Consider the following 72089-nt stretch of genomic DNA (forward strand, 5'->3'; position numbering starts at 1 on the left):
AGGATCAGAAAGAAAAGGGAATGAAGGAAGAGAGGGAGGGAAGAAAGGAAGAGAGAGATGGAAAAGGAGGAACAGGAGAGGAGGAAAGAAGAAAGATAAAGAAAGAAAGAAAGAAAGAAAGAAAGAAAGAAAGAAAGAAAGAAAGAAAGAGAAGCAATGAAGTGAGAGAGGAAAAGAGGAAAGGAGGGAAGGAGGGAAGGAAGAGAAAAAATGGAAAAGGAGGAACTGGAGAGGAGGAAGGAAGAAAGAAAGAAGCAATGAAGGGATGGAGGAAAGGAGGAAAGGAAGAGAAACAGATGGAAAAGGAGGAGCAAGAGAGGAGGAAGAAAGAAAGAAGCAATGAAGAGAGGGAGGAAAGGAGGGAGGAAAAGAAGACAAAGATATGGAAAAGGAGGAGCAGGAGAGGAGGCAGAAGAAAAAAGAAAGGAAGAAGGAAGGAAGGAAAGAAGGAGGAAGAAGAAGAAGAAGACAGAGAAAAGGAGGAGCAGGAGGGGGGGAGAAGAAATAAAAAGGAATGAAGGAGGGGAGGGAGGGAGGAAAGGAAGAGAAAGAGATGTGCGATCAGTCCTTCTGTCCGTCTCCTGGGCCTTGGGAAGAGAATGGCTTTCACTGCTTGAGTTTAAGCCCTCAGGAGAGCCTTAGGGTCGCCATGGCTGGATTTGTGGAGGGCTGGCCTTTTCTAATGGGATTGCTCTCTTTCTCTCCCTGTGTGCCTTCAAGTTGCCTATGGACCCTTTGCGTTTCATAGGTCTTTATTATGCAAGGACTACAGAGATGCCTTGGCATTGCCTTCCTCTGAAATACAGCCTACAGCCCCCGGTAGTCCTCGGCGGTCATCCGTGGAGGTAGTAACAGGCCTGACCAGGCTGGCCAGCCGTCCTCCTTTTCCAGGACACTCCATTTCAACTTTCTGTCTAGGGGGACAGAAGCATGACGAAGAAGCATGCCTTTATATTTCTATGAGCGTTTTTTGCTTCTTATTTTACAACGTCCTCCCTTTTTCTTGAATGTCCTACATTTTGCGGCGCCCGGTCCTCCTTTGCGGTGAGGGCAGTTGGTAACCCTGGCCCTGACCCTCCTTAGTTTCCAAAATCTGGTGCCTTTCGGATTTGTAGGCCTTGGAGAGGGCAGGGAAAGGGGGAATAAATAAATGAATCCCTCGACAACTCAACCCTGAACATAAATCGGCCTTAGAAACCAGCGGCACTGCTTTCCAAGGATCTACGTTGCAGAGTGCGGTGTTAATATCTTCCTTTTTTGTCTCCTTTTAATGAAAAACACTGAAGAAAAAGGAGGGGGAGAGACACTTCACCTCCGAAGCATTTGAACTTCCAGATTCTCTTTCTCTCGTAAATTCTGGCCTCTCCGCCGCCGCCGAAGCTACAGCTGGCAGGAAATTTATATTTTGGTGACATGTTTTAAAAAAAGTAAAATGTCCACCCCTCCGAAGAACTGCCTCCATCATTCCGTTCCCAAGGAGGCATCACTTTTTCCAGGGTCCGAAACCAAAACAAAAGACACACACACACACATTACACACAAAAGGTCGGTCCTTTTACCGCTGGGGTGGGAAGGGATTGCTCCTCCGAATAAAGCAAAACGGATCGATAAGTCAAAAGGGAATGTAAGAAGGTTGCTTCAGGATGGGATCACAGGAATCCTTCTTGTTTTAAAGGCTGCAGAATCTGGATCCTGTAAATGCCAAATAATGGTATAAGAGAGGGAATAAAGAGAGAGAGAGGTCTAATTTGTCCTAAAACTAATCATAGGACAAAACTAGTCATAGTTTGAGAACAAATTACACACACACACACACACACCTCTCTCTGCTATACGATTATTTGGCATTTACAGGATCCAGGTTTTGGCATTGGATGGAAACTCCCCCTGAATCCACTTCTGTCAAACCAGCATCTTTGAAGATCCTGCAGGAGATTAGCCAGGATTTCTGACTCCCGATTGTTTGCCTGAGTTGCAAATGACAGCTGCACACAGGCACACACACACACACACACACACACACACACAGCCGCCAAGCACACACCGGGCTCTGGAAGAAAATGTCAGGTAACCAGCAGTAGCTTTCTGTTGCGGGAAGACTGTGTGAGCTCCTTTCAGGTCCAGGACTCACACTCCTAGGCTCCCAGTTCTGCAATTCGTAGACAGATGCGATTTTTATCTAGCTCTCCAGGCACAGCTCCGGATTGTAGGTTTTGTTTTTTAAAAAATTAGAAGCTGAAGTCCTGAAGTCTGATTATCCGAATGTTAAACTGCTTACCCGTTTACTTCTATACACACGCAGACGCACAGCCTTAGGACATACATGCACACACATATAAAGAGGAGTAATTGTGTGTGTGTGCGTATGCATAGGGCAGTAATTTGCCGTACATATGTACACACGTAGGGAAGTAATCTGCTCTCTCTCGCAAATTACTGGAGAGAGAGAGAGAAAAAAAATTACTCCCCTATGTGTGTGTGTGTATATAAGTACGGCAAATTACTGCCCTATACATACATACATACACAGAGAGAGAGAGAGAGAGAGGGAGGGAGGGAGGGAGGGAGGGAGGGAGGGAGAGGGAGAGTTTTGTATATAGCCTATAAGTGGGCTCCGACTTATGGGGACCCTATCCTAGGGTATTCATGAGCAAATTTCTTGGCAGGAGGGGCTTGCTTTTGCCATCCCCTGAGGGTGAGACAGCGTGACTTGCCCAAGGCCATCCAGTGGGTTTCCATGGCTGAGCCGGAATTCGAATACGGGTCCCCCGAAGTCCAACACTGTCTCCAAGCTTTAGACCATACACATCCCCGTTCACCTTTTCTTCTGGCAAACAGCGTGGTGATTCTTGTCTTGGTTGTTGTTCCTGTTGTTGTTGCTGTGTGCCTTCAAGTCGTTTCCGATGTATGGCGACCCTAAGGCGAACCTGCCACGGGGTTTTCTTGGCCAGATTTGTTCAGGGGATGTTTGCCAGTGCCTTCCCTTTAGGCTAAGAGAGTGTGACTCACCGAGTGGGTTTCTTAAGATATGTATCTTAAATAAGTCTAGTTCGTGTCTGCCTATGGTCACTGAAATAATGACATCTGCAATGATAATGCTACAGTAGTCCTGTGCATCTTTGATTTGTAAGTTTTATTTCCAAGTTTACAGGTGAAGCTTTACTGATGGAGACCAGAAGGAGAGGGGAGAGAGAGAGAGAGAGAGAGAGAGAGAGAGAGAGAGAAGACTGAGGGGATTTAAAGCCAACTCCGACTTATGAAATGGAGCTGGGTGGTGTGTTTTTATATATATATATATCGTCGAAAATATTTATTTAGTGTTACAAACGTCCTCCTTTCCTACTTCGGCAGACGTACAATTTAGGTATTCTTGGGCCAATCAAGATGGAGAGTGGATTTGACCGGCTGGTAATCGATTAATCCAGCAAACGAGATAAACTCGAGAACCACTCGCCGCAGATATATCCATCTCTCCTGTTAAGAATATTTATAAACATCAACTAGCACAATTGTGAACGAACGCAAGTGCCTGTCTAACCGGACCCACCATGCAATTTTAGTCGAGGTGTTTCTAATGCGAGTTGCTTTGAACTATCCCTCTTGGGCTGGATGCTTAACCGGTGGAGAAATGATCGTCCAACACTAGCCAAAAGAGGAAAGGAGGGGGGGAAAGGACGAGAGACTGATATATTATGATTTGCTGCACGCCATTAAAACTTTTTCTAAAATACGCATTCAGCATCTTAACCGCCTATTACTAGATTAAACCTTTCAGTCCCAGGGCATTTGTTCTGCTCTCCAGAGTGAAATGGGAGGCAGGCAGGGTGTGACATGGTATTCACTTTGGAGTGTGGCCACCGGGTTTTAAAAGAAGGCATTCGGAAATAACAGAGAGAGAGAGAGAGAGTATGAAAGTCAGTGTGTTGTAATGGTTTGAGTTTTGGAGGACGACTCTGGAGATGATGGTTAGATTTTTCCCTCCTTGGCCATGGAAACCCACTGGGTGACCCTGGGCGAGTTGCACTCTCTCAGCCCCAGAAACCCCTAAAAACCGCCTTAGGGTCGACATAAGAAACGATTGATGGCACACGGTAACAAGTGTACACAGTATATGGCGATTGGGGTAGAGGGAAGGAAGGAGAGAATATATCCTGGAGGTGGACTGCAATGTCGATGCTCCTCCATAAGATCTTAGCAGTGCGGGGACATTTTGTTTTTTCTGCCGATTTATGTCTTAGGTCTGTTGCAACCATTTAACCACAAAAATCCTCCTGCGATGAAGCAGTTAAAATGTTCCTCTTGTTTTACATATTGATTAAACACGTATCCAGACTCCATCCTGGAAACTTAACATCTTATTTTTTTTAAATGAGCATCCACAGGAGATACTTCCAGCAGGATACAATATTTTTATTCCTTCCCATTTATTTTTGCTTCAGTTACAATTAAAAGCAATCTTTGCTTCTAGGTCGATTCGATGTTTTCTTTGAGGTACCGGGGACAAAGCGCGACGATGCCGGAATGCAGTTCAGTCGCCCCTTTGTAAAATTTTTGGAGGAGGAAGGTGAAAACGGTCTTGATTTGGCGGAAGCAGCCGATCCCGCCCGGTCTTGGAAACTAAGCAGGGTTAGCCCTGGTTAGCACTTGGATTGCCAACAAATGCCAGGTGCTGCGGGCTATACTGAGAGCCAGCAGGGCAGAGTGGTTTTAGTGTTGGACTACGATTCTGTGGAGCAGGGTTCGAGTCCCACTTCAGCCATGAAACCTACAGGGTGAAAAGTCACACCTCCTCTGAACAAATCTTGCGGAGAAAACTGCATGATAGAGTCGCCTTAGGGTCGCCATAAATCGGAAACGACTAGAAGGCACACAACAACAACAACAACAACAACAACAAGGAGGCTATATTTCAGAAGAAGGAAATGGCAAAACCTCCTCTGAGCATTCCTTGGCTAAGAAAATCCTAAGGGAAAAAATCGGGAGATATTAAAACAAATGACAGCACTTGCCCATAGGGAAACATTTGAGAATATTTGCCCATGGGATTTTATAGTTAAGGCTCCCTATGGAAAAATCATACATGCCTATAGGGAAACCATACTTGTCCATTGAGAAATCTTGGGGAATACTTGGCCATAGGATTTTATTGTTATGGGGGAAAGGCAGCTCCCCTGGAAAAAATCATACACGCCCATAGGGAAACCATACTGGTCCATGTTTTCTCTATGGGCAAGTATTACCCCAAGTATCCCTATGGGCAAGTCTTCCCCAGTGTTTCCCTATGGGCAGATATGGTTCCCCCCTGGACAAGTACTGTACTATCCTTTGTTTTAGTATGGGCTATAAATCAGCTGGCGATCTGAAGGCGCACACAGACACACAAAGAGTAGCCATGAAGAGGGTCATATTTATTCCCATTTTGCAGATGGGTGGGAGAACTGTAAAGCTACACCCGAAGCCTCAGGACGAAGCCCCCTGAAAGTGAACCCATTTTCCCTTCTAGCTACTTGCTTTCGATCTGTTTGATGGGAAACCAATTCAACTGATCACTTTAATGACGGCTGTGTCACAAATTATTCTCTCCTAAAAGAGAAGGGGAGGTTGAAAGGGGGGGGGGGGGGCTAGGAATAGAAAGGAGAAAGCAATAAAGCCCCCCTTTCTATCAGGGACCCCCTTCCCTTCCCCATTCATTTTTATACCCTTCTAAGGAAGAAGCGCTGGATTGAAGGTGGCGGCGGGGGGGGGGGGGTCCTCAATTTCTGATTGGCCGAGAGCCCCTTTTGATTGACACCCTTCCCCCCCCCCGTTTCCCCCCGGGCTCCTCCCCTTCCCAGTCCTCCTTTATTGACACTAATGAGCCCGTCCTTCCCTCCCCCTCCTTCGGTCTCCTGCCTGGAAGTGCTGACAGATCAAGGCAACAAATTTCAATTACGAGCCCTAATTCGCGTCCGCGGAGCGTTGCTTTCCCCATGTCAGGGCTCCTTGGCCCCTCAGACGAAGCAGCAGAGCTTGCAGGAGGAGGAGGAGGAGGAGGGGAAGGAGAAGAGGAGGAGGAAGGAGGAAAAGGAGGAGAGAAGCCTCGCCTCCGGGAGCAGGACTTCTCCTAGGCTTGGGAAGAGGTCCCAAGGCATTGGCACCGCTGGGCGTCGGATCTTGGGAGGAAGAGAGGACCCTCCAGGCCTCGGGAGGAAGCCCCTGGGAGGGAAGGGGCTCCCTGACTGGCTCAGCCCGGGCATGGCCGAGAAAAGGAGAGCCTCGCCGTGCCCCATGCTCAGCCTCAAGGCCCACGCCTTCTCCGTGGAGGCCCTCATCGGGGCCGAGAAGCAGCAGCAGCAGCAGCAGCAGAAGCGGAGGAAGGTGGCCGAAGCGGCGGCGGCGGCTGGAGAAGGGCTCGGGTCCGGTCTGGGCCCCGCCACCAGCAGCAGCAGCGAAGGCCCCGAGCCCAGCCTGGTCTTGCCGCCCGGAGCGGAGACCCCCTCGGCCTTGGCCCGAGCCATCCTCAGCCCCGGTGAGTCAGCCCCCGCTCCCCCACTTTTCATCCACACTGGAGGAATAACCCGGTTTGGTCCCGCTTTGATTCTTCTGGCCGAAGGCTATGGAATTCTGGGAATTGGAGTTTGTTGTGGGCCCGGAGCGGACTCCAACTCCCAGAATTCCATAGCCTTGAGCCAGACAGAGAGTCAAAGCGGGGCCAAACCGAGTTATTCCTCCAGTGTGGAGGCAGCCAGCCTTTCCCTCTCTCTCACTTCAGCCTTCTCCCCAGCAGGGATTCCCAAAGGTCTTCCATTTGGAGCAGGAATTTATATTTCCGTTTCGTAGCTTTTCTTTGGTCGTTTCCTCCATTTTTTTTCCGGGAAGCTCTTCCGTTTTGGGGTGCCTTGTCCCTTCCTTTGCGGTGAGGACACATCCGTATGGTCCCTGGGGGCCCAAGGGCCTGCCTTTTTCGGTGTTTTCCTCCCGTGGCCTCGTCGCCGCCGCAGCTGTCAGGGCCGGCGGGGTCCCGAAAGCACTCCGATCTTTCTTTCTCTTCCCGATCTCGCTTAAGGCACCTCCCAGAAATTGCTTCCCTTCTCCGACGGTGGAAGAAGAAGAATTTATTTCAAGGATTCCTTTCAAGGATTTCAAGAAGGAGGCAGCAGCAATATTTGAACGGATCCTTTCCCTATGTCATTATTTCATGAATAATATTATGCAATCTATTCATGGAATAAAGAGTTGGAAGAAACCCCCAGGGGTCTGAACCCATTTTGTTATGCAGGAACTCACAATCAAAACACTCCCGACAGATGGCCATCCAGCCTCTGCTAAAGGCCTCCAAAGAAGGAGATTCTACTACTCTCCGAGGCAGCATATCCCACTGTCAAACAACTCTTACTGTCAGGAAGCTCCTATTAATGTTAAGCTGGAATCTCTGTTCCTTTCTTTTGACTCCATTGCTCTGTGCGAGTAGAAAACAAGCTCGCTCCATCCTCAGTATGACACCCTTTCAAACATTTAAAGGATAGAACTAGGAAACTAGATTATAGTTGAGATGGAATCTCTTTTCCTGTAGTTTGCATCCAGTGCGGAGCTGCAGAAAGCAAGCCTCCTCCATTCACTTTGCAGTCGCATCCCAATCTGGTTTTCCTCGGTATATAAAGAGATCTTGTGGCACCTTTGAGACTCGCTGAAAGAAAGAAATTGCCAGCATGTGCTTTTGTAGACTTCAGTCTACTTCCTCAGATGCCTTTGGTTTTCCTCGGGCGATCCTTGTGGGATCCATGCTATTCAGTTTTCTGTCTTTTCCCCAAATCCCACTCTTCTCGAGTTCAATGAAACTGATTCCCAAATAAATCCACCGTGGGAATTGCGAGCTCCCAACCTCCGAAGTGATGCTTGGCTGGCTGTGCTATTAGATCATCGAGTTAAACCCTTAATGCTCTTATTTAAAAGTGTATTCCGGATTACATTTTAGATCCGCCACTTGAATTCATTGATTGGACACAATCCAAAGAAAGTGAGGGCAACTTGCATCCTATTAAAATGGGATACAAATGCACCAGGTTGATATTTACCAGCAGAATATAATATTTGATCATTTGCAAGAATGAATTTAAAACATTGGGAACTTGATGTGAATACATGGTGTTGGGAAACTTTATTTAGTCTGACACGTAATTTCTTTCAATCCCAGTTTTATTCCAGAACTGTATAGTTATGATTATTTATCATCAGTTTTCTATATTTTTTTTTCAAAATGAGAAGCAGACTCCTAATCGGTTAACACTATTATTTTTTAACAATCATTTAGCCAATAAGAAATTACTCCATGCCAATATTGTTATTAATATTACAGGAGATGAGTTTTTGATAGCAGATATCAGATCACTTTTTACCTATTTTTTTTTTTTAGGCATCTGAGGAAATAGGCCCAGGTCTAGGAAAACTCATGCTACCAATTTTGTTTTTAATTTAGTCTCAAAAGATCCCTATAAGATCCCTTTGCAAACTGTTTATTATTAGGTACATTCAAATGGCATCCGCTTCACTCTTCATTCTTTCACTGCTATGTCTTTGAAAACTTTGCTGAGAAATAGACCAGGCGATTCGTTGTTTTTTTCCTCGTTCATGCAGAATAACTTATTTATTAAATGCTTGGTTAAGTTTCAATTTTAACTACACCAACAATTAAGAAGCGGTATCAATTTTATTAAATACAGGACGATCCAATCTGTAAAATAAGCAAAGGCGACTGTGAAAGGAGACTTCACTTATGGCTACTGAGGCTATTTCTGTCCCTTCAGTCTCCCAAAGAACGAAAAACAACTGTGGCCCTATTTTAGGGATCTGCTCAGAGAGCACCAGATGCATTTCTTAACCGCATATTGCTTTGGTCCTTAATGCCGTTGGATCGCCCGATTTATTTCCTATTCCCCATGAAGTGCAATTTAAGGCAGAGGTTACACGTGTGTACAGTCCACACACGAATATAGTTTAGACCCGCAAATGGAGTGTTTCTGCCACGTCAAGTTTAACAGGATCCGGGCCTGGCTGTTGCCAACAGGGTTAGCCCTTATTTAGTCGCCATTATGAGCCCCTTTAACACGGTCTGGTTAAAAAGCACTGAAGCCTCATATACTGTAGGGCCTATAGTCTTCGAAACCTGAAAAATGGGGCCTTCGGGGAAAATATCTGAAGTATAATTACGATATAGATAGAGAGTTTATATACATATATATTTAGAGAGAGAGAGAGAGAGAGAGAGAGAGACAGACAGACAGACAGACAGACAGAAAGAGACTTTTGAGGGATACACACACACACGCACACACACACACACACACACACTTTCACTGGGGCTAAAAGTGTAACCCTACTATCTCTTTGAAAACTTTGCTGAGAAATTCCTCTGGGCGCCCTTCTCGGGCTTTCTTTTCCCCCAGTTTGAAAAGCCTGAGGCGTCCAAGAGGAGGAAATAAATAGTCCCCTTTCCCTCCTTTTGTGGAGGTTAAATACCTTCAGTGGCGACCCCTTGGATGAAGGACCCGCCAAAGCTCTCCTCTCCTCAGCCAGCCCCTGGCTTCCTTGGCTTGACTCTCTCCATCTCCATTGCACTTTCCCCTCTTTTCTTGTTGCCCTCCACTTTGGTCGTCGTCACTGTTGTTGTGTGCCTCCAAGTCATTTTGACCACTTATGGCGACCCTAAGTATATGTGTGTGTGTGTGTGTTTGTGTCTGTGTATTCGTTGTTATTTCCTACTTATGGAGACCCTTAGCCTGGGGTTTTCTTGGCAAGATTTGTTCAGAGGGGGGTTGCCATTGCTATCCTCTGAGGCTGAGAGAGTGTGACCCAATAGGTTTCCAAGGTCACCCAATAGGTTTCCATGGCTGAGCCAGGGTTCAATCCCTGTTCTCCAGAGTCATATAGTCCAACACTCAGAGCACTGCAATATGCTGGCTCTCCCTTTATAGATATGTGTGCGTGTGTGTGTATGTGTATATGGGGCGTATACACACATACACACACATAATATTATACACACACACAATATTATATATATATTATACACATACACACATAATATTATACATGCAGAATATTATATATATATATATATATATATATATATATATATATGGCACATATTTTATATATATATATATATATATACACACACACACACATATACACATACACATACACACACACACGCTTATACTGAGGGGCGTATATTGTATGTATGTATGCCTCTTAGATAGATAGATAGATAGATAGATAGATAGATAGATAGATAGATAGATACACCGCTATAAGATGTCTATATTTATTTATCTCGTAATTATACCCCACCAATTTTCCAGACACACATATATAGAATGCCCTTCAAAAGGAGAGCCTGGCAGCCGGATCCTGGAGAGGCTTCCTATCTGAGGTCTGAAAAGAGAAGGGTGACCAGAGGTCCTCGCCTCAGAGGAGGACAAGGCACCCCAAAATGTAGGGCACTGAATAAAAAACCGAGGCCATTCCCAAACCAAAGCCCCAAACACTCATATACTGTAAAGAGAAAGGCAGGTTTCTTTACCCTGCTCCAAATGGAGGCCCTTTTGGAATTCCTCCTGGGCACAGTCCTGGGAAAGGAGAACAAGCCTGGTCCCCCTGGAAAGGAGGAACTGAAAAAGAGAGGCTCCTTTCCTGCCTTTTGTGGAGGTTAAAGGCCTTCAATGGTGACCCCTTGGATTTCCTTGGCTTGACTCTCTCCATCTCCATTGCACTTTCCCCTCTTTTCTTGTTGCCCTCCACTTTGTCGTTGTGTTTGTTGTCTGCCTCATTTTTGACCACTTAGGGCCGACCCTAAGGGGTTCTTCAGAAGGGGTTGGTTTGCCTTTTCCCGGGCATTCTACAATGGGCCTCCCTATCCACCCAGTCTTTCTTCACCGATTCAAGCATCAAATATTTCCCAGAAATACGTCTAAATCCCCCCCCACGCAACCCTTGATTTTGTCATTTTATATAAGGGACACACCATTTTACTCTGCCATTGTATTTCATGGGACTTGAGTATCCACGGACTGTGGTATCCACAGGGGGTTCCTGGGTCCCTTCTGGGAGAAACGTGGCATACAAATGAAATCAACAACAACAAGAAAACCCCCAGCAAATAACCAAAGGCCCAGGGTCCTTGCTTCTCCTGAGACAACCTCAGTGTAGCCTTTTTGGCTTCTAGGGAGAGTTCTGGCTCAGTTTGCTTTAACATTCATTTACTGGTCTTTTCGGCAGTCCAGGATCTCCATAGAACTTTTCTCCAACACATTTCAAATGAGTTGATTTCCCCCTTAGCTTTCTTCACCCTCCAGCTCTCATAGCCATTCCTAGAAATGGGAACTGGAAGATGGCGAGGGCAAGCCTAAATGCGACCTTTCACAAAGGAAGAGCTCAGAGGGTGACAGTAGTGCCAGCCCCAAAACTTGGCCTTTCCTCTTTGGACTTCAGCTCCCAGAATTCCTGACTACTGCCCAGACTGGCTGGGGTTTCGGGGAGCTGCAGTCCAATGTTATCTTCGGGGACCAAAGTTTGGGAACCAGTGCTTGAGGGAACTTTTTGACCCTCTCCTCAGCCCTCATTTTGCTTCAGTCCCCTCCGGTCTAGAGGTTATTCTGATCAACACCCGCCCCGCCAAAAACCAATCCATATTTATTTATTAAAGGGTCCCGGGGGAAAGAGCCCAGAGGTCCTCCTTTTGTAAGACCTGTCCTCCATTTCAAGCCTGCTGTCCAGGACGAACGTCAGAACGTCCTCCATTTTGCGCTTCATCATCCCCAAGAAGCATGGTTTATTTTACATTGCGAATGGATGTTTTGAGCTATAGTTTTTTGTGTGGTTTTTCGGGCTCTGTGGCCTTGTTCGAGAAGAGTTTCTTCCTGACCTCCAGCATCTGTGGCTGGCAGCTTCAGGGAAATCTTCCACACACAAAAAGCCTATGGAGGCCGGCCATGGAAGCCTTCGACTTCACAGGGCTTGGAGCTCTTATTTGGCTGCGTCCTCTATTTGTCCTGAAGGTCTCACGCCACCGAAGTTTCACCCTTGGCTTAGTTTAGTGTTTTTCCCGCCTTCCGCCTTTGGGGAGGCGGGCGGCAGTCAGGGCGAGCGCTGAGGCATCTGGCTGCTGGGGACTTGGCGCCTTTGGGGAGGTTTATTGGTTGCCTAATAACGCCACCACTACTCTCTTTCCCTTCCTTCCTTCCTTCCTCCCCTCCCTCCTCGCTCCTTCCTTCCTTCCCTCCTTCCTTCCCTCCTTCCTCCTTCCTTCCTTCCTTTGTTCCTTCCCTCTTTCTTTCTTTCTTTCTTTCTTTCCTTCCTTCCTTCCTTCCTTCCTTCCTTCCTTCCTTCTTTCCTTCCTCTTTCTTTCTTTCTTTCTTTCTTTCTTTCCTTCCTTCTTCCCTTCCTTCCTTCCTTCCTCTTTCTTTCTTTTCTTCTGTTCTTTCCTCCCTCCCTTCTTTCCTTCTCTTTCCTTCCTTCCTTTTTCCTTCCTTCCTTTCTTCCTTGCTTCTTTCTTTCTTTCTTTCTTTTTTTCTTTCTTTTTTTCCTCGCTTCTTTCCTTCCTTCCTTTTTTCCTTCTTTCCTTCCTTCCTTCCTTCCTCTTTCTTTCTTTCTTTCTTTCTTTCTTTCTTTCCTCCCTCCCTCCCTTCTTTCCTTCCATATGTCCATCTTTCCTTCTTCCTTCCCCTTCCCTTCCTTTCTCTCCCTCCGACCTTCAGGTGGCTGTGAGGAGGAGGCTTTCCTGAGCGCCACCTCTCCCCCGTTGTCTCCCGGCGGCGGCGGCGGCGGGGCTCCGTCCAAGCCCGCTCCCTCCCGGCCGGCGTCTCCCCTCCTGGCTCCGCCGGTGCCCCGCGTGGACCTCCAAGGCGCCGAACTCTGGAAGCGCTTCCACGAAATCGGCACCGAGATGATCATCACCAAAGCGGGAAGGTAACTGCCCCAAAGGAGCCCCGAGTCACCTGGAGGGGCTGCTCACCGCTCAGCATCCGCATTGCAGAAATAACGCAGTTTGGCACTGCTTTAAAGTGCAGCGGCTCCAGAGCTGCCACAACAAAAACCCTTCCCAGAATTCCATAGCACTTTAAAGCAGTGCCAAACTCCGTTACTTCTGCAATGCCGACACATCCTTCTTTCCCCCTTTGCCTATCAAATCTCATCGTTTCAAAGGTGTTCCGCTGCCCCGTCAAATGTCAAGTTCTGGTCTTCCAGGTGTTTTGGACTTCACCTCCCAGGATTCCCGACCGTGGGCCAAACTGGCTGGGGCTTCTGGGAGCTGAAGTCCAGAACAGCTGGAGGAGGACCTAAAGTTCGGGAAACACGTCTAGAGAGTAGCTTGCACGCATTTTGCCCCCCGGAATTTGTTCAAATGAGTTCAGCTCCAGTCGCTCCCCTTCCGACGGAGGAAGCGATGCTAAATGGAGCCCGTTCATCATCGCCCAGGGGCTTTTAATGAATGGAATTGCCAACTTTTGGCCCTTCTCTTTTTTTAATCATTTGGAAATGTCATTTACTTCATGAAGTATACTTTCAAACGCGTTGGGAACAAATGCATTCTTGAAAGTGGAATTGTCTGGCATTTGTCCCATGAGTTTTTCTTTTACTCCAGGAATAGTGCACCAAGGTCCAAAAACACACTGCAGAAATAACCCACTTTGAGACCGCTTTAACTGCCCTGGCTCAATGCTAGGCAATCCTGGGAGCTGTAGTTTTGCGAGATTTATTCCTCTCTGTCAGAGAGAGCTCTGGTGCCACAATCCCCAGGATTCCCTAGCACTCAGCCAGAACAGTTAAAGCGGTCTCAAACCGGATTATTTCTGTAGTGTGTTTTGGACCCAAGTTTAGATATGCTGGTTTTAAACTAGACAGCACTGATTTCGCTGATGATTCCAAGAAAGCCCATTTCTCTTTCCAATCCAGTGTGTTTAAGCTGCAATCCAATCTACTTAGTTCGTTTAAGACAAAAGTGATCAAACTATCTAAGGAATTAACATTAAGTATAATATGGGGCATATACTGTATATATATTGATGATATATATTATATTGATTTTGATTTGTCCTTCCATTTTGCTTCTGAGATTTTTGTATCACGTTCTTTCATAGTATAGTTTCCTCAGCCATTTTAATTACATACAAGTTGCCAAAGCTAGGTATTTAAATGACCTGTAATTTCTAGTAAATATTTAAAGAAGATGGTTAAAGTCCCAAATCCGCAAGTATGTCACGCCGATTTAAACAGATTGATTTATAAAGCTGGGTAGGCTGCAAAAAAATAAAAATAAGATAAAACTGTAGATGATATGGAAATATGTGAAATTCTAGGCTTCCTGTTCATTATGTCAAGGGATATAAATGGTACTTTCTTCTAAAGAGAACTTTTTCCCTTCCCTTCCTCCGAAGGATACACATGGTCAAAACCTGCATAGTATAAAAGTATCTGAACTTATTAGAAATTACAGAAACAGATTTTATTGAATCCATATGCTACCTTCTACATTTTCAGAGGGGCTTTATTAATGATTGAAGTGCAGTCTTAAACAGCACAAGGCAACATTTGTCTTGAAAGTTGTCCTGTCAAACATTTTCTTTTTTTTCTCCTCTTACAGGTGCATTGAAATAACAGCAAGAACTAGTTAGCCGCAGCTAGTTTTACCCTCTTCTTTAGTTAGTAACGATGCCAATAATTCCTTAGGTCTGATATTGCAAGCAAGGAGTGACATAAAAATATCTAAGAAAATAGATTTCCATGTTCCCTTTACCATGTCTTTTGTATAAATCTCTTGAAAGGAGACGAGAGATAGAGATTGTACATGCTAATTTGAAAATAAACTAGATCTCCTTTGGTTAGACCCTAGCAAGAATTGCCAGGAGTCTGTTTGCATTAATATAGCTCTGAATTTGTTTACTCCTCATAATAAAATGTGATAACAACTATAAATGAAGGGGATTTTTCTCTATGAAGTTCCAACTAGAGTAGTCCCATTAAATCCATAGGGACTTGGTAAGTCAGCACCTCTAATTAACAATTTGTAAGTCACTCTGATAGCCTTTTGGCTGAAGAGCGGGGTATAAATAAACAAATACATATTATTATATATTATTCTGTAAGTTCCACTGATTAATTTGTGACTAAGAACTAAATGTAGGGCCATGGCTTTTGGTTGTAAAGCAACACTTTGGGCTGAGCCCACTTGAAGAGACTCTGGTCTATATTCATTAACTCCACTTTTGTGTGTCCTGAACAGGAGGCCTTGTCACTTGCTTAACAATAGTTTATTTAAAAAGGTTGCAGGCCTTTACACATATAACGAGAATTTCTCATGAGCAGACATTTCTAGAATTGCACGATATGTTGCTAATTTTGCTTATTGTTTTAAGAGTATAAGATGTGACTTTTATTTACCGCCCCATACTAAAACTACAGTACATTTATGCAGAAATAAATTCCTTTTGTTTTCATATGTTTTGCTTCTAAATATGCAGCCTAGAATTGTCGTCTTCATGGGGAATTCTGTAACATATATGGGAGGGAAGAGGGAGAGCAAGAAAACAAGAGAAAGTGCACTGTAAGCAGTGCAACCATCTTTTGATTCAGGCTTGTAACTCAGAAGACTGTTTTGCTGCCTTTGAGGGGACTTCCTTTGGATCAAAGTGCCAGTATCTGAAAATCCTTGTTCTTTGTGACTGACATATGTGGCTGTCTCAAGACTTTAGAATGCATTTAAACCTGTTAAAGTATCAAAATGAAAATGGTTTCTTGACAGACATCTGTATTGGAATTATGTGGAAGAGTTTGTACTTTGGAGGACTTTTCAAAAATATACAAAACATTTAGCAAAGAAAAGGTATACAAAATGAAAGGACTAATAACGCGTGTGTAAGATATGGATATACAGAATAATATTGTTTTGTGAATAGTGTTTTGTGAACTAGCTAAATAGATCTAAAAAGAAAAAAAAGTCTTAGAGATAATTTTAAGCAAAGAAAGGGTTGAGTGTGATTTCAGAAATGTGTCCCACTTCTGTATTCAAGCCTATTGTTATTATTATTATTTATTAAATGCTCTTTTCTGTGTTCAGACGGATGTTTCCTGCAATGAGAGTGAAAATTTCAGGCTTGGACCCTCATCAGCAATACTACATTGCCATGGATATCGTCCCGGTGGACAACAAAAGATACAGGTATAGTATCTGAATTATATAAAATTTATAATGGAGGAAAAATTCTCTAGTTTGGAAATTAACAGAAGGTTGTGCTTAACTCCCTTCCAGATTCCTATCTTCATCCCACTGTTTTAAAAAGTAAGTGCTTTATGCCAAGCACATGAGAACAATCAAGAGTATTAAAAGACCCCAAACCCTGCTTTATACATTTGTCTCATATAACTGAACACATTCTACGATACTGAAATTATTCTGCGCCCCCATCACATAAGCAGCATATTTTTGGAACCAGTAAGATAAGTTTGGACTCTTTGTGGCCTATACTGTGTTAGCTGGTATTTCCAAGGCTAAAGGACAGCACTGTGAGTGAATATTGTGCCTATTCTGTAGATGCTCCATGAGTGAATATTGTCCCTGTTCCATCAGGTCTTTGCATATGACTGTTATACATGAATAACTAAATGTAAAAATACAATTTCTGTGCTGAAGTATAACTCCATCCAACAGTCTTGAATTATTTCAAGATGGGTGTGTTATGGCATAGGTTTTGCTCCAGGAGAGATATGCTTTTGGTGCCATACAAGAGATGGGTATAATAGAAACACGGCTGTTCCACTGATCGAGAATCCTGGAAGATATGACAGTGGGAGTTGGCCAGGCTATTACAGTGAAAGGAGTGTATTTGCTGTCCTTCCCCTTATATTGAGACCCTCTGTCTACCAATGGGACTCTGAGTTTCCTTGGTTGGTGGGAGTCACAATAAGTTTAAGATTCTGCTTTTGAATGGCAGGTCACTTAATGTAAGAGGAACAGCCAATTGTGATTTGATCGTCTATCAGAAAGCCATCCTGTATTTTAGAGACTTGATAGGATGAAGCCCTTGGACTGAGTGTCTCTCAGCGTTATCTTCTTGAGTTCTCTGTGTATCACTAGCACTTAAGTCTTCAAAGAAGGAGGTGAAATGGGGTTGCTATGTACCCCATCTAGTAGCACTGATATCCAGTTTTGAGTGTGTCTTCCTTAATTAGGTGCCTGAGAAAATACAGAGTTTGTTGATATCCATCGTTCTTCCTTCCTAAACTAGTTGAATGGTCTTGACTGTGATACTGGAGTTTTCCAAAGTTGTGTTACTGGGAGACTTGGAACTCTTCACTATGTGGCCAGAGCTTAGGTTTTCACAGCTTCATTTACAAGTCATTTTTGGCCCAAGGGAGCATGTTGTTTTTTTGTTTTTGTTTTTGTTTTGGTAATGGATGAGATGATGGTGATCTGGAATTTTCAGCAATTTTGCTGTCATTGATTTATGGAATGAGAAGTGGCGTAGGGTCACTCTCAAGTGTCCTCCCTTAGTTCATAGATCCAAATGAGTTCTCTGGCTTTCTAGGGGCCTTCAGGTGATGAATGAATGGGATGACAGCTAAAGCAATTATGGCAGAACACTCAGGACAAGTCTGACCAAATGTGAATTAGAACCCCCTTTAAGAGCCTGCTCCATGGTAGTGTTGATAACAGAAAAGTTGATTTTCAGCTATTGTTATTGTACAGAGTGTTTGGTCATGGGCCTGTTACATCTGTGTCCACAGACTGAGTAATGAGGACTTCTTGAGAGCTTGTTGAGATCAGCTTGTTTGCAAGACTGTTTGCAGATAAAGCCACATTCATATCTAGTCTGACTAGGATACCATATCATACTCATTAGTAGTTTTGGTACCTTCTGTACTGGTTTATACAGTTGTGAGTGAAACTTCTCAAATTATAGAGCCGAAGGAGGTGGACAGAATTCTTGGAGAAGTAAAACCATTGACTGACTCTTATTCTTAAGGGCACCATTAGGGCAGGTGAGGTCGTACCAGGTGGATACCACTGCTCCCAAAACATCTGCCTTTTGGCAGAATGACTGCGGTGTTTGCCTGCATCTCTTTAAAATGCTGGAGCTCAGTGGAAGAGATGCTGCAATTGGGGCAAGGCTCAGTAGGAGGAGAAATAAAGCCTCCAAATTTTTAAATTAAAAAATGTTATTTTTTTTTTAAAAAATCACAATTTTAACATTTTCTTTTAAAAAATGACATCTTGTCAATTTTTTTTACTTTAACCATGTGAAACTATGTACGTGTAAATACATTTAGGCTATACATGTGATATTGTAATTTAAAGGTATACTTTTAATTGCTAGTTGTTTATGTCACAACTATTTCCATTACATTCAGTGATACATGGGAATTACAATTTATGAGTAACATTAGTACAAAAAACATTACTAAGGATTCTGTGTGCTGTGGTATGGGAGGAGGTGACACCATTAATTACTGCAATGGGTGATGCCAACCATAGTGACACCACTGCTTATCCTTCCTGACTCAGAAAATCTAGCAGAGGGAGTCTGGCTGAGTTGGTGAGAAAAATGGTTAATGCCTCTGTACCAGAGGGATGGCTCTACTGGACCCTAAAAAGGGATCACAGTGTCATTGTTCTTTTTTAAAATGCTCTCTCTGCATGAATCTACTATGCTAAAAAAATGTTGAGCAGCCTCCAACACTCTGTTCATAAGCAAGGTGCCTAAGTTCGTGCGTTGGCTTCTTAACAACAGTTTATTATGGACGATACAAACCTCTAGACCAATCTGTATCTGTTTTCAGATCTGGTTACATGAAGGAAACTGGTCAAGTCACCTCTGTAGTTGACCTTCACTGGAAGCTGGACATGGAACAGTATATCTCATTTGGTTTTGTTGGAGTTCTTACCAGCTTTCTGTACTGTTAATCTGGAGTACCTGGCTGCAATGGTATTAGGTGGCACTCTTTTTGCTGTGTTTCTTGTACAGTACTTTTAAAAGTCTTGATTCTAGAAAGTGGTGCCTGGAGACCAAAATTGAACATCTTGGCCATTGGCATATGGTATCCCTCAGGCCTGTACTTTGTTCTTTTGCTTGTTTAACATCTATATGAGGGCTGAGAAACCTGTGGCTGTGCAGATAGTGTTGGACTTATGACTCTATTCCCATTAGTGCTAGCCATTCTGGCCAGTGTTTCGTCAACAGATGGAATGTCTGATCTACGTGAACTTTCTGGTGAAGATTGTTTGTGGGTCTGGAGTTTGGTGTCATTGATTTCTAACTCTCCTTTCCATAAAAGTACAAGGAAACTGTCTTGTATTAATATTGAACTATTTGATGGTGAATGAATTGATATTTCATATAGATAAGACAAACAGCAAGCCAAGTTAGGGATTTGGCACTTTTTAAGATAGGATATGGTCTCCCTGAAAAATCAGTTTGATGGTTTGGGAAGTATTCAGGATAACTAGGATTTATGCTTGCAGCTGGATGCCAGGGTTTCAGTGGAAGCCAGGAGCCCTTTCTGCTCAGGTCATGGTGGCACAAATGTTACTTTCACTTTGCCTGGATTGTTGCAACATGCTATAGGAGGAGATGAATTTGAAAGCTGTTCAGAAACTTCAGCTGGTTCAGGATGTTATAGCCAGGCTATTGACCTGGGAGCGTGTAAATATAACTGTTACACTAATTGGATTTCTGGGCACAGTGCAAAGTGCTAGCCATGACCATAAAACCATAAACAATTTAGGTTGAGAAACCTGCTCAGATATTGATTATTTTATAAGAAGACCTTCACTCTTTGTTATCAGCATCTAATGTGGATTGAACAGGAATTTGAGAAAGGGACGTATCAGACCTTGGAACTCTCTACCTCAGTTACGGTTCCCCTCCCGCCTGCAAAAGCCTTTCCATTGAAAACAGACTTTTGGCATTTAGAGCCCACCTGCCTTCTCTGTTCATCTATAGTTTGACCTGGATTTTAATCTGTGATATTTTAACTAACTGGTAATTTTGTATTTTGTATGGCGTTGTTTTGATTTTTATCTTAATTCATATTTGTTATGTTGTTCTTCATCTGTGGGTTTTATTTGTTGCTAACCCTTGTGGGCTTATTTTTATGGGAAGGTGAGATATAAATAGTGAAATAAATATATTTACAACTATATAATAACTCTTTGGATGGCTTTGTTTAGTTATTTATTGGTATTTTTCTCTACCCAGTTGCTTTCAATAACTGACCAGCAGTCATCAGAAACAACTTTTTAAACATTTTAGCATAAGGTATTGATCATATAGAATTTGACCAGAGCTATATGCATTCTAAGCAAGTATTCCCACAAGAACTCCTGGCATGAATTTGTAGGAACAGGAACACAGTGTCTGCTCTCAGCAATTTAAGACCTCACAAATCTCTTTTCCCAAGTATATTTACTGTGGTGTTAAAGAAGGCATGGGCGAACGGTTCTGTGGGAGAAGACCTGTATTCATATATATTAGGAGTCTCATTAAAATCAGCATCAGAACAATTTTGTAATACCTGGACTTTCATTTTTTTAAAAAATGAGCCACAAACTAAATGGAAGATAATTTCCTTATGCTTATCCTCGCATTTCCAGTCTTGTTTGTATACAGAAACCCAGTCATGCAATTCATATAACCTGAACCTTACATCTGCTGGATCAGAGTGCAGGCAAACTAATTAAAAAGCTATTGCTTTGAGTCCAAATAGGAACTGGATAACAGTTCCCTGCATTTAAGAATGGAGCCTTAAATAGATATCCTAGGGATATCCTAGGGAATATGTAGAATGCCTGAGGTAACACGTTTGGGATTGTTCTGCCCATCATGAACAGACATATGTTCTGTAGTAAATGCCATATTTTTGAATTTAACAATGATATATTTCTTTAACACTAATCTTAATTTTGAAATGATGTAAGATTTTTTACCCAGTTCATTGACTTCAGTGAATTACATGTTCATAATTCATGCACATAACTTTTGTCATACATCTCAGCGGTTCTATATGTATGGATATCAAACAGTTCATTAATTTCCTTCTGCCAATTGATTCTCACTCCTTCAGCTGTGGCACAAAGCTTTCTAAATATTGAAAGTAATCCTTTAAGTCCTTTTGAAATGAATATGACTTGCATAAGATGTGTGCTTTGCATTTTACATTCATTGACTTGGATCATGATTTCCATGAATGTAATTCTATTCACGTGATTCTCCTGCAATATTTGCTGTGGAAAAAACAATTCCATACTGATTTAAGATTCTCATTGAAATTGTGGAATTTGCACTTAGGGTTCATTGTGGGACAAACTTATCTTGCTTTAGAAATGTACACATTTGTGAAACTCGTGGTACATTTTGTGCTCACAAAATTATGCAGGTGTTTTAAAGATGTCAACAGCTGAAAAGTGAACAGTTGAAAAATCTGTGTAACTAAATATATACATTATAAAAATGCTTACATAAAATGTGTACAAATTTTCATGAAGGAAGAAATAAAAAAAATGCAACTGATGCGAACAAAGGTTAGGATGGTAATGCCAGAGAAACTAAACAAAATGGAGAAGGTTTTTCCGCCATGTCCCTTTCTGGCAATAGAAGGAAGAAGAAGTTTGTGCCTCCAAGAAATCTATTCAGGGGTGTTGCAGGACCCTCCAGAACAGCTGCCCATGTTAGAGAGGATACACTATAGAGGGAAGGGAAAAATAATTGAAAACTGCCTTGCCTTTCCCCTCAGCCAGAACCTCTCCCCTGAATGGAAGGAGCCTTTCTGCTGTGAAAATAACTTTCCAATTGCAATCAGAGGCGCTCTTACCTAAAGCTGCATCCACACTGCAGAAATAATCCAGCTTGACATAACTTTAACTACCATGGTTCAATGCTATGGAATTCTGGGAACTGCAGTTTTGTGAGACATTCAGCCTTCATTATCCAAGAACTCTGGTGGCCCACCAAACTACAAATCTCAGGATTCCATAGCATTGAGCCCCAGCAATTACAGCGGTATCAAACTGGATTATTTCTGCTGTGCGGGTGCAGCCTTAGCCCCACTGAATTACTTCTGAAGAGGCATGCAAAGATTGCATTGCTAGTTTCTGAGCCAAGGAAGCCTGTTTTCCTTGAGGACAAAGCTTTTCTTGATTCAGATAATAACATTTGGTATAATTTAATCTTACAGTTATCCAAAAGAGATTTGAAATAAATACTTAAACCATAGCACAATAATTAAATGCAGTTTGCAAAGAGAAAAATGATAAATGACTTATTCAACATTAAAACATGGTTAGATTCAAATGGATTAGATTTTAATTATCCATGAGATAGGTCTCTCCATTCCATAAATTTAGATGCATACATGGACCTCCACTGCCTCAGTGGTTTCACCATTGACTGAAGTGAAGTAGGAAGTTCCATTTTACATCCCTTTTTTGCACAGGTACATATACAGGGCTTGGGTTTGAGGCATACGTATTTTTATAGCACATCATTTATTTTGTTTTGCTTCTGTGTCATCTTACAGGAAAACAAGCTTATTTTCAATGCAAATACTTATGGCACTGATGGCTATTCAGCTCCTTACAGAACTCAGGCTAATCTTAACTCCAGGAAAAAAAATACAAATCCCTGAATTAAGCATTGAACCTTAGATGTTAAAGCAGTGTTAAACTGTGTTATTTCTACAGTGCAGATTCAGTTTAACTTATCTGAAATTATATAACAAAAAATTTGACAGCAATTTTAAGACTGTTTTTCTCACTCTTGCACAGTTTTTGTGATGTATAAATATATTTCCTAAATATATCCATTAGCTCAGTTTTTCATAGAATGTTTTGAACAGAAAATGGGTTGATCTATAGTATTTACAGGAGGAAAATTGTGAGATAAATCTGAATTGCACTGAAATTTTAATAAGTGCCCTTTGAAAAATCATCATCATAGAATTTAGTTTTCTATTCAAATAGTTCCTTGGTGATTTTAAACATTCCATTATATATTTTTTTATTTTCTTTGAATATTTAATCTAACATTTTGAAGTCCATTTCCCAACATACGTTTCAGTTTCAGGAAACAGTGGGCTAGGGCAACCAAAAAATAGTTTGTGCCAAACTATTTGTTTGAAACTGTGATTTTCTCTTTAAACAGGGAAGTAACATTGCCAAGAAGGGACTGACTCTTTCTTGCTTTGGGGAATATGTGCTTTTATATAAATTGCATAATCCATTTTTGTTTTGCTACAGTTACTAAGCAATACCAATACATTATTTCTAACATGAATCTCATATCCCTTGGGTTTCCTCCTATAGGTATGTCTATCATAGTTCCAAATGGATGGTAGCTGGCAACGCTGACTCGCCTGTGCCTCCCCGGGTATATATTCACCCAGATTCACCCGCCTCCGGAGAGACTTGGATGAGGCAAGTCATTAGCTTTGACAAACTGAAACTTACAAACAATGAACTGGATGACCAGGGCCATGTGAGTATCTTGTTTAATACAGTATTAATGTAATGCACACTTTAAAAAAAGATGCATAACCTCACATTAACAAAAATTCATTGATATTGCAAAACACATGTTGGATTAGACATAGCAATAATTTTATATTTTGCCCTAGAAATTAATTTGTAATATAATATATAATATAACCAGAACCCTGAATTCAAAGATATAGTCATGTTAGTCTGCAAAATCAGTATGTAGAGAGATCTTGTAGCACCTTCGAGGCTTAAGTCTACAAAAGCTCATGCTGCCAACTTTAGTTAGTCTCAAAGGTGCTACAAGATCTTTGAACCCTGAATGTATCATACTAAAGGCAGTAGGAACAGCGGTAGAGTGCATTGCAGATGGATAGACTCAATCAAGGAAGCCATGGCCCTGAGTCTGTAAGACCTCAGCTGGGCTGTTGAGGAGAGGGTGACTTGGAGGTCTCTCATTCATAGGGTCACCATAAGTTGCAGTCTACTTGATGACAGTTAACAACAAGCAAGACAGTTAACTAAACTGAAAGTGTAAAGGACTACATGCATATTTTTGATTGCATATATAGCTTTCAGTTTTTCTCCCCAAAATACAGGAACTTTACCTGAATATGAGAAACTTAACTAACGATTTTGTAAAATAATTTGTGCAAAAGCCCCATGAGGTGTTAATAACAGTACTGAAAAAGAACAACATAAGAGCAGTGTTTGCCCTGATAATGATTTATTACGTAGCTTGTGGAGCAAACCTTTCCACAGCTGAAGCTCATTACTTCTGCAAAACTGGCAGGGAATTTTGTGGTTTAAATATTATGTTTGCAAGTTCTGAATTGTTTAGCTATGACACCACCTCACGTGACAAAATATGCTGCACTAGTATTTCCTGTTCTTTGAGAGAGAGAGAGAGAGAGAGAGAGAGAGAACACAACCCAATAGCTTCCAAAAATCCTTAGTCTTTATTTATATTTTACACCTTGCTAAATAATTACATAAAAATGTTTTTATAAGATGGGGCTTCTTGATTATATATATTTGACAAGTCAGTAATAAATCAATGCATTAACTTTTTTTAAAAAAAATCAAAAGCACTATATTGTCTGTCTGAAATATGTGAGGGATGCCTCAGTATTCTTACAGGCACAAGTATTCTTTTGCAAATGTTTTCCTTGGGGGTTTAAGAGGCAGCATCTCATCTATGTGGAATACTCGGGCCGTTGAGCCACAGTAGAAGGAGCTATTAATGAGTAGTGTATACTGCTGTATAGAGGGAGAATACAGTTTCTTCTCATTACATATGTTGTTTGTGTGTGTTGTTAGCGGTAGGGAGTTTCTCATATAGACTGAAACCAGGTTCCCTTGAGTTCCAGGGAGGGGTGACACTCTGATGCAATTTGTCAGCTGCCAATATTTATGGCTGTTGGAGCTAGTTAGACCTTTATTTAGTAAGATCAATATGGATTTTCTACACCTACCATGTTCACAATCTGTCTTGTTCTGTATTGTTTCTACCACCCATTATTAACAATTCATAAATATGTGTAACTTTACCAGTTTAGGTAAGATAAATAAAATCTGGCTTACTGATTTGTAAAACTCAACATAATATTTTAGATGAGACATAGCATCTTTGTGGATGTGCCTTAAAGTCATCTGTTGACTTATGGTGACCCCATGAATTTCATAGGGTATTCTTAGCCAAGGAATATGCAGAAGTGGTTTGGTCAGTTCCTTCCCCTGAAATATAGCCTACAGCACTTCCTATTCATGGGTGATCTCCCATCCAAGTACTAACAAGGGCTGACCCTGCTTAGCAGTTTCCAAAATCAGACCAGATTGGATGTCGTTAGGAACATGACACTTAAAACCAGAGCATGCAGCTCTGGTTAGAATTTAGCTTGTTATACAATTTGGCACTGGCTCTCTGGGGCTTGATTCGGTAAATCTCTGCTGAATCCAGTGGGCCAAATAAAGTAGAAGTAAAGAAAAAAATATATAGAAATAAATTATATGCATAGTACCAGTATGATGAGATGTTAAATATTTACAGTTTTGTTCAAACTTGTGGAACCTGTGCTCTAATATACAGTAATTGTTTCAAATGAATATGGCTGCGATAAGCATTTGAGAAATTGTGCTGAAACTGAGCTTTCTTAAGGCAAGATTCTAGCGTATGGAATGGACCATGGTTGAGTAGATTACTTATAAACATTATTTTTCACTGTGCAATACAGGTAGTCCAGCCTCTCTGCAGTCTACACACATATTCTCAGGATGGGTAGAGGACAAGTTTCCACGTTGTATAATCACAAGGTTTAACTTATTTCCCCTGTGAATTGAAAACTACATAACTCTTGCCATAAAGCTATTATTCATTGTGTGGAATGCTTTGGAATTGAGCACTCCACTTTAATGAGTACTTCAGTTTGGAGGAGAACCAAGTAGTTTTCTCCTAGAACAATTCAAAAATACACATTGAACTGATTCAGACTTAAAATGTGCCTTGAAAATTGGAATATAGGTTTTGGAGACAAAAGATTGTATAAGAAATTCATCTTTCTAAAACTGGAGAGATTGCAAAGAATGTTCTTTATTGTTACCAGAAATATAAAGCAGAGAAATGATGGTTCCACAGTATATATTTTTATTCTTTGGCCATTATGACAGAATGAAAAAGTATTTTGTGATTGCTGAATTATTACACATGTAGAATCAATCACAGGGTCAAATGTTTCTTATACAAATGGAGAGATGAATGTTAAAAGTAGTGCTATATGAGGGAGTATTCAAACTGTTTTATACTTATGAAGTACAGCATTAATTTTATAGTATGTAAAGGCCTTAATAATTCTTAACATAATGCATATTTTCAATCAAATCAGTAAGAATTAAGAGTGTGCAAGCAATGACCAAGCAGTGCTCATTTGGCTGAAGGAAAGAATGCCACCCTCTTTATCACCATCTGTTGACTCCTTCACTCCTCTACCATCCTCAGTACCATATTACACATTATTGTAACAGGTTACCCAACCAGCCAGTGAGAAAGAGGGTTGAAAGCCCAGTTTTAAAAATGTAGATTCTGTTCCAGTCATCAAAGGTTAATTATGATTCTTCATGTGTTCAGGAATACTTTTTTGTTTTTCTCATGTATGTATGTATGTATGTATGTATGTATAATAATTTGGACCTCACATTGTTTATGGAAAGCAATCACCTGTTGATGGTCATTCAGGAAAACTGGTAGTAAGTCTATAGAAACAATAATAATTTCCCATTTAAAAAAGCAGTTTGCAGTGTGTTGTGAATGAGCCTCTGGAAAAAGTAAAGTGGAGTTATTTTTTGTTTGTTTATAGAGTGCAAAACACACAGAAGCACTGGATTGGGGCCAGTGTGACCAGGATTGTAATTTCTTCTTTTTTTAGTGCCATTTGCAACAAACCAAAGCAAAAAGATCAGAGATGCAAGAAATGTTATTTAAAGGTTTAATTCAGTGGAAAATTTTCTGGCATCTTTCTCTGTATTAGGGTGCAGACATTGGGAAACTACATTCTGGGGGAAGATTATCTAAGCATGATTTTTGATGAGCATCTGATGTAATTGTCAAAGTATGACTTCAGTCTAGTGAAAGTTCAAGTATCCAGAAAGCTGCTTATCCAAAACAGTGTTATGTCTCCCAGTGTGAAGTGAATTCATATAAAAGCATTCCAGCTAGCCAAGAATTTATATTGTTCAAATATAAAGCTCATCCTTTTATTTGGACAATTAGTTTTATGGTACTTGGCATACTGCTTGATGCCAAAAAAAGGGAGGGTGGAGAAAGGATGACATGCAATGTTGAATTTAATATTCTGTGGCCAATAATGAAACAGGAAATTAAAAAATTTCCTCCCTTTAATTACATTTTCAATCGGCTAGTGGCCATGAAACCTTCTTTTATATATCTTCATAGTCTTCCAAAAGCAATAGTTACATTTTGATTTTGAGCTATTAAAAGCAAATTCATATGCAATGTAAAAATGAATGTGAAAATTTATCCAGGAATACTTGAAAATCATGATTAATGCAGCATTATAAAAATATTTATATGCATGCTTCACAGGTTTCCACAGTTTCAGTTTTAAAGCGGAGAAGCGAGAAGAGACATCAGAGATCCATTGGGAATGTTTCCTCCCCTTTAGGAAAATTGGTTAAATAAAAGCACTGCTGTGTACTGTCTCAACATAAACTGTTCCCTTTTTCCATCTCTCTTTGTACTTTCAGTTTTGAACAGCATCATTAACCTTTTTTTTTTTTTGGCCATTTTATTCTCTTCAGCCTGTATTCATCACCAGTTTGTACGTGTAGTTGACTCCACATATATAAATAAAAGTTCTTAATTGTTTGTGGTGAAAGGCAGCCATTGCCAAACTTTTTGAGCTTATGGACACTTTTGGAATTTTCAGAAATCTTACTGGGCTCTCTCACAAAATGGCTACCATGGAGGACATATCCTCACAAACCACACATTTCTTAAAAGACAAGCTAGTGACGACTACGGGGTTAGAATTTAATAATAATAATAATAATAATAATAATAATAAAATTTATTTATATTCTGCCCCTCTGCACTCAGGCAACCTGGGTGGCTTACAACGTTAAAAGTATACATATCATATCCCCCCAACCCCCCCATTAAAATAGAATTAAACGATGTACAATATAAAACATATTAAAATAAATAACAATTTAAAACAGTATATAAACAAACAGACAACCAACAATAAACAAGCAAAACAACAGATAGGATCTTTTACTTTTTCAATTACTTTTTCTCTTTGGTGGCCAGGTGTCTATTCAGGAAAATTTAAAGACATACCGGGTGAGCAGATGAACATGAAAAAAGCTGTGTGACACCTGGTTTCCCCAAACTGGTTGGAAATCCCACTGTCTTGACAGCCAAACAGCCATGGGCAGTCCACACCATGCAGCATCAAGTTGCATCTTTTCATTTTTTGGTTTTGTTTTGCCTCCACACCATGCATGCGCCTCATTGCATGAACACACCACCCAAGACTGACAACTACCTCCCTCTGCCCAGCCAATTACCTCCCTCTGCATCCCTTTGGATGCCCTGTGTGACTGGCCACACAGTCACACAAGTGATACACCACCCATACAGTGTATTGGTGTACCCAGGTTGCCTGCCTTTAGTGTTTGGGGTGATTGGTTGGTATTGTGATTATATATTGATGGAACATAGTGTGGGTAGCTTCTCTATTTTTGAGATGCATGAAAGCATCATCTTTGCAATGTTTGGGCTTTTGGGGTGATAACATTGTATCCAAAGATGTTAGGGAAGTTTTTATGGGTTGTGTTTCAACTCCCCTTATTTGGCTGAGCACACACTCCAGAGATAGGACTCATGTGGTTTCCACCTTGGCATACTGGATATGGCAGCTGTTCTACTGGTGAAGAAAAAGCATATATCCAGACCTGGGATCAATACATTATAGGAACCATCAGGCCATGGCTAAAATTATATTGTCTTAGTGCAAAGATTTTTTAGGACCAGGGAGGCTACATACCTTTATAGTTCAACAGTAAGCATTTCAATGAAAGGACAGAAGCAACTGCCTTATAGCCTTGGTTCATAGTCCAGTATTTTAAACTCTGTTTGGCTGTAGCTTTCAGGGGTTTTAGGCAGGATTCGTTTCTATGCCTGCCATCCTCCCATCCAAATATGAACCTGACCTAACGTTGCTTAGCATCTGATGGGGGTATGCTTAGGGGGGATATGGGGGATGCTTAGGGTAATGTAGTAGTATGATATTTGAACACCATTATCTTTGCTGTGTCTTGAGTTGATCGGTAACATTTTCATCAAAGATGCTGGGGATGTTTTAGTGGGTTTGTAAAAATGTATATTTTTGAGGCAAAAAAAATGAAATAAACAAATATTTCTTCTAGTTATTTGTATGCTGGCCAGTGGTTGTTTTTTTTTTTTTTTTAATTTCTTCCTCATTCAGCAAAGAGTATTCCAGAGTTCTTCTGAAAATATTCAGAGATTTGGAGAGAATCCAGCTACCCAATCCCCCTTTAGACTATGCTTACTGCCTTAACATGGTTGCAAAACTATCCCTCTGGGGCACTTAACTGAGCTGAAACCTAGCCAGTTTTCAGATGCATTGCAGTACATTTGGCATGCCCTAAAAATAAAATGAAGCAACATAGCAACATTTCAATATATTGAAAATGCTGATATAGAAGAAACAAGGAGAAAGCTAGTTTTGTTTGTCTCTTTTTTCTGTCTCTCTTTGATGTAGATTATTCTTCATTCTATGCACAAATACCAACCACGTGTGCATGTTATTCGGAAAGACTGTGGGGATGATCTTTCTTCTGTCAAACCAATTCCTTCAGGAGAAGGAGTGAAGGCCTTCTCCTTTCCTGAAACTGTTTTCACAACTGTTACAGCGTACCAAAACCAACAGGTAATTTTTATTTTGTTTTAATTTTTTTATTGCTCATCCAATTACTCATATTTTCCCCGAATTCAAAATGAACAGAAGAGAAGAAATATTCCAGGTAAATACACTGGTCATGATACTATGTAAAAGGGAAGTAATCTAATGCCCATTAAATTACTCTGCCTGAGAATTCTAAATACCCCTCCTTAAAACTGCCAATCCCAGAATGCAACAGGAGGCAGCTAAAGGGGTCAAAGTGGAATAGTAGCACTTTAAGAGTATAGTGTGATAAACATCTCTGTTTAATGATCTGCTCCACAATCTTTCCTGATTTTGATGTCAACTAACTGGACAATAATTGTTGGGATCCTCTTTTTTCCCCTTTTTGAAGATGGGGACAACATTTACCCTCCTCCAGTCTGCTGGGACTTCTCCTGTTCTCCTGGAGTTTTCAAAGATTATTGCCAATGGCTCTGATATTACATTTGCCAGTTCTTTTAATACCTTTGCATGGAGTTCATTTGGTCCTGGAGATTTATATTCGTTTAGATTAACCAGATATTCCTGTACTATCTCTTTATTTATTCTGTGCTGAAATTCCCCTGTTCTGTCCTCTGCTCCATTATCCTCAGGTTGAGCACCCTTTGCCTTTTCTGAGAAGACTGAGGCAAAGAAGGTGTTGAGTAATTCTGCCTTTTCTCTGTCTTCTGTTAGCATTTTGCCGTCTTCTCCATGCAGTGGCCCTACAGTTTCCTTCTTCTTCCTTTTGCTTCAGACATATCCAAAAAAAGCCCTTGTTATTGTTCTTAACCTCTCTAGTAATCCTGAGTTCATTCTGTGCTTTAGCTTTTCTGACTTTACCCCTACATGTGCTTTCTATTTGTTTGAATTCCTCTTTGGTGATTTCCCCCCTTTTCCATTTCTTATACATGTTCCGTTTAAAAGTTAGCTCAGTTGAAAGTTCCTTAGTCATCCTTCCTGGTTTCTTGAGACACCTCTCATTTTTCTTCTTCATTGGAACTGTTTGAAATTGTGCCTTCAGTATCTCCCTTTTGAGAAAGTCTCATCCGTTGTGAACTCCCTTCTCTTTTAGTATTCCAGAACGGGATCACCCCCAGTATTTCTCTAAGTTTACTAAAATCAGCTTTCCTAAAGTCTAGAATGCATGTCTGACTATGCCTGGCTTCTCCTTTCCAAACTCTAGGAGAATATGGTCACTCTCATCTAAGGATCCCACCACTTGTACCCCATTAACCAGGTCATCCCTGTTGGTTAGGATCAAATCTAAAATAGCTGATTCCCTTGTTGCCTCTTCCACCTTTTGGACAATGAAATTGTCTTCAAGACAGGTGAGGAATTTACTAGACCTTGAGGATTTGGCTGAGTTTGACTTCCAGCAAATATCAGGATAGTTGAAGTCACCCATCACTACTACATCTCTCCTTTCTTACATAGACTGCATTTGAATTATTGTCCATAGCTTTATAAACCATAATTTATTGTCCATAGCGTTATAAACCATGCTTTATGGAATCATGCAAAACATGGTAGATGTGAACTCATTCCTTGTATGCCAGATTTAGCATAAAGATCTTGATGGATTAAGTCATATGATGGTGTTTTTTTCTGAATGAGGCAAATATGGAATAATGTAAAACAATGTGAGAAAGAGTAAGTGAGATGTCAGGAGGCCATTTTGGAAGAAAGAAAACAGTTAAAGAATTCAGTATTGGTGGAGTGGATAATGAAGTCCCAAACTGTTGGTGGTTTCCTGCTCAAATTAGATAGAGGTTTGCAGACCATTTATATGTGGCAGTCTGTCAAGACAGGCAATTCTAGGTGTTTTTTCCATGATAACCAAAATGATACCAAATTGGGCATTGTGATTCATGGGTCTGCTTGGGTTTTACATCAGAAGATGACGTGCATCTCAGGCTGCATCTAAACTGCAGAACTGAAACCACTTTAACTGCCATGATTTAATGCTATGGAATTCTGGGATTTGTAGTTTTGTGAGCTATTTAGCCTTCCCTATCAAATAGCTCAGGTGCCTCATCAAGCTACAAATCCTTAGGGGCTGTACAGACCGGCACTTTGTGCTGGCCTGTGCACGTGGTAAGGGCCCTCACTGCACTGCCTGAGTGCCATCTTGGCGCACGGCCATACACATGGCACAGACCATGATGATGCATGTCATGTGCAGCGCCTAAACAGCGCTGCACAGAAGTAGCATCATAATATCGTGCTGCCCCTTCCAGGAAGCTGCTTGGAGCAGCTTCGCTTTGCTCCCTAGTGGGAGCGGATTGGTGCCACTGAGTGCAGCTGCTGCAGCATCGATCCAGGGCAAAAGGGGGTGGCATCCTACTGCCCATCTGTACAGCTCCTTAGTTCAAAATTTAACTTCATTTCCTTTCTTTTAATGCTCTTTAAATAGTTAGATATTTTGTAGTAATAATGTAATTGTAATAATACACTACAGTACTTTTTATATATCTTAGGAGTTCTCAGCATTTTTTCAGTGCTCTGTCAGTTAAATGATATTATCTGTCTTTTATCCATGGAGCAATGGCATCACTAGGGGGGTGCAGGAGGTGACACATCAGGTGACACCCTAAGAGAGGTGACACTACTGCTCCTCAAACATCTGCCTTTGGGCAGAAACGGGCTGTGGTTTTTGCCTGTGTCCCCTTAAAATGAAGAAGAGATGGAGAGAGTGTGGTAAGGCTTCGTGGAAGGAGAAAGGAGAGGCCAATTTTTAAAATTTTAAAATTTAATTTTTAAAAAAACTCCTAAAAAACATCACATTTTACCAAATTTTCTCTTCAACCACACGAAACTATATATATTGATATGTAAATGAATTTTGGCTGTGCATATGATATTGTAATTTATAGGTATAATTTAAATTTTGTTAGTTGCTTCTGTTACAACTACAGTGGGCCCTTGTTATCCCCTGAGGTTTAATTCCAGGACCCCCCATGGATAACAAGAACTGTGGATGCTCGAGTCCTATTAAATACAATGGCATAATAAAATGGTGTCCCTTATAGAAAATGGAACAATCAAGGTTTGTTATATGGAATTTATATTTTTTGGAATATTTTCAAGCCATGGATGCTTGAATCTGTGGATAAAAGATCATTAGATAAGGAGGGCTGACTGTATTACCATTACATTCAATAATATACAGGAATTATGATCAATAAAATCAGTACAAAACATTACAAAGGATTCTGTATGTAGTATGGGAGGGGGGTCAATGGGGGTGTGACACCATGAGTTACTGCACCGGGTGACACCAACCCGAGTGACACCACTGCCAAGGAGAAATAGTTAAGAGAGATATATAGGAGTAGTTATTAATCAGCATATCTAACTTCATACAGTCAGTTTAAAAATTTAAAATGTCTACAGTTTTCCAAAGCATATGATCATTGTGATTTCATTTGATATACTGGAAATTATGTAGTACTGATATTTTGGAATGGTGTGAAATGTACATGTGTGATTTTGCTATCTTGTCATTAAATTCTTCTGAAATTAAAACAATGTGCAAGGTAATCCTATACATGTCCTGTCAGAAGTAGACCCCATTGAGTAGAGTGAGATTAACTCTCAAATAAGTTGTAGATAGAATTGCAATATAAATGACCACGGAGAAAAATGTATCATCATAACTACCATATTTCTGGCCAGGATCCAATGAGCAACTAAGTTAATTCTGCATGCCAAAGAGGGCTTTGGGATTGTATTTCTTGAACATGAGCCCTAGATAACAGATGGCAAGATGGTTTTGAAACAGTGGGTTTCCAGAAGCAGTTTGCAGTAGCTGACTGTGGAATAAAACCCAAAAGTTCCTTCTGGCCATTTTAAGATCTTGAGTGCTCCCAAAGTAATTTGTGTATTTCTTTGAATCCTGACCTATATTGTCCAGTTGTGATTGGTTAATGTTATCACATGTACCACTTCAAACAGTGAAAAAAGAGGATGTGTAATATAAGGGCTATTACTGTTGGTGCACATAGGAAGTTCCCCTACAGAAGCAATTGAATGTTTTTGTCTGGTGTAGAATGTCTTCAATCAGTTCAAGGTTCTGCAAGTGGATTTGTGCATGTAGCACCATGTGAACAGCATCTGGATGTGCATGTGGATTTCGCTGTGTGTTCAGTTGTACAATATTATCATTCAACATAAGATTTTGATAGCACACTTAATGCATAACTCCATGTGTGGAGATTCAGACTATGCAACTCTGAAGTAGACTCACAGCCATTGTCTTTTTTCATTCTGTATTTATTAAGCATTTCAGAAAACACCATAATCAGGCACCTCTCCTTATCAAAGAGGTTTTTTTCCTCTTTTTCTCTACAAACTTTAGGTTTCTTTACAAACTTTAGGTTTCTGAGATGGTGAATCCCCTCCCTACTTTGCTGCCCTGCATAGAGAGATAAGATTAGGCACACCAAACCTTACCTTCCAGCTTGCTGATGTTCTGTTAAATCTCTAGCTGAAGAAGGCAATAGAAGGAGGTAGCTGACAGCCTGAAACATCCACAGAGAAGAACCATTCAATGCATTAGTATGGGTGTGTGAAAGTTTAGTAGTGGAGGAATGGACTGTGAGTGTTCTTACATTACCACTGTCTTCACCCAAATCTGTCCATTTCTGTCACAAACCAGTGACCTGTGATGTCCACAGTCTTCTAGATCAACAGTGAATATCCAGTATGTACTAGGCACAATCTAGAGCCAGTATGTAGAACAGTGGTTTGAGTGTTGGACTAGGAGATTAGGGCTTGAATCCCCGCTTAGCTATGGAAACCTACTGCCATGGACAGGAAACATACTCTCAGCTTCAGAGGAAAGTAATGGCAAACTCACTCTGAATAATTTCTGCCATAAAAACCCCATGATAGGTTTGCCTTAGGGTCACCATAAGTGAGAAATGAATTGAAAGCACATACTAATAACAACACTCTAGTAAATATTAAACAAACAAACAAACAAACAAACAAATAAATATCAACAGTGAAGATATAATATTAAAATTACTTTAGTCCCCCCACATTTAACTATCTACTTTAGTTTCATAGATTTTAACATAATTTAATCTTCTAGTAGGTTGCATCCAATACCTTTGATCACTCAACAATGGCCTCTTTAATATGCAGTGTTTTCCTGCCATGTCTTTGCCAAAGATGAATGATTATACTGCAGTGGCACTTTCACTTGTTATGTCTTTTACATCAGGAATTCAAGAGTTTTAATCATATGCTTGACCTTATAGGGATGAAATGGGCTCTACCTTCAGGAGGAAAAAGCCATGCATAATAAATAACACTGCTTTTATTCTTTTTATTTTTACATTTTCCACCACTGATTTTAATAGTTTTATCCACAGTTGCCTGAATTCCACTGCTAGACCCATGCTTCCAGCTGGGTGTAGAATTTGTTTCTTAGCTACCTAGTGGAGTTGAAAGAAACTATATGGATGCTGAGTCTGTATCCACAGATTGATGCAGCTATGAATGGTTTGAAGGCACACATGTTTAATACCTCTGTGGCTGCTACCTGAACATGCTCTGTTATCCTTATAGATCACTCGACTCAAGATTGATAGAAATCCATTTGCCAAAGGATTTCGAGATTCAGGACGTAACAGGTAAGCCTTCAAATATTTGTCATTTATAGAATACTTGTAATTAATTATAGACTTAGGGTGCTATATGGATATTAGATAAAGTTCACAAAATTGTGCAATACTTTGTTTATGCCTGAAGAGATGCTCTCTGTGTTGGTATGTGTATTTGTTCTATAGTTTTAAGGAGATTTTATGTTTACAAAACAAACAACAGCTTCATTTATATACCGTTTCATACTGAACTAGCAGTGTCTAAGTGGTTTACAACTGTAAGCTAGTTGCTCCCAACAAGCTGGATACTCATTTTAGCGACCGCGGAAGGATGCAAGCCTGAGTGAAGCTTGAGCCCTTGGCTAGTATTAAACTCACTCACAACCTTATGGTTTTGAGTGAGTGGCTGCAGTACTGGCATTTAACCACTGTGCCACCAGGGCTCCTACAGAATACTTTATCTACATTATAAAATTTCTGCCAGTTTTGTAGCTTGTCAGTTATCATGGATACCATTTCCCAACAATCCTAGGAATTGTCGTTTGCTAAGCATTTGAGAATTCTCTATTGGGAGATCCTTATCCACTTCAAATGCTAGGGAGAATTAATAACTGTTTAAGAAGCTTAAGGTTTCCATTCAGTACATATTTACCAGAAATAAACCCTGTGTAACACAGTGGAATTCACTACTGTAGAAATGTGCTTCAAAAAGTAAGTGTGGTGTAATAAATGGACTGGTGGTATAACATAGTGCTACAAAAGCACTATTGGTCCTTAAACCGATCCTGGTCCCCAAAACATCTGCTTTCAGTCCCTGGACAGCTTCTAGGAAGAAAAGAAACAATTGTAGCTACTGAATGCAGATATGGTACTGGCTCTTGAAACAGCGGGGAAAAGAATTGTTGGTCCTTTGATTTTTCAGTGCTCCAAAATATTCTGAAACATTCATGGAAAAACTAATCATATTTAACAAAATAATGAATATAATTTGATACAACAAATGAGTAGATACTATGAATCATAAGATAGTTTAAATATCCAAAGTCTTGCTAATTTTTAAATTAGAAAGGTAAGAACACAGGCATACCTTGTGCTTGGACTATGAACGATTCTTGTTGTCATGAATGGACAAATGTATATGGGAGAGGCAGGGAATGATGGCAAATGAAAGCACTACTCAGAACTCTAGTTAATGGATGTAATTTTTTCCACTGAAACTTAATCCATTTGAGCCCAAAACAGACAGGCCAAAAAACATGGTTTCTGGCCACATTCAGCATGTAGATGATGCACACTCCAAATGCGGAGGGAAACCATGCCAGACCTGCATCTTCCCCAAAGAACCGGGCTATAAATGAGTAGTAAAATACTGCTCCTTTTGCTGGTCGAGTTCAGAACTGTGGCAGCAGCCTGAATCAGGTCCTGGTGCATGAGGTTGTTGCGACGCCATTGCGATTCATGCCAGCATGGCTGCAGACCACATTTCAAATGAACTGATTCTTTTCCTGTCACCTTTCTTCCATGTCTAGCTTTTACATTAATTCACAGAAATCAGAAATACTATGACATGGACAATCTTTACACTTGGGGCTCTTACCTAGTTCCTTCACAGCTGCCCTTCCAAGTCTTAATCTTCTTCTTCATTTTGATATATAATTTATTTCTAGCATGTCTGTAACTAATTAAGTGTTTTCATCATCCATTTTAAAATCACCTGTAGTCCTTATTTTGTTCTTTTTATGTTCAGCTGTAGCCCTTTTGCACTTGACTTTCCTCAATTGTCAATCCACTTCTAGGCAGCTGCAGTTCTAAGCAAAGGTTTTCAGAAATAAGCCTCCCTGAAATCATTGGGACATACTTCCATGTGAACTGGTTTAGGTTTGTATATTCTAGGATTTTTTCACCCAGTCTTCCTAATTCATCCCACTGCACTACTGTCACAATGTGGTTGTGAAAGGTGTGGTGGTAGGCTAGTAGGGCTGGTATACAAAGCAGCTTGCTGAAAAGTTAAAATTGAGAGTTTAGATGGAAGAACTGCAGTGCTTATGCTGCATGCCTAAAAATCTTTGGATCCCAGCCAAATGATGCCGTCTGATCACACAAACTGCATTTATGAACCAGATAGGATCTACCACACCTCCCTATATATTTCACCAAGGTTCATTCAAGGTCCCTCCTCCTTCCAAAAACTCTGCCTCTTTAAAATGCAAAGGCAGAGGGAAATCAGCTGCTCTTGGAACAACTGCCTTGTGGTATCTGGTACACCTAGAAGACATGATTCCAGACGGTTTCCTTAGCTCATGCCTCCTATAACATATTTACTCAGTTGCAAGTGCCATTTGGTTCATTAAACATTGCACTCAGGTAATTCTATGTGGATTGCTGTAATTTGCACACTTAATGCTAATGCATTAGTGCTAACTCTAATGTTTCTAAGCTCTGAACAGAAGGAAAGGGGCTGCCAATTCCTATTGTTGGTACTGGCTTTCTCCATGATTGGCTTCAGCCATGCCCACCACCACTATGTGTAGGGTTGCCATATCCCGCCTGGGGGCAGGACAATCCTGCTTTTGAACTGGGCGGGGTCGTCCCGTCCCGGTTTGCTAACTGACCTGGGCTTGCCCTGGGTCAGCTGCCGCTGTGGAAGGCTATAGCGGCCGCGCTTGCTGCGGCCAAGTTGCGCTGTGCACAGCCGCTCCTGTGGCCCTCGCGCGGGGCTTCTCATGCGGGGCCACTCGCACAGGACTTCTCACATGGGGCCGCTCGCACGGCTGCCACCAGCACCGCAGCCTTTGCTGGCCCGCGGGCACTTCCGCTGGCCCTGCGTGCGCCCTTGCAGGGCTAATGAGGAGGTGTTCCTCCTCCTGAGGCTGGGGCTGAACAGCCTGCCCCTTCTGCAGGCCAGAGCCTGTCAGTGCTGGCAGGGGGCGGGGCTGTTCCAGCCCCAGTCTGCCCCCATTGGCCAGCCAGACTCCAGAGGAGGAGCTCCTCCTCTGTTTGGTCGTGGGCCGGCCAGAGGGGAAAGGAAAGGGCCATTTCCTGGTGCCTTTTTTGGCACCGATGAGGAGGAGGAGGAAGAGGTGGGTGCCCATTCCCAATAGTGTATGTATTTGTAAATTGTATTTTTTAAATTGTATTTTTGAAAGTGTAGAAACATGCATTTATATTAACATTTTTTAAAAAAAATCATCATTTTTTTCCACGTGTCCTCCATTTAAAAAGTGTCCTACATTTGAAAATGTTGTCCTACATTTGTCCCGGTTTGGAGGTCCTGACTTATGGCAACCCTAACTATGTGGCTCATGATAATTATCCCTGAGAGAACAACCTCCTTACCCTGGCACAGAGTTTTGAATTGTTGGCATATCATAACCATAATATTGAGTGATAATTCTATTCTACTAAACTTGTAGGCAGATTCATTAAATGAAAAGTCTTTTTCTCTTCCCTTTTGTTAATATAATTTACAGTCTCTCACATGGTTTGTAGAAACCAGTGGCTTAGTGCCTTAAAAGCAAGATTCTTCTTTCTGAACTTTTGCAAAGAGGAACAGAAGTTATAAACTGAGAGCAGGTAGAATTCTTCAAAGAATTAGAAAATGACCATATAACAATCTATACTTGGGGAGATATGAAAATTTCATTTCTCAAATAGTTCAGGAGAAAAATGCAATAGCTTAGTTAAATAAAATTGGCCATTTGGAAGTATAAATTAGGATGGTGATAAAATGTGGAAATTGTTTGAAAGCATCTTGTATAAATTATCACCTGGCTACAGTCCTCCAGGAGGTGAGCTTTTATCTCTCCTTTAACTACAAACAAAAAGTCTCCATTACCACAGTGAGAGAAGAAAGCAAGCTATTTTTAAAGCTCACATTTTGTTAATACTTTATAACTTTTTCCTGCAGCAATACTGAATCTTTCTGATACCAAAGACTTAGAGAAGCAATATGATGAGGAAATGCTGGTTCCTTAATATTGCTTTTGTCTCCAAAGAAACTGAATTCCATGTTAATTGTGCACTGCCTAAAGAAATAATTTGTCTTGTCTGTCCTGAGTATACTGCCAATCACTGTAATTGTATGACCCCAAGTTCCCATGGAAGGAGAGAAACTGAAAAATGTCTGTTTCTGCCCATCGTTCATAATTTTATAAACTTCTATCATGCTGATCTACATTTTTTTATAAACAAAAAATCTCCAAGCATTTTAGACTTTTCTGTATGAAAAGAGATTGTTGCCATTTTCTGTATTTTTTACCAGCTCTATGATAAAAAACAAACAATCCCTAGAACAGACTTGTAATTGCATGTGCGCTTAAGTGCGTTTCAGAGGCCTGTGAGGTCCAAGACAAAATGCTCGTAACAAATGTCTTAAGAATGTGTCTAATAATAGTTATTAGGCTCAGCAATCTCAAAAGACATCCCTGTTCCATTTATTTCAATGACTGTATCAGCCTACTGAATTGTATAAATGGGTTTACCTCTGAGCAAAAGATGGACAATTGAAATTCTAGCAATTTCAACAAGTGCCTACATGGATAAGCAACATTAAGGAGGTATTTAAGGTTTGTTTGTTTTTTAGCTTTAAGATGTTTGTTCTAGCAGCTGCAACAAGGAGGAAAGTCGGTGACCTGTGTCTTTAGCATATATTTGTGGGTCACAGTCACGATCCTTACCAATGACTATATGCTCCCTGCAAATGAAGTCTAGATACTATTTTATCAAAAATATTGTCTTTGAAAATATAATTGTTATAATGTAAGTTTTACTCTATTTGTAAAAGTATTTGAGTAAAATGGGGGTCAGTTTGCATGTAACATTAAGCCGTGATGGGCGCTCCTCATGTATAGCTGGGAGGAGGAATAAGCCATGGCTTATGCTTTCGCAGAGGAAAAAATAACTGACATGTTTCTGGTGAAGTAGCAAATATGACTTAAAATGAATTATCGTTTGCTGAACAAGCCAGATTTATACCCAGTGATTTAAAACCGGCAGGGTTAGCAGTTAACTAGAGTTTATTTTGAACATGGTACTAGATTTGTACATAATGACAAGCCGGGACAGAAGGAAATAAAACTGAATGACAGTTTGTTAATTGTCTACAAATGCAGGCCTACAGGAGAGAAGAGTACTTCTGAAGTGTCTTTCGCTTTGGGTTTATGGAGAATCATGTATATAGTATTACATGCCAGAGAAAGAACAAAATAATATAACACTGCAAAATATAAGCACATTTTAGATTATTATTCTCATAAAGTGTTCTTTTCTGTTTCCTAGGATGGGATTGGAAGCTTTAGTAGAGTCTTATGCATTCTGGAGACCTTCACTGAGGACACTTACATTTGAAGATATACCTGGGATTGCAAAACAAGGTATAGTCACATTTACAGATTTCAAAGGCACAAGAATAAACTATTCAGTGTTCATGAGTACAGTGTCAGTGTTTGTTTCATTTAGGTCAATGGTAAAAGTTCAGCTGATTTACTGGGCCCTGTATTTATTCTAAAAGTTAGAGGGTAAAATGAGAGCTCACAGTGTCAGCAGGTGCTTACATGGATAGCAATTAAGTGTAATAGCAGTGCTCATTTCCTGATGTTGCTTATATATGCATTTACAACTAAGCTGAATCATAAAATAAACATGGAGGGGCTCATCTATTGCTTTGTAAAATATTATATGTTCATTGCAACTAATTATACCAGAAAAGAGCCAGTGTGTTGTAGTGGTTTCAGCATTGGACTATGACTCTGAAGATCAGGGTTTGATCCCCCATTTAGCCATGGAAACCCACTGTGTGATGATGGGCAAGTCACACACTCTCTGCCCCAGAGAGCCTGGTGATAGGATTGCCTAAGGGTCTCCATAAATCAGAAATGACTTGCAGGTACACAACAAGGTACATTCAAATCTACAGGGAAAAGGCCAATCAGTCAGTCATCAATCAGTCACTTTATTTACATCCATGTTTTCCACAAGATTGGGATTTTTTTTTTTTTTGCAAAACCCTCCAAAGAAATTGAATATTTAGAACTCATAAATTGAACTGTTGTTTTGTTGAGCAAACTGGATGTGATACCGACTGCATGAATGCAAGTAAAGCACAGTGTGTTTTGTAAATAAAAGCCAATTTTGGCTCTGTACAGACAGGCCAAAATAAAGCTGCTTCAGGTCTCTTTGGAAGTATGTTGTTTAAATGATGCATGCGTCTTAAGAGTCCGGAAGCCGCATCAAAGCCACGCTCCAGTCCTTAGGACTGGAGCGTGGCTTTGGCGCGGCTTCTGAACTCTTAGGACACAAGCATCATTTAAACAACATACCTCCAAAGAGACCCGAAGCAGCTTTATTTTGGCCTGTCTGTATGGGGGTCTTCCTTTTGTTCACATCATGAAAGAGAGTAAGAATGATCCGGAGACTGCTTAGCCTTCCATTGTTATTTTGTTATTTAAATAACAAAAAATTGCACAGTTCACATTGGGATGACTCCCATACATGGCAATGCCTGGAACTCTTGGGAGCTGCTGTTGCTTCTGCTGCTTCAGCTTGCCACTGTAATGGCTACTGAAACCACCCAGTGTCAAATCAGATATTTATTTATTAATCATTTTTATTCCTGCCTTTTCTCCCACACTGCATTCAGGCCAGAAATAATCTGGCAGACAGTTCCATTGCCCCTGTACCCCCAACCAGTGTTTTCCCATTCTTCTATCATCATCATTTCACACACAAAATCAATTGTGAAGGAAAATAATTACACATTGTAGTTTGGTCAGAAGTACCCCTAAAGGGAACAGCCAGTATGGTGTAGTGGTTTGAGTGTTGGACTAGGACTTTGGGAGGCCAGGTTTTGAATCTCTGCTCAGCCTTGGAAGCCACTGGGTCACTTTGGGCAACTCACACTCTCTCAGACTTAGAGGAAGGCAATGGCAAAACTCCTCTGAAGCAATCTTACCAAGAAAGACCCAGGGTTGCCATAAGTGGAAGGAAGGCACATAACAATAACAGCAACCCCCTAAGGGTCTCAAACGTGATTATTTCTGCAGTGTGTTTTGGATCATAGTCGTTCTGAGAACTAGCATGGTCTAATGGCTGACATGTTGTTGGACTTGGACTTAGGCTACCTGGGTTGAATTCTCTGCTGATCTGCAAACTCATTTTTTTACAGGCATCAATATTTTTCTGATGATGAAAGGGGAGATTAAAAATGAACATAAAGTTATCCTGGTATAGATATTTGAGTTTAATGGGGATAACTAATATCTTTATTTCATGGACAAAAAATTATTCATCTTGCCATACTTCAAACAAACAAAAAACCTCCATATTATTTCACTCTGAAGATTCTATGTCCTTGCTTAGCTTCATCGCTTCGACCTAGCAAACTTGACTCTTGGAAAGCTACCTTAGTTCCAAAGACACTATTTAGAAAACTTTAATGAATATAACTAAAACAAATCAAGGGGTGATTCAGATTTGAAGTCAGGTATTTACCACCAAAAGAGAGAGCTTTCTGGTGTGCTTCAATGCACCCATGCATTATTTCAGGAGTATGGTGCTGCCAAAGAGAAGCACTTTTGAATCTCAGGGTGCATCTATACTATAGAAATAATGCAGTCTGATACCACAAGTGCAGTAGCTCCATGCTATGGGATTCTGGGATGTGTAGTTTTACAAGGTCTTTAGCCTTCTGTGCCAAAAACTGCTGGTACCTCACAAAAGTACAAACCCCAGGATCCCATAGCATTGAGTCATGGCAGTTAAAACACAAACTGTATTATTTCTGCAGTGCAGATTATATCTCAGTGACTTCAATAGAGATATTAAGCTAGGTGTGGGTAAAGTGCAGTCAGCATACCATATACAGCTCTCAGTTACTTTTTGCACATATCACCCAATTTAGGGAGCCATTTTTATCCCAGAATGCCCTCTACTGCCCTCCAAGTGGAGGTGGTATTGGCCATTTTGCTGCAATTGAGAACATCTGATTCAAAAGAGGATGTAACTGGATGTCCACTTACTGTATTGGAAAAAAAAATACCTATATTGGCCTAAAAAGGTGAAGGGAAAATTTCCCCCAAGTTCAGCAAAATGAACTTGGAGGCTTTGGAGGTGCTGCTTGACATTTGGGGGCATTTTTCCAGGTGTATTCCAAAAATTCAAGGGGAGATGGGATGGTATAAGAGTAAAATATGGATGAGGGCACTAGGATCCCATAGCCCCAGTTAATGGCAATTGGTTATTCCTGTGTTAAGTTCACATTTAACAGTGCTGGCCTGTATATGTCTACTCAGAAGTAATTCCAGTGTGTTCATTGCAACTTCTTTCCAAGTAGTTGTGTGTAGATTTACACTCTAATTCTCTCTCATCTGCAATTAATGTGACTTAAACAATTAATTTTGGGTGTAACACAGATGAGGCATTTTTGTCAGTAGCTGTCATTATAAGATCTTGCCAAACAAAGTAATTTGCAGTGTAATAAACACCCGCTGTGCCTGTTAGATAAATTTCTTTTTAGAAACTGTTTACTTAACATAACAGGAATCCCAGTTTTCTTCCCCTCCAAGCTGTTTCAAAAAAGATGCATGAAACACTGAAAAGGGTTAGAAACTTATGCAAAAAGATACATAAACTTATTCTGAAATCAAGATCCATTTCTGTTGCTTCAGAATGTCAAGGCATGGGGGTGGGGAGGAGGAAATCTTCCCTGGGATATGAATACAGGCAACAAAAATCCAGATTGGTTCAGTTTTGGCAAAGTAAGAGGAAAAATGTGCGTGTCGCAAATATCTTTGATGGAAAGTTAGCTTTGGATCTGAACTTTGCATTACAGAGATGCTAAAGAGCGTATAGGTCCCTTAGGACTGTTCAATATTAATTGCCGAGGATTACGGGGATGTAAAATATCCCTCCTGAATGTGCCTAAGGAGCAGCATTGATTTAGAAAAGAGAGGTCATGTTAATGAGTTTTCTTCTATGTATGCCTTCTTTAAAAAGAATGTTCTTCCCTCCCCTCGCTGCTTTGGGGCCACACAAGCTGTGGAAGTTATTGCTGGTGTTAGCAGGTGTTTAGTGTGAGAGAGAGCAAGCAAACTCTTCCATATGATATCCTTTGCTATATCTTTGGCTTGGGATGACATTTAGAGAGCATACTGGTGCCCTGTGGTCTTTCAAACTTTCTTCCAACTTACCCAGGGATTTTAGAGCTGGGGAAGGATCTTAGGCTGCATCTGCACTGCAGAAATAATGCAGTTTGACACTGCTTTAACTGCCATAGTGCCATCCTATGCAATTCTAGGATTTGTAGTTTGTGAGGCACCTTCATTCATTGGTAGAGAAGGCTAAAGACCTTGTAAAACTACAAATCGCAGGATTCCATACTTAAAGTGTGTCAAACTGTGTTATATCTGCAGTGCAGATGCAGCCACAGACTTCTGATTATGAGAGGAACTGACTCCCCATATTTAATGTCTAAAACATTTTTATGTAATTGCCTTGAAATGTTTTATATCATTTTTGATGTCTGATACAAAATGTAGGCTAAGACAGAGGAAGGTACACTTCAGTGGAATGTAAAAGAAGTTTAAGAGTGGACAAAAAGAAACAGAAAAAAAGAATGGCTGCACCCATTTTATAGGTACAACCCACACTTAGGAGATATGCACTTACTTCCAAGTAAAAAAGGGAATATATTTGGAGGTCTATGCTATACGTCTAACATAATTTGTAGTTTTACACAGCTCAAAAACTAGCCAGGAGGACTATGCATAGGAAATGAATGAATATTCCTGTTTTTCAGGTGAGGACACTGAGGTTGAGAGAGACAGAAATAGCACAAAGGCAGAGAATATTTTTAATCTGCAGTTTTGCTTGCTAGAGCTGTATTTATGAAATGCCTGAAAATGAAACTAGAAATTCCCTTTTGAAGCAGCAATATAAAAATTTTAAATAAATAAGCTACTGGGAATCAGAAGCCTTTACAGTTGTACATTTAATCCAGGCTTAATATCATGGCCATCACACCCAAAGCCAATTCAGGGATGGTCAGGTTGAGACAAAATTACTGGTACAAAAGATATAGCAGGCATTTTACCACAAAGAAAGCCCATATTACATTTTGCTGTGGTGGTCCCCCCAACCATGAAAAGGATGGCATTGGAAGTGCTGTTTCTTGGTGAGAATCATACTCCTCACTCTGACAAGGCCAATGATGCAGTCAGACAAAGGCTTATGTAAAGTGCACAGAAAACTGAACAAAGAATCTCTACTGCACAGAAGTAAGTGGGGGGGGGGGGGGAAGATTCCGCTTAAACTTTAGGAAGAACTTCCTGATGGTAAGAGCTATTCAAGAGTGGAATACACTGCCTTGAAGTATAGTGGAGTCTCCAGAGGTTTTTAAATGGAGTCTGGATGGCCATCTGTCAGGAGTGCATGACAGGGAGTTGGACTGGATGGCCCTTGTGTTCTCTCCCAGCTCTGTGTTTCCATGATTCCTAGTTCTCCCCCTGTCCATTCTAGAAGTTCCAAATATAGAAAAGCTGAGCAGCTATGGGAGAATTCTTCCCCTACTCCCTTTCATAGTTAGACTGAAAGATTGCCATGCAAGACCTTTGAGTTCTTGACAGGAACACCATGATCTCAGGTCTTCTTATTTAGAGGAATGCCATTCTGAGTAAACAGCTCAGTGTGCCCTTATTCCAACAGTCTCTATTCTGAGTATAAGAATCAATCCTTTATTACTGTTTCTAACTGTGCCGTAACATTATGTGCCCAGAGGAGATACATGTGACACATTCTGTTGGTAACAAGGGCCACAGTCCCTGCACTGTACTACAACCAACAACACATGTGGATTTATGAACACATCAAAATTTATGAGCAACCTGCATGTTTGCCTGTTATAAAATTCATAGTATGTATGGCTTTTCATTGCCATATGTGTTTCTTGGGTGGCAAGAGCTATTAATTTGATCTGCTAAGGAACAGTGACACAATTTGCAGTGGCTTGGACAAGCACAAACACCACACTTTCTGTTATAAAGACCAATCTCTGGAGGCAGCTGATTAAATTCACTACATGGTTTTCATAGGCGGGTTACAGACCGCCATTTAGTGCGTAATGAATACGTACTAGGGTTAGGAAGGGGCGGTGCTTCCACACACCCCTAACCCTAGTACGTATTCCATACGTACAACATGGCGGCGCCCCTTCCACATGGAGGCCGCCATGTTTACGTATCGGACGCTGTGTGTCCACACGTGTCGCAGTGTCTATGACGTCGCGAGTCCACCCCTGGCGCCTCGCGACGTCATAGAGGCGCCACTTAAAGAAGCTCCATTTTGGAGCTTCTTTTTTGCTCCGCAAGGGAGCCGCGCGGTGTGGGTGCGGCGGCTCCCTTACGGAGCAAACGGCGGCAGCGGCAGACTGCCTCAAAGCGGCGATCTATAACCCTCCATAGATTTGTGCACATTTTTAATATCTCTAGTATAATGAGGAGAGCATAAATTACAGAAATTGCATTGATATTACTCTTTGAGGATTATCTGCTGAGCATTTATGAGTCTTCAGGCGAAAGAAAGTTACCTTCAGCCAAACTAACTTACACAGATAACCTTGGATATTATAACCTATGAGTTTTAGTGTATAGTGTATTTAGAATGCAGGGAGGTAAGATGCTGAGTTCAAATCCATCGTAATCTAGGAAGTTCACTTGTTTGCCTTTATCCTAGTCTCACAGCAGTGTTGTCAAGGTAAAATGGTGGAGGTTTGGTTCAACCAGTAGGCAGAATGATAGTGGATGCAAGTGGTGGGTGCTGGGGAATGACGTGTGTTGGTGTTGATGAGCTCTTGGCAGTTCCACCTGCACCCCTTTACTGTTCTAGGAAACATTTCTATGTGCTCAATGTGCCCTTTTTCTGACTTGCATCCCTTAAGCTATCCCGCTGCTGAGTCCTATTGATAATGTTGACGTAGGATTTGATTACAGCTTCTGTGGGCAGAAGGGATAAATACCTTCTTTCCTTTGCCTCAACAAGCAAAAAGTTTTCCGCCTTGTCTAACCTTATTTAAGCCATCCTAAAGTTAGATAACTAAAGGATAGTTACATAAGACAAGGGAGATAGGCCTATTTTAACTGAGTTTTATATTTTAATGTTCTCTTCCAGGAAATGCTGGATCCCCCACTTTGCTCCAGGGTTCTGGAAATGGAGTACCAACCACTCATTCCCACCTTCTTCCTGGATCTCCTTGTTCTTCTCCAGCCTTTCACCTTGCTCCCAACACCAGCCAGCTCTGTAGCCTCGCTCCAGCTGATTACACAGCTTGTGCCCGCTCAGGTCTAGCCCTTAACAGATACAGCACTTCCTTGGCTGAAACATACAACAGGCTTACAAACCAAACCACTGAGACCTTTGCAACTCCAAGGACTCCCTCATATGTTGGTGTGTCAAGTGGTTCATCTGTGAACATGCCTGTGACAGGCAGTGATGGTGATGGATTCAGCTGTTCCCAGGCAGGCTTATCAATGCAGATTTCGGGGATGTCTCCACAGCTCCAGTATATTATGCCTTCCCCATCCAACAATGCTTTTGCTACAAATCAAACCCACCAGAGCTCCTACAACACTTTTAGGCTGCACAGCCCTTGTGCTCTCTATGGATACAACTTCTCCACATCCCCCAAACTGGCTGCCAGTCCTGAGAAAATTGTTTCTTCCCAAGGAAGTTTCTTGGGGTCTTCGCCAAGTGGAACCATGACCGATCGGCAGATGTTGCCCCCTGTAGAAGGAGTGCACTTACTTAGCAGCGGGGGGCAGCAGAATTTCTTTGACTCTAGGACCCTAGGAAGCTTAACGCTGTCATCATCTCAAGTATCTGCACATATGGTTTGATAAAGCCTTTGTAAAATAAAAAAAGTAGAGAGAATGTGAGTTCTTACAATGTATTCCTGTGGGGGATAATGCTAAAGGAGATTTATGTACCTTATAAGGTGTTTATGGTTGTTGTTATCATTATTATTATTATTTTAATTAAATCACCAGAGGAAGTTGGACTGAAATTTTGACTTGCCTGTGGGCAGACATTTGAATATGCTCTCATCTTCTGAGTTAAGCCTCGTTTGTTTGCAGAGCTGCCCATTTAGTCTCCTGGTAGTGTACAATTCATTTTATAACACATTGGGCCATATGCAACAAATTAAGCAGGACTTCCTCCAGCATTCTTTCCCCCACATCTTTCCCTCTTTAGAGAGAAAAACAACACTCAGGTCTGATTTAGAAGAAACAAAAAGAAAACACTTAAAAAAATTAGGAATATGTGCATCTGTGTGTGTACATGCACATACACACACCAATTTATAACAACTCTCCCTAACGTATTCTTACTACAATGAGCTGATGCCATCATGCATGCATTTCTTCTCTGTTGTAAGAGAGATAATAAACACTTGTGCTTTCATTAGGCTTAGTCCAGACACGTAGTTGTGATTTTACTTCTCAAGCTTTTATGGGGTTTCTGGCTTTTCAAAGCCATGCCCTTGTTATTATGATGTATTGTTAGCATACGAATACCTACTGGCAAAATACAGATGCAATGGTAAAGATCTAAATTAATCAGTGGAAAGGGCAATGTTTGTACAGATGGAATTTAAAGTGGGTTTGCTCCATTTTAAGAGAGTATGAAAGATTTTCTAAAGAGATTTTATATTTTAAAATATTAAATATATATGTTTTCAAAAATATTAAGACAGGACTTTTAAAATTTTCCATAAACTTACTTTTAAAGAATGATGTTAGAATAATATTTCTAGAAGGTGAGTATTCCCTAACACTACAAGATTTTGCCCATATATACCTTTGTTGCTGTATAGATCTTATTGCCAGCTTGTTTTGACCATAAACTGACGATAAATTTTGTATCATCTGAACTGTTTTTCCAAAATCAGCATCTACAGTGTCTTGAAAGCTGCTTCCAAATTTAGGGGGAACTTGGCATCTGACATAATACAAGGAGTGACAAAGTGAAAAAAAATCAACAATCCAGGTGTGCCTCAGTAGACTTGCAGAAATAAGAGTATGCATTTCTTCCAGTCTCTTTAAAATCCAGCACCAGGGATGGAGACAGTATGGCTCTCTGGGCTGCAATCTCATCATCTTCCACAGACTATTGAGTATTCTGGCTGGGGATGTTGGGAGTTGGAGTCCAATAACATCTCAGAGGAGGCACACAGTCACTACCTTTGCCCTCCAATATACAATTTTAAAATATGATTGGAACAAAAATACAGGGTATACACTTTCTGATGTATTCCCATAGTTTTAGATTCTCCCCCTTCCTTAATCTATTCTATTCTTAATCTATTCTGCCTCAATATGAAAATCCCTTAGATGGTTTAGCAGGCTGGAGGAGATTGTAAACAAAACTCTTCATTGGAATAAGATAAACTATGTTAGCAATTCCACTTGATTTTATGCCTGTTTTTTCTTTCAAATATTTGATGTCTTGACAGTAGGCCTTAAGAGAAAGAAAGCACCACAATCACAGACCTGCTACACAAAATAGTAGCTTTTTAAAAATTCATAGGAGGAAAAAGGCACATACAAATACTCAACTTTTCAGATTAACAGTTTGTTGCATAAATGGAATGGTGAGATCAGAAGCATCCTTTATAACTTTAAGCTCACAAATGTACTGTTTGGCTATTCCTATAGACACTTCAAAATTTCAGATTGCTGTCAGATCTAATAGGTTCTGACAAATACTTCTTATATTCTTGTATTTCTAAGTTGTCAGAATTTGGACTTAATTGCTTCAGGCTAATTTTGAGATGTTTTAGATGCCAAATTTAAACTGTCTGGCTACACTCCAGTTTAAAAATTGGGATCTAAAAAGCCTTGTGCGTAAGCAAGCAGTATTTGTGCACGTGTGCAGGATTGTCTCCAATTTTCCCTTTCAGCAGCATTCTCTGTCATCACTTTGATTTCTGCCCTGGAAAGCTCATAGACATTCTTCTGTGTGTGGCTATAAAGGCAGAGCTAGAAAAGGAGTGGAGAGGAAATGTGCAGCAACGCACACATAGGAGATTTTCCCCTGTCTGATAATCAGGGAAGAAAAAGGCATACTCCTGGCAAAGTTGCACAAGATTTTCAGATGACATTGCGCTTATCCAGGACTTAGCCCATGAGGATCCAGGAATGCTCCAACAACAAACCATTCCCAGGACTTCCCCATGAATGGTTTGTTGCTGGAGCATTTCTGGATTTCCATGGGTTAAGTCCTGAGTTAGCACAATGTATTTAAAAATCTTGAGCACGATTATGCAACTTTGCCAGGAGTATGCCTTTTACTCCCAGCCTTTTCACCCCATCTGATAATCTCCATGGTCCTCTGGTTCTCTGTCAATATTAGATGTCCTCTTGAACCATTTAAATAAGTAGGCTTAAGCACCGTTGTATACTACTCATTTGTGAATCTATTTATTCTGCTAACTATGTGGCTATAATTCCTGATGCCTTGAGGAAAGACTGAGTTATGTCTACTCAGAGGACTTCTAGAATTACAAGTCAAAAGGCCAGGTGCTTCTACTCCACCCTTTCTTCCTTTAATGGATATTGTGTAGTAAGAAAGAAGCAGCAGTAAGAAAACAGAAGGGTTCAAAATAGTAGATATGTGGGCCAACCTGCTATGTCCAAAAATTCCATTTGTGAAGTAGGGCAACTGCAAGATAAAGGCTTGTCCGGTAGCATCTGAGTTACACTACTGTCACAAAACAACATTTGATTTGGAGTTTTGAATCTTCTTACTGTAGCCACATTATTCCAGTGTGATTTATCTAAAAGAAGCAGAATTGATCTTATAAAAAGTTTAACGTGACAGAAATGTTTATGCCAATGACTAAAAGCAAACATGTCAGCCCCAATATTGTCAAGTTATTCTCCCCCCGTCCCCCCTTGTATTAAGGATTTCTCTGAATTGCAAAATTAAGATATGGGACCTCTTGGGAGACCTCATGAGGTTTTTGGTGCTTTATTTCATTATTTCTATAGTAAAGTGTTTGGTAGTTATTCCCAGCAAGGCAGTATTTGATTCGCTATGTCAGTACAAAAAGTAGCCAAATGGTCAAATATATCAAAAGGTGTTAGATAAAATTTGCACAAAATTAAGAGAATATAGGATATTGCTGTTATGAAATTTGATTCAGTTATTTATAATACAACAGTTAATTCAAAGTGTGTAACTAAGTATGTTTTGAATTGTATGTTGCCACCTAAAGAGGCATTTGTTAAAAATGAGCCACTGATTAGGAAAAGATCTTAGTGCCTTATAGTACAAACTTCATCCCGACAGAACCTGATGGATGTGTGTGCACAGGCTGTAAGGCCATCTGCACTGCAGCTTCTACTGGATTTCCACCATCCTGTCTTTTTGCAATAATTTCTTTTCATATAATAAAGCCACCATATTGTAGTTGTAGCTGCTTTCCCATAAAATGCAGTTTCTGTTGTACATATTAAATGACGTGTGATTACAAAGTCCATCTTTTCATGGAATATAATGAATGCCAAATAAGCAGTATATCAATAATTATATATAGCTGTATTTTGTTTTGTTTTTTAAAATCACAGAAATGATATTAAAGTGTGTATCTAAAAACACTTTTTATTAAATTTTGAAAATAAAAATATGCTTTAAAAACAATTAATTCCACAGCATCATCTTTAGAAATGTGTCATAAATTGCATTTACCTCTTGCACTTTCTTCTCAGGGGAACTTTCACTAACTGATATTGCTGTTCATGGCTTTCTTCTTCCTGACATTAACTTTCTAATAAGGCAGAAGTTCCATTTTAGGTCAGAAATAGGAATGCAGCATCTAGCATCCCTGACCATTGATTATGCTAAGCTGGTGGTCTTACAAATTGGAGTCTGGCAACATTACCTGAAAGTTACATTTTCTCCAACTGTTTTACATACTTAACAAGAGAAATGGGGATTCCTTGAAATTACCACTCTTTTCACTCCTTTCTTCAGCATAGTTTGAAGCAAGGAAACCCTCAAACATCTACAGTGGCTTAACTTGGGATGTGGTAAACAAAAGCCATCAGAAACATAACAGAAAATCTTCAGCTTTCTGGATTTGAACAGTGGAAAACATGTAAAGACCCCCAACAAACCATAGAGGAAAATCTGAAGATTGATCTGGTTCCAATATGTTAGTACAGTTAGTGTTTAAATGTAACCAGCTGCAGCTTAGTGAAATGGAGTGGGGAGGAGAGAAAGAGAAAATACAGTCCCACAAATAGGGAAAATAGCTCTTTGGTCAAATTTGGATGTGGATGTGAGGACTGTTTTTTTTTCTTCTTTTTTTAAAAAAAAGACACCCTCCCCCCCTCATTTCCAGTGCCTGGAGTCTCAGGTGTTAAAAGATGAGGAAATAATGAAGTACCACTCGAATGTCATTTGTAGGCAATAACATCTGCAACCCTGAGAGAGTGTTCCAAATGTATGAAAAGTATGTGGCTTGCCTTACATGTTTAAATTTAAACCTGTTGCTATCTGTCCCCTCTCTGTCATTTGAAGGTGAAGGTCATGATGAATGTTGAGCACATGAAGAGCCTAATGCTGACAGCTAACCAGCCAGGTTTTTATTTTGGAACACAGGAATGAGCGACTTGCAGGGCTGAACTAACCCCCGACAGATCACTGCTATTTGCCACATGTCCGAACTCATTCCAAAAGGTGATGATGAGATGAGAGCCATTTATCGGGTGCATCTAGAAAATTAACACTTATGTGTGTGCACATTTCACTTGGCCTTGAGCCTTTTCCTGAGTTTTCCCCAAAGTGTGTGGTCTCCATCGCTACCACTAATTCATATAACAAGAATATATTGATTTTAGGAAATGGATCAGCTGCTGAACAGCATAATGGTGAGTAGCACTAAATGGCTGCTTGTGGTACCTGGTGGAACAGGCAGGAGTCTGGAAAGTTACTGGGTCTGTTGACATGGCGATTGTGGGAACTGTAGTAGAAAAACTTTCTCAAGCTCTGGGAACATTCAGAAAGCCTCCAAAGGCCCCATGTTTCATGTATTCATGTATGTGCAGAAAATCATCAATAAGCACTGAGGCGGGGGGGGGGAAACTTCAATAAGCATTGAGAAAAAGGGAACCGATAAATGGGATTTTACAGTAGTAAATTTTGTTTATTGATTCTTATTAGGTTCAGGGAAGGATGATTAGGAATTTGATAATTCTACACCTCCGAACACTGACAAATTTAAAATGTACCCCCTTCCTGAGCCCACATGCGCCACGGCCAAATAAATCTAAAATAAATGGAAAACCTGTTGGTGTCCTCAAAGACATCTAGGGACTAGAGATTATAACTTCCCTGCTTCTTATTTTTCCCCTTTTCTATGGCCTGTTACAGACTGCCAAAATAAAGCTGCTTTGGGTCTCTTTGGAGGTATGCTATTTAAATGATGCATGGGTCCTAAGCGTCTGGAGGTTGCGCCAAAGCCACACTCCATTCCTAAGCACTGGAGGGCAGCTTTGGTGCAGCTTCTGGATTCTTTGGACCCATGCATCATTTAAACAGCATACCTCCAAAGAGACCCGAAGCAGCTTTATTTTGGCAGTCTGTAACAGGCCTATGTACACTATTCCTTTGGTAGACACTTGTTTTTCAGAATTAATTTATTTCGTTGTGGTGCATTGTGGGATTTAGAAAAGAGGAAGTGCTTTTACAAATTTTCAACCTTTTTGATGCAGAATTATCTAAATTCCTAATCATGTCTCTGTGAACTTAGTGGAACTCAAAAAGAAAAAAAACAGTGCCAAGTATTTTATCAATGTAGATACCCATTTGCCAGCTCCCCTTCAAAGAAGGATTTAGCACATACTATTCTAAGCAGTGAAAGCCAGTGTGCTACATTGTGGTTTAAGTACTGGACTAGGACACTAAGAGACCATGGTTTGAATCCCCAGTCACCCATGGAAACCTGCTGGGTGACCTTGGGCATGTCACACTCTCTCAGCCTTAGAGGAAAACAATGGCAACCCTCCTCCCCCGAACCAACCTTGCCAAGAAAAATCCATGGTAGGGTTGCCTTAGAATTGCCATAAGTCAGAAATGACTTGAAGGAACCCAGCAACAAGTAACAGTATTGTAGCCTAAATATCATTAAGGCACCATATCTTGTGTGATTTTGGAAACTAAGCAGGAACAGGGTTGATTAGTACTTGAATGGGGTCTGCCAAGGAATATTAAATGCTGTAGACAGACTTTTAGAGGAAGGCAATGACAATCTAGGTCTAATTATTCCTTGCTTATGAAAAATCTATGAAATTTATGAGGTGGCCAAAAATCAACAGGTGACTTAAAGGCGTGCATACTATTTAATAGGTATGTCTTTTTCTGGACATAAATCCATCATCTTCTGGATGTTCCAGGTATTGCTTGAGCAATCTGAATGAAAAGAAAAACACTGGATCTGAAGAAAGACTCAAACATAGGAAACTGGGGACTATTACAAGCAGAGACACAGAAGGAATGGTACCTCCACCTCTGTGTGTCTTCCTCCTTTTTGCCCTGGAGTGAATGGAATGGAATGGAATAGAATTGGAGCCAACTGAGGTTTGACATGAGTGATCCATAAGACATCCACCATCACTACTGTCCTTATTCATTGATCCAAATAGTCTTGCAAGTTATGCAGCACATGGCTAAGGAGGTGCTCCAACCATCTGATACTTCATTGGTGTTTTGGAGCTATCCTTTCCACTTCAGATTTCATTTCATCTGGAATCAGTGGAGTTGTCCTATGACTTGGCTTGTTATTGTTCAGCCAACAGAGTGGACAGTTAAGACCAGACTTCTTGTTTTTCACTGAATTCTATTTTAGCAATAGAATGACATGTCTTTCTCCCTTTCCCCTTTTAATTCTGTTTATTCCCTTAATTAAATGATATTTGAACAATTTTGATTTGCTGTTCTTTTCTCTTTTTGTTTTTGCCATAAAATTGCGACAGAATTGGTTTAGCTCCCTAGTTACTGTTTCTGTGGCATCTATATTGTCTGTTTGTTTGTATTAGCTTGCCCTCTTGCTTCTGATCTAGGGCATTCTATTTGTTCTGCTGTTTTTACAAATTCCAGTCTCTTTCTGTGCTCCTTTAATTTGCTCTTTAAAATAATTATGAATTATTGTCTGATACAGTTTTTGAGTGGAACAGTTTTCATAGTTTTTTCTTTTAAGTGGCTTCCACCCACATAATTAAATACTCTTGCGCTTTTATCTTTTCTTTTCCTTCTTTTTTTTTGGGGGGGGAGGCTCTTTCTTTTTTCCTTTCTCCTCATTTTCTGGCTATGGTGACTTCCTCCTTCCTTCCTTCCTCATCCTGGAGGAATTACAAGTCCCAGCTAGAGGAGCCCCAATGAATCAATGGGGTTTACATAAGTCCTGACTTACTGTTCAGCAATTGATTGAACAGCCAGTTCAAGGTGGCAAATCCAGGCAGGACTCCCTGAAATCCTGGTTTGCTACTGCCAGTCAGTATAGATCAGGTGTGGGAAACATGTGGTCCTCCAGATGTTGTATGACTGAAGTTCCCAGCATTCTTCACTATCAACTACTCTGGTTAGTGCTGCTGGGACTTGTGATCCAAAAATATCTGGAGGCTACGTGATTCCTATCTGTGTTAACAGGTAATATTGGGCTAGATGGATATGGTCTATCATTTTAGTATTGTTTTTTGTGGGTTTTTCAGGCTATGTGGCCATGTTCTAAAAAAAATTTATTCCTGACGTTTCACCAGCATCTGTGGCTGGCATCTTCAGAGAATGCTCTGCCTGGAAAAAGTTGGGTGTATATATACTGTGTGAGGCTGGGAATGCAGGAGTGATTTGCATGTGTATTGTTCTGTGCTGATGGTCGACCTCAGGCTGGGAGGCTAATGCAAAAGAGGATTAGTGTCTGCTAATTGGTGATCATTATCTGCTGGGAAAGCCCCTGACTCTGAATGGTTTCCTATTTGCATTTGCTGAGTCTTTATTTTGCTATTCCTCAGGACTGGTAGCCAAGTTTTGTTCACTTTAAGAGTTTCTTCTTTCCGGTTGAAATTATCTAGATGTTTGTGAATTTTCTGGGCCAGCAGAAAAAGCAGTAGTAGAACATGCCACAAACCATCCTGGGCATAAAATACTGTTTGAAAACACTGAAGTTCTGGACCATGCCAACCACTACCATGTCAGGATGCACAGGGAAGCCATTGAAATCCACAAACATCTGGATAATTTCAACCGGAAAGAAGAAACCCTTAAAGTGAACAAAATTTGGCTACCAGTCCTGAGGAATAGCAAAATAAGGACTCAGCAAATGCCATTCAGAGTCAGGGGCTTTCCCAGCAGATCATGATCACCAATTAGCAGACACTAATCCTCTTTTGCATTAGCCTCCTAGCCTGAGGCCTGCCATCAGCACAGAACAATACACATGCAAATCACTCTTGCATTCCCAGGCTCACACAGTATATGTGTGTGTGTGTGTGTACACACACACACACACACACACACACACACCCAACTTTTTCCAGGCAAAGCATTCTCTGAAGATGCCAGCCACAGATGCTGGTGAAACGTCAGGAAGAAAATTTTCTAGAACATGGCCACATAACCCTAAAAACCCACAAAAAACCATGCTTGGATGCTGGCCATGAAAGCCTTCGACTTCACATTTTACTATTCTTTCTCTTGTAATTCTCATTTCAACTGTTAGTTTTCAGTCTGTGACTTTTTTATGGCACTTCTTCTGTACATGTGAAAAATGCATGTGAAAAATGATTCTGACTGTTCCACTTAAAATGGCTATCTCCTTTTCTTTTGATCTCTGTGTAAAATACTTCCAGTGCTCACTGTGCTAAGCCAAGTAACATTCCCCTCTTTCTGAACATTGTTTATCGAAGATGACTTTTTAGCCATCTTTCCATCCTGTATTTTTCTCTTGCTCAGATTAAATGCTCAGATGGGGTTTGATGAGCTTTCCTCTTTCTTTTATCCCTTGTTGTGAGTTGGGAAACTCGACAGCTCTCCCACACTGGAAAGTTGCCTTCTCACTGTGTTAAAGCCATCAGATGGAATCCTCTATAACCTAGAGTTATGCATTCATGACTGCTACATATTCATAATCCCTACATAGCCCCTACATAGAGACAATGAAAGTCCCTCAGTCCCTACTTACTGGGCAGTAGCCACAGTGATTGATGGGAATCTATTCCCCTGTTGATGGTAAGCAGCTAGTTGATGATCCCACCCACCCCTTTGCATGAGTAATTGCAATGGGGGGCGGATGTTTTTGCCTGTTGCACTGGAGATTCCTCACAAGGGAGGGTAGACCTGTCAGTCAGCTGTTTCCCAAGCAAGAGGAGAACAGACCCCTGTTGACTGCAATGGCTGCTTCCTGGTAAGTGTGGTTGGGAAGGAGGGATCCAGCCAGGACTCACTGCACAGCACCATAACTACAGTGCTTACTCATAGGTATCTCACATACACAATTGTGGTCATCTTCCTTTTCTTTTAGTGTCAGAAACAATATATCTCCCAGTACAGTTGCTGGAGAATAGGACTAAAAAATTTCAATGGTGTTTATGTCTTGCTTGTGGATTTTCTATAGGTCTTTGGTTAGCCACTGTGATAACAGAAAGCTGGACTAGATAGGACTTTGCTATGATCCCAGCATGTCTTTTCATTTTGCTTTCTTCACACATTTCACTGCTATTTTTCGCCTTTTCTCCTCTCATTCTTCATAATCTAGCTATAATTTTGGTGGAAGGACCATTTCTGTAATTCTTCTTTCTAACTGTGTGTCCTTATTGTTTACATATTTAATACATATTATTTATGTTACTACTGCTATGACGATGATGACAACTGCAGAACTTCACCTTGAAAATGGTTAATACATTGTTATTTCAAAGCTCTCAGGGTTGCAATGTCTTCAGCAGGCTGAAAGGAGTAACAGACAACTTTGCTTCCTACAAATATTTCTTGCTAATCCAGGTTTGGGCAATGCATGGTCCTCAAGATTCATACCCTCCAATATTTCACAGATGAAAAGCAGGATATCTGTGGCCATCATCAGAGCATGGTCAAGATTGAAGCCATTGAATGAGGAAGGTCAGGAGTCACACAGAGCAGCACTCTGCTTTTACCTGAGCCTACTGTTGGGGTAAGCTTTTGCTTCTCCTATCCCCCCCCCTGCTGAATACAAACTAGTTTTGCACCCTGAACTCTGTTTGCAGAAGTTGAAGTAAGCTGAGGACAAAAGGGGAAGTAGGGGGAGAAGGAGAAGAAAAAACAGGATATTTTAAAAGAAAAAGTGGAATGACAGAGGATTATTCAGGAGTGTTTCTGCCAAACTGAGACAGTTGGAGGGTATACAGATGTTGTTCAGTTGTAAATCCTAGCAGCCCTATGAAAAGATCTGGAGGGCATACTATGTCCATCCCAATACTATTCCATTCAGTACTTCATCTTTCAGTCACAATATGTTAAGGTCATACACAACACAGACACAACCTTAGCTCCTTCAGTTAATAGTCTTTGTCATCCCTAAACTAATATTTCTCTCCTTAATCAAACTCGAAAACATTGTAACACTTAGGTCTATATCCTATTTTAGTCCTGACAAGAGTCAATTCTCGGAATCCAGTAGATTTACCTATGTGTTGATGCACCGCTCAACAACTGATTAACTCTGTATGGATCTACACTAGTTGGGACCAACCATTATTTTTTAAAAAGGCAGGGTGCCAGAACCAGGGAAATGTCCATTATTTAAATTAAAGTGTTTAACTTGTGACCTTGCTGGTATTGTGTCCCTGCACCTCCTATCAGCCAGCATTATTGGTTGTGCTGTCTAGGATCGATGCTAGCTAAAGCTCAGCAACATCTAGAAGTGAAAGGTTGTCCAGTCATGATTTAAATAAATTAATTATAAGATGTATCCAGTCATTTATTGCAATTAAAGTCATCAAGAAATTTCTATATGGTGAATTGGTTGTGTGAAAAACCCAGCCTAAGCACAAATCACTTTCTGAACCTTTTAGGCCTGGATTTCTCACAAATAACTCATTCTTTATATACTAGCTGTTTATATAGGTGTTTAGTCAATCAAGATAACAGATTCATTTGCATGTGTGTTAGGTCTGAGGCAGAGGATTCTGGTCTACTATTGCTTTAAGAAGCCAAATTTATGGTCTTGTGTATCCACAGCCATTCCTGGCATTGTTTCCCATGTTTGGTTCACATGACAAATCATTGCCTACTGCTTACCCTGTGTCATTCTCCCTGACTGCTCTAATGATTCTTCTTCAGAAGTCTAATTCAAGATGCTGGTTTTAAACTCTACAACCTTGCGTGGCCTGGGAACTTAATACCTTCAAGACCACTTCTCCCCACATGAGCTCAGTCTAGTCAGAAGGCCTCACCCTTGGTTCTAGTTATGACAGCCGCCAATCCAGACTTTGTGACAATTGCTCCACACACATGCAAGGAAAGAGGAAAACCAGTTCTTTCATGGTTTTTCAGGAGGTGTGAGACACACACATCACTTCCACTAGGTTTTCACCTGACATTATTTCTTCCATTTTTATTTCCTGACTTCCTTTCTACTTCCCCTTGCAGCCGAGGTATATATATTTTAATTAGATTATGGGTTTCAAATTGTATTTCTAAAATAGTAAACAGTTCTGAACTTCTCAGAGAAGCAATACATTTTAATGAGTAAACTTGAGAAAATAAGTGTAAGGCTTCTATGAAAGTGCATTTACTTATATGAATAAAGAACCTCATCGCCTCAAACTTTCTTTGGTTATGGCAAGCTTCCCTCAACCTTTGTTTATTGTTTCTAATATATTCAGTATTCTTGTACTCTGTGCTTTTATTCTATATTTTGTATTCTGAATATTAAATGCTTTGTAGGTTGGTTTGTGGGGATTTCCCCCACAAAGTGTCACAAAATAAACATTACCCAGCTTTCCTTTTCACAGTGGCTGCCTGCCTGGAACAGCTTCAGTTCTGAGTCAACCCTGTACAATCTGTTCTGCTAAGAACATAGTACAGATTTTCCTAACATCACTCTTTCTAGGTATGTCTGGTACATCAGTCATCATATACCCAGGATGGCTGGGGATTATGGACAATGTAATCCAACTTACTGGGATGATGTTGAATTAGAGAAAGCTGCTACAGCTTATCTAGCATGAGCCTTTCCACAGGTTTACAGTGGTGTGGGATGGAATTACACACACTAATGCAAGAAAGTTCAACAATTTTCCAAAGCCACAAGACAGTGATATCTTTATGGGACCAACCAAAATGCACAAAATACATTTTGTAAATTTTCAAAACTCCACTGGCCTCTTCATTAGGCAAAGAGGTTAAAAACCCATACAGGAGGGGGGAAAATATGATGATGCTAGTAATCACAAGCATGTATTTTGTCAAAAATGCAAGTGTTCAGATGGTGAAGAGACACATTCATACAGGAAGGCAGCTCCTCCTTCAGAAGAGAGGCAGAACTTGGAAAGAGACCAGCCATGAAAATTGTAGTTATTCCACAGCCCTGTGTGCTCCAACTGACTATGACCATCATGAGCTAGCTTAGAGGCAATGGGCTCCAACTTGCAGGTTCTCCCATGCCTAAGTGGTACAAGTGAAACTGTGTTACATGCTCTGGTAACCTCTCGTCTAGATTTCTGTAATGCACTCTACATGGGGCTACCCTTGTACCAAACCCGGAAGCTTCAGTTAGTACAAAATATGGCAGACAGACTGGTCACCAGTACATCTAGGTTTGACCATATAACACCTATTTTAAAAGATCTTCACTGGCTGCCTATTCGCTTCTGAGCACAATACAAGGTGTTGGTTATTACCTATAAAGCCCTACATGGCTTGGGCCCGAGTTACTTGAGGGACCGCATCTCCCCATATAATCCGCCCCGCACACTCAGAACATCCAGGAAGAATCTTATGGAAATTCCACCTTCCAAATATGTTTCTACATCCCAGATGGCCTTTTCAGTGATGGCCCCGCGAATCTGGAATAGCCTTTCCGAGGAGCTCCGTTTGACGACCCCTCTAGAAACATTTAAAAAAAGGCTTAAAACCTTCCTTTTTTGTCAAGCCTTCCCCCCTGATAAATGAAGTTGTGTATGCTGATGCCATTGATTCCCTGCCTTACCTTGCTGTATGACTGTGTTTTAAATTTTGTATAATTGAGTTTTTATCTAGAGATGTTTTGTAACAGTTTTTTATGGTTGTAATGGTTTTCTACGGCTGTAAACCGCTTTGATCTGTGGAAAAGCGGTATACAAATAAAAATGTATTAAGTGAAAGCAAAGCTAAAGATGGGAAACACAATGCAAGCCTCTGGGCTGAATCGGGTTGCTGCTGGTAATTATCTGTGAATATTTGCAGAACTTTTTCCTGTGCTGTTGACTGCTGCATAAACCTAGGTGAGTGTAGCGAGAAGGGCATCAGAAGTGAACACTGGACAACTTTCTTGACCTGTTAATGGTTGGCAGAGTATTTGATGACAGTTGCAAGAATCTGATGCACAGCAGTATCCTTTACAGCAGTTTAATCTTTGTCATCAAATCCTCCGGCAGCCGTGATTAATAGCAGCACTTGAGCCTGTTTCGAAAGTTGTATATTTGGCAGCTATGAACTTTGATCTATGGTTTCACTTTAAAGAATCATTATGACACAAACGTCTCCTGTGATCCTTCCATCTAATTAAACCACACACAAATACAACATGGAGAAATTTGATGCTATTGATATAAGCTCTGTGTTTATTACGATATTTTAGGCACTTTATTAAAGTGGACTATCGTTCCAAGAAAGATAGGAGATAAGCTTCCTAAGAACAATAATATCAACCAGGAACACTAGGATGGAGAATTTCCCAAGACTAGAGCTGGCGAGAAATTGACTTTGTTGATTTACACAGCACCCTAATTTCAGTTAAGGGCTTAAATGTTTTAACCCAAGCTAAAATTACATTAATTTAATTAATCCAGCCCAGTACATACTGTGCCACCTACCATCCACTTTTGCTTCCATGGAATAACAGCTGCCCACAGAAAGAGGATGTACATTAACTGCACATAGAAGTGTATAACTTCAGTCAAAAGCAGATAATATCAGAAACCAGTGTCGCTGCATACACAAAATCAGCAAGGCCCACAAAATGTGCAAATGTATAGATTTTACAAATTAGACCAGGCCCATGGTATCTGCTAGGGTTTGGTTCCAGGATCCCTGGTGGATAACAAAATCCATGGATGCTCAAGTCCCACTGTATACAATGGCATGTTAAAATAATATCTCATAAAAATGGCAAAAAATGCTTTTTAGAATATTTTCATGCCGTGGATACAGAATCCATGGATAAGGAGGGCCAACTGTGCGTGTATAGTTAAGCACACTAAACAACTGCTCATAACACAATTATTTTATGATCAGACTCTGCCATATCTCTCAGCCCAGCTATAGGTGGAAGGGAGGACTTGGTTAGAGCTGGGCTGCATTCTGGTTCCCCCATGCCACTTCACTACTAGGATATCTTGGGGAGGAGACTATTAGAAAACAGTATCTGCAGTCTGTTTGGTAGGGATGTTACTGAGGAGCTTGTCACTCAGCATTTTAAACTGACTTCAGCCTCCCGGGCTGGAACCGGGATGCGGGATGGAGGCAGGGATTATCGCACACTGAATCACTGGTGAACCGCCAGCCACCATCAGCCCAGGTCCCAGCCGTGCTCTGCCAACACTTTTTAGAAGCCGGAAAGCTTTCTGACTTCTAAAAAGTGCTGGCGTAGTGCAGCTGGGACTTGGGCTGATGGCGGTGGTGATTTAGTGTGCGATAATACCTGCCTCCATCCCACATTCTGGCTCCAACCCAGAAAGCTAGAGCCGGTTTAAAATGCTGAGTGATACACTTCTAAAAATTTTCCCCAGATTTTGGGAATTCTGAATTACTGGGTCTGGTTTCCAAAATGAGTCATGCAGACTTTTTAGTTTTACACCATATTTTACTGACATGCATATGCACTTATGTGCATAGAAAAAAAAATCACTGGAACAAGCAAATGTAATTTGACTGTACATAGAGCCCTGTCAAGGTTCTTTTGGTGTGACACTTTACCAACATGTGGGAATCCACGCAGGCAGTGGTATGATAGCACAGAAAAAGAATGGTAATGACTCATATATACCACTACATCATGATTTCGCCCTCTTCTGCTTCTATTGACAATGTTTTATGCACACTAATAAAACAGAGGAGAAATGGTTGCAAACAAACTGAAGCCACAACAGATTGTGTTTGCTCCAGTTCTGGAATTAACTGAGAAATTTTACCAGATGAACTGGAATTCAGGTGAATACAGGACAAAGTGAGTGAGAGGAACAGTAAATGCAGTTTGGTAATGGACCCAGCTACCTGAGAGAGAGAGTCCCTCTCTTGTTGGAGGTCTCCAGGAATATGCTGCAGGGATGTTCTGGCTCTGAATTTCCTATTCTATGAATAAATATTTTGATACTCTAAGTAAGAGTTGGGGAAACTGTGGCCTTCTAGCTGTTGTTAGACCCCAACTCCATAAGCTAAAGTCAACTGGGAATGTGAGAGTTATAGGCTGCCATCCAACATTCACTCAACATAACATAAATATTTGCATGGGACAATACACAATACCATAGCATTAAGCCATGGCAGTTAAAGTCATGTCAAACTGGTTTATTTCTGCAGTATGGATGGAAATCCAGCTAGAACCTGATCACAGCAGGCTCATAAGATGCCACAATTGCATTAGTGTAGGAAATTTCCAATCTGTGCATAGATCCTAAATGTGTCTATTTTGCAAGATTGTGAATCGGTTTGTGAATTATTTGGTTAGCACATGTATTGTATGTGAAAATACCTTTTTCTCCCACATGTCTTTAATTTGGAAGGAAGGTGTTGAATACAGGCCTATATTATATTTTCATTCTTGAAAGAAAATGGTAAATTAGCTTTGTTTAGCAAAGATGTTGTAATCCAGCAGTGACTTTATTCCATGTAAATCAGTACATGAGTCACCAGTCTACTTTTCTCAACCAGCAATAAAGATCTTGGAGGGGGGGGGATGGGATTTTTGCCTCTCCATAAGCATTCTGCCCCCCCCAAAATTCATTTCCCTTCAGTGCCCAAATTTCTAGCATTTTAGAGAATGTACTGTTAGTTCACACCCAAAACTTGTATTTGTTGCATATGTCTAAACTGTATTTCTAAATGCTCAACTGAATTTGAAATTACTGCAGTGCTAGAAATGTATAGATTGGAGGAAAATTCGTTTCAGGAGCAGAATTTTGATTTGGGGACATTGTCCTTATTTTCCTTCTCCTGTAACTACACGCCTCCTGTCTTGTACTCCAAAATTCCCTCCGGCTGTTTTGGATTACAACCTTCATCATCCCGACATTGGCTGGAGAAGCCTGCTCTGTAAGTTTAGAACAGAACCAACCAATTCAAGGGTTTTTCTCTTTTGATTTCAATGCAGGGTGAATTGACTGTGCTGTTCTGTCCACAGATGTGGTGTGTGTTGCAGGTGGAGCCGCTCCTGTCACCAAAATGGCAACAGATGCTGAGTCTGAATGCAGCTCTGTTCTTTCTTCTTGCACCTCTGCACAAATCAAAGTTGGAAATGTGGCTGGAGCTCTTTTCAAATATCCTAGCTCCTATGCTGGGAGCCATATGTTGCCCCATCACTGGAACGCCAAACTCCTATAATTGTAGGAGGACGCACACTGTACTCGGTGTAGTCTGTTCTCTCTTTGGCTTTGACTGACACTCTTTGGTAATTGTTACAGATGCCAGAATACATCTCTTTGAAGTTGTGTGCATTAATATGGGGGACGTGGGGGGAGCACTTTCAAAGATGTGGCCCAACATTCTGTTTTGAATAAGGATATATTGCATAACATCTGTCATGACCACTGCTGCTATTGCTATAGCTTCCATTTTGCACTGAAGTCTATCTGGTTAAAGTAAAACCAATAATAAAAAAGGGAAATTGTACACAAGTTCTATGTGTATAGCCAGCTTATAAAATGCAGTGAGATCATCCAGGAGAAGAGAAAGTACCCCAAGAGCCCATTCACACTACACAGTTATAGCACTATGCTTCCACTTCATCTGTCATGACAACATACTATAGAATCCTAGGGTTTGCTGTTTAAGATGGAATGTTTAGCATTTAGATATTTAGAACTCCTCTGTTGCCTCACTAAACTACACGTCCCAAGATTCCATGGGATGCACCCATGGCAGTTCATGTGGAATCATGACACTGTGTGTAATGTGAAAGGGTCTAGAATGTGTAATGTGAAAGGGCCTAGAAGCCATTTTGAGAGAAACTTGTCATGGCAAAATGGTTGTGTGCACCCTACACACATCCACCACTTCTTACTTAGTCCATACACACTGGGTTCTCTGCAGAATAATGTTGGGACAGTTCATCTAGAACATCATTCTTTCTGATCCATGCTTAAACCACTTATCTTTCATGATTTCATGAAATGCAGCCATGGCACTTTAAGTAGAATCATAGTGCCATAACTGTGTACAGTGAAAGGTCCCTTACTTTCTGACAAAAGAAGGCCACAGGGCATATAAATCTCTGGTCTTGGGAACCAAAAGTTCATAGCCTCCAATTGCCCTGATTTGCCAGGGACAGTCTCAACAACAGAGGGGACAACAACAAAAAGTGTCTGACTTTTTAAACTACTCTTAATGTGCCTTCCTTCCCCACCCCTTCTCACTTTCCCCCTTTGTCTTCCACTTACTTCCATTGCTGCAAAATGGATTCAAAGCACAAAAAAGATTAATACTTAGCAGTAAAAAGAAGAGATAAAGGGGAGGAGTTTTGCCCTTCACAGGAGGCTCAGACAAAAGCAAACTGCTGCAGGCTCTCCTAGCTTATGTATTTGTCCTCATCAATAACTTTTGCCATCTTGACCACACTCTGATGTTGCTTGGCTACAGACATCCCAGTTTTCATATGGGAAATATTGGAGGATATAGGCTTAGGCTAGAGCTTGGAAAGTTGCTTTTCAGATTATAGTTTCCAGATTACCCGCCCCCCTCCCCCACAGCATGGTCATCATGGGATTCTGTGAACAGTATTCCAAAAAAAGTAACTTTTCCAAACTCTGGTCAGTTCTGAATTGGATTCCACATAGGAGACATCTTAGCATCTTGAATTATCACTGATAATCTACTGTCCGGTTGTAGGAGCTGCTGTGCTAGCCTAGTGATTCAATGACTTGGATTCTTCGACACTGAAACTCAGTCAAGAACAACCTGGCCCTGATCCAGAGTTCATAACAAAAGGAAATGACAGCACACCATCCCATCTGACAGGAGTAAGAAAGCAGAGCTGTTGAAATGACAGACATGATCACTGAAGTCTGCTAAAGAGATAACAACACTTCCATATGAGAAGAAGGGTGGAGACGAAATGAGTGAAGAAGAAGGGAAGGAAGGGGGAACAAAGCAGCTGTTTGACACAAAGGGATCTTTGGTAGTGAGAAAGGATTTCTGAGCAGACAAACATTGAAACAGAATGCCAGTACCTCCTGGGTCAGCAAGGCCACATTGTACAACTGGAAAATCAGACAACATAGGGAAAACTTTTTCACAGTTAGACAGGGGTTTTTGTTTTGTTTTTTGGTCATCTACTGTGTGTTACCTATTTGGTACAAGGCATAAGTACTACGATTGCATATCTATGTATTTTCGTCATGCTGTAATCAATTATTAATCTGCCTTCCAAATGGATTCCTCTCTTCAGGACCGAGGCTCTGACTCAGTAGGCACTGTGTTTGTCATCAGTCACAGCTGCTTTGCCTGCTAGGGCTATAGAACCAGGACCTGACAGGGCTCTGCAGCAAAACACCTCAGCAGAGAGAATGGGAGGACCATAGTGACTATCTAGGGACAGGGGGAAGAAGAAGCTACTGTTTCTACTGCTACTTAGACTTCCGCCTTCCAAGTGCCTTCTAAGAAGCAGAGCCCTCCCTCCAGTCCATTTGGTGCCATCCGGCCATGGAGGGAGAGATGCAGGCCCAGCTCCATCGAGCCTGGCCTGAATTAAGAAGTAGAGCCCTCCCTCCAGTCCATCTGCCTTGGTCCAGGCCTCAGAGGGAGAGAAGAACTGTTGGACCTGATCCCCTTCCCCACCACCATTCCCTTCTCCTTTTGTGTCGTGTCTTTTAAGATTGTAAGCCTGAGGGCAGGGAACTGTCTAATTAAAAATAATATAATTGTAAGCCACTCTGAGAGCCATTAGGGCTGAAGGGTGGGGTATAAATACTGTAAATAAATAAACTGGATCGGTTTGAGTTTGTGAGTACCGATGACGTGGACAAGATCCTTGGAAATGTGAAGAAGACGACATGTCCCCTCAATCCCTGCCCATCATGGCTGGCCGTCCAGGGGGGTGATGCCTTGAGGGCATTTCTTAGAGATGTCATCAATGCATCCCTTAGGGAAGGTTGTGTTCCAACTTGCCTAAAGGAGGCGGTTGTTAGACTGCACCTGAAAAAACCTTCCCTGGACCCCCTGGATATGAAGAACTACAGGCCTGTATCCCATCTGCCATTTTTGAGCAAGGTGATTGAGAGGGCTGTCGCCCTTCAACTCCAAGCCATCTTGGATGAAACCGATTATCTAGACCCATTTCAAACCGGCTTCAGGACAGGATATGGGGTGGAGACTGCCATGGTTACTCTGGCTGACGATCTTTGTCTAGGCATTGACAGAGGAAGCGTGACCCTGTTGGTGCTTCTAGACCTCTCAGCGGCCTTTGACAATAGATCATGACATCCTCTTGGAACACCTGAGAGAGTTAGGAATTGGTGGCACTGCACTCCAATGGTTCTGGTCCTTCCTCTCGGGTAGATTCCAGAGGGTGATGCCCGGGGACAGTCGCTCCTCGAAAACAGAGCTTAAATGTGGTGTCCCTCAAGGCACCATACTGTCCCCGATGCTATTCAACATTTCCACAACGCTGGGGGAAATCATTCGTAGACATGGGGCAGGGTGTTATCAGTACACTGATGACACCCAAATATATTTCTCCATGTTCCGATCAGCAGCTATGACAACAGATGGCATTCTTCCCCTCAATCTGTGTATTGAAGTGGTTGCAACCTCTAGTCCTAGATGGGGTCACACTCTCCACAAAGGACTGTGTTCACAGTCTGGGGGTGCTCCTAGATCCGTCACTTCACATGACGAACCAAGTGAATGTGACAATCAGGAGCGCCTGCTGTCAGCTCCGGCTCATATGCCAGCTGCGCCCTTTCCTGGAAGTAAAGGATCTAGAAACTGTTGTACATTCACTGGTAACCTCACGACTTGATTTCTGTAACGCGCTCTACATGGGGCTACCCTTGTGCCTAGTCTGGAAACTTCAACTAGTGCAAAATATGGCAGCCAGGCTGGTCGCCGGAAAAACTAGGAGTGACCGAATTACACCCATCTTAAAATCTCTTCACTGGCTGCCTATTAGTTTCCGGGCACAGTAAAAGGTGTTGGTTATAACCTTTAAAGCCCTACATGACTTGGGTCCAACCTATTTGAGTGATCGCCTGCTTCCATATAATCTGCCCCGCACCCTCAGGTCCTCTGGGAGGAATCTATTGCAGCCTTTAAAAACCAGACTAACTGCTACCTCCCAGAGGGCCTTCTCTGCAATTGCTCCCAAACTATGGAACGGTCTGCTGGACGAGATCCGTCAAATTGCCAACTTAGACAGCTTTAAAAAAGCTGTCAAGACGGATCTCTTCCGGCAGGCCTTTCCTGAATAAAAGGGCTGGCCACGGAATGACTGCCCCCCACATCATGTATTAGCCCACCACTATGTCCTCGTATTGTGTGTGTGTGTGTGTGTTTAATAGATATTTGAATTATATATGTTTAATCCTGTTTTAAGGGGGGGAATTTGGGACATAATTTTGTAAATGTGGATTTTAATATGTTGTGAGCCGCTTTGATTGTCTTGTAACAGAAAAGCGGGATATAAATAAAAGTATTATTATTATTATTATTATTATTATTATTATTAAAGTGTGTTGCTCATAGCCATTTCTAGGCACATAGAATGTGCAAAAATATGTGTACATTTGCATGCTACACAGCTATAATCACTGCTCCATTACACATGTGCAGCCTCTGAAACCCAAAGATCTGTAGAATTATTGCATCGTAAGGATTTCTCTCCCCACATCTCTTCAGAGAGAACATGTGTTTCTTGAAGGAACATTTTGTCTTTCAAAAACTGTCAAACTATTAAAGGGAGAGAAGAAAGAAAATAAAGAGCCCCACTAGACCAGTCTTCCCTCACCAGCTAGTGTCTGGGCAAACTGGACTATGAACTCCCCCCCCCCCCCCAATTATCCCTATCCACTGCATCCCAGCACATCTGGAAGGCACCAAAATAGGGAATGGCTTCATTAGACTTTTGCTTTAAACAAATTGGAGTTCTCTAGTCACTTAAAACACATTTGCACAGAAGGAAGAGTCTCTGAAATCAATGACTCAATTTTTCAAGTATATTATAAGTGTGCAGGTCTTACCTGATAATTTGAAACTTCTTTAAATGTTTTTTGTTTTTTTTTAGGAAATGGGCATTTGCTGTTACAATACACAATAATTGTACAACAAATGCATATATAATATATGCATTTATAAATGATGATGAATAATGTTGCTGTTTTAAATTTTAAAAGGATTTGTTTGTTTAGTCATTCATTTATTTATTTAAAAGCCATCTATTTTTGGTGTTCCTCTGGAGCTAATCTCTCTCTTTCTTGTGTGAAACATGGCTGCTAATATATGCATTTGCTAACATCTTGTGAACATTGTGGGGGGTGGAATAAGGGGGGAGAGAGATCATGTTCATCCTGAGATTAGGATTAGGTGCCTGCCTGGAATGTCATTTGATCGGTCCTGGCAAGTGCTTGTTCCCTGCCATCCCTCAAGCACTCTTTGACATTTGCTGATGACTCAGTGGATAACTGGCCTAATTTGTGATGGGCTTTTTAGCAAGCTGAGCAGCAGAGTTTACTAGCTTGGAGGGGCTTGTTACCAGAATTAGAAACTTCTTCCAGATTCCCCCACCCCTTCTCAGTTTTTGCTGCAGTACTTCTGTCTCTGTATTCAGTATGACTGAACAGGAATTTGATAAATGTGCACAGAGAATATAAAGCTTTCTGGATTTAAAAAAACATTTTCAGCACAAATTTTCAGCAGTTTGCTTCTGCTGTACCTCTGCTCTCCTCTTCTCTCCTTTCGATTGGTGCAAACTCAGTTTGCAGCAATGGAAGTAAGCTTATGACAAAGATGGAAAGTGGGAGGAAGAGAGAAAAACAGGAGCATTTTAAGAGCATCTGAAGAAAGTTGGATGACATTGATTGGGGCAGTCTTTGCCAAATTGAGAGCGTTAAAGGGTATGCATTGTAAGCTAGGAAATTCCTCTTAAAGATTCCCATATTTCTTTCCTCGTGCAAATATATTTTTTAGATTTTTCTTTTCAGGGCATTTAAACTATGAAAGCAAGCTGCCATCAAGAGACATTGTCACTTGTAAACTGCTTTGGGTCCTGGGGAAAAGTCAAGACATAAATAACATAACATAAATAGTCTGGTTTTGAATATTCTATGAAAGTGGCAACAGAGGAAATCTCAATGGCTTGTCTGTCTTCTTCCAGGTTTTATGAAAAAATGAGATTTCTGTAGCTGACAACAAAGTGGTAAAGGGCCTTGGAAAGGTCAGTGATCTGCATGGAGCAGACTGCATGTCCTGCATGGCAGGGGGTTGCACTGGATGGCCTTTGTGGTCTCTTCTAACTTTATGATTCTATGAGGTTCAGTTCCTGATATCTCCAGTTAATATGGGAATGGCTCTTATGTGAAACCTCAGAGACCAACTGCCAATCAATGTAGACAATACTTAGCTTAGATGGACTGTCAATCTGCCTTGATCTACCATACCTTCCTAATATATTGATATGCCTTGTATTCTCTGTGGTGAAATGCATGTTCCTCAATACAAGGCCAGGACACATTGCTGTAGTCTCATGTATATCTCCTCTCTCCCTTTGTAGGAAACCTGGAAGCAGCAAGTGGTCATTCACAATGCCCCCACTGATGCTTTAGTAGAGTGTCTAAAATAACAGAAATAATATTCAGTACACTGTTTGAAAGTTTCCAAAACTGGATTTTTTTAATTCTTAAAATCATACCTTTTCATTTCAGAATAGGAATAGTTGATGAGCCAAGTGGTACAATACTATCTCCAGAGATAGGAATTAAGATAAAGGTTTCTTGTCACACTTCATATGTTAATTGGCTTATCTGGTACCAGGATATTCCTCCTAGTAGTAGCAAATGTTCTGTGTATGGCCAATGTTAA

General features: G+C 40.8%; 1 protein-coding gene across 1 annotated transcript; it reads left to right on the plus strand.

Annotated features, from left to right (window-relative positions):
- The first annotated feature begins 6234 nt into the window (after positions 1–6234).
- Positions 6235–49283, plus strand: TBX18 (T-box transcription factor 18). Its single transcript, XM_089528548.1, has 8 exons — positions 6235–6508; positions 12735–12945; positions 16094–16195; positions 23333–23504; positions 29806–29973; positions 35545–35609; positions 40857–40951; positions 47739–49283. Exons 1-8 carry the CDS (start codon positions 6235–6237, stop codon positions 48461–48463), a joined length of 1812 nt encoding a protein of 603 aa, XP_089384674.1. The 3' UTR covers positions 48464–49283.
- Positions 49284–72089: the final 22806 nt, after the last annotated feature.

This window comes from Sceloporus occidentalis, unplaced genomic scaffold, assembly GCF_023333645.1.
Source record: "Sceloporus occidentalis isolate IW3139 unplaced genomic scaffold, rSceOcc1.0.p SCAF_6, whole genome shotgun sequence".
Taxonomy (NCBI): Eukaryota; Metazoa; Chordata; class Lepidosauria; order Squamata; family Phrynosomatidae; genus Sceloporus; species Sceloporus occidentalis.

Bases quoted from the DNA above. Each gene is read 5' to 3' on its own strand.
- TBX18 (XM_089528548.1), top strand. From the start codon at position 6,235: ATGGCCGAGAAAAGGAGAGCCTCGCCGTGCCCCATGCTCAGCCTCAAG. The intron at 29,974-35,544 runs GTAATTTTTATT...TTATCCTTATAG, and splicing joins CAGCGTACCAAAACCAACAG to ATCACTCGACTCAAGATTGA. The intron at 35,610-40,856 runs GTAAGCCTTCAA...TCTGTTTCCTAG, and splicing joins CGAGATTCAGGACGTAACAG to GATGGGATTGGAAGCTTTAG.